This window comes from Neltuma alba, unplaced genomic scaffold, assembly GCF_004799145.2.
Source record: "Neltuma alba isolate B1F8T4 unplaced genomic scaffold, ASM479914v2 tig00010126_pilon, whole genome shotgun sequence".
NCBI lineage: Eukaryota > Viridiplantae > Streptophyta > Magnoliopsida > Fabales > Fabaceae > Neltuma > Neltuma alba.
Window position 1 is genome coordinate 99,719 of NW_021635077.1, and position 72,089 is coordinate 171,807.

Here is a 72,089-nt window from a genome sequence, read left to right on the forward strand (position 1 = left end):
CAAAAATTAGTTTCACAGTTTAATTTACTAATATATACGACCTCTAATCTTTAACTTTTAATTTAGTCCTAAAGACTATCTCACATCTTAATTATAAAAGCTAGTTGACTAATTTAAAGAGATTAAAGAAAAAAGTTAAGTTAGTTATTTGTAATAAATAAATATTGTCTTTCCTAAAATATCCTTACTAATCAAGTATATTGGCTAGAACTATTATTGTTAGAAGGACTACATTAGGAAAAATGTATAAATATGAGAGAATCAAAGTCTTATATTAAGGACCAGAGGTAGTATAAAACGTTAAAACCCCTATCTATTTTGTTTTTCATATTTATTCATTTTTTTCTAAAGTAATCATTTTCATCATATGTTTTTTTTTGGCAAAAGATTTCATCATATGTTAAAGCTAACAGACACACTCGATCAGCAAGAAAAATTTTAAAAGAAAATAATACATATTTATTACAAATAACTAACTTAATAAACTTCTTTAATCTACCTAAATTAGTAATTGGCTCTTATACTAAGGATTTGTTTGGTTTGAGGGGAGGGGAGGGGAGGGGAGGGGAGGGGAGGGGAGCCTCTCCCCTCATTTGGTTAAAAATTTTGGAGGGGAGGGGAGCTAAACCTCCCCTATTTTGGCTCCCCTCCAAATTGGGGGTTTTTGGAGGGAAACTAAATTTTTGGATCATTATGCCTTTATAGTTTTTTTAATATTCCACTTCTACTCATAAAATATATTATTATAATATTTATTTCAAATAAAAAATATATTATCCTAAGTAAAAAAATATATATACACATTATTATAATTAAAAATATATTATAAAATATTATTTAAAAATAAAATATTATAATATTATAAAATTAATTGTTTTTTATAAATATATTATTTATTAAATATATTTTAAACTGGAAAAAAAGATAGCCTAAAGAGAATAAAATTTCATTTTTCTTAGAGCATATAAAATTTGTTAATTTGATTATTTTAAATATATTATTATATTAATTAGAATAAAAAATTACTGTACCAATTTTTTAATACACATATTAACTTGATAAGACTGAATTTTTATTAAATTATATGATTTAAAATAAGATGTAAATTAATTTATATAATATATCAATAAAAAACATAAACTAATATGAAAGGGTAAAATAGTAAATTGATTATTACTATCCCTCTCCTCCCCTCCTCTCTTTGAACCAACCAAGGGATCATTAAATATCCTCATCTCCCCTCCTTTTTAATCAAACCAAACAAGGTGAGGATGAAACCTCCCCTCCCTTCCCCTACCCTCCCCTCCCCTCAAACCAAACAGGCCCTAAGGGTCAGAGGTAATATTATTTAAATCAAGAATATTGGTTTGCTTATGTTTATCAATAATAAAGCTTGATAACTGGGAAACTAATTAGATAATTTTAGCAAATTAAAAAAAAATTGTATAATTTTTCCCTCTTATAATTTATAGGCATATATTTATTTTTGAGCTGACTGTGATATAACTGAATGCTGATATCTTATTTTATTAAATTTTTAAGTGAAACAAAATAAAAAAAATATAATTGAGTTGAATGTTAGTGCTTGCTTTCGCTGCAATTAGTTATGTTGCTGAATATTTGTTAAATTTATAATATTTGACTAGTTAAATAATAAATGTGATATTTGATTTGATGGCAACTGTTAGCACAATGCCTTGCTCGCAAAAAATAAAAAAAAGAAAAGAAAAAACTCAAAAGACTGATAAATTGTTAATTATAAATGTGGATACTAGTTCTTTATCAATGTTTAGGAAATATTTTTTGTTGATGTTATCAGTCTGTGCCTTAATTTTTATCATATTTTATTTTCAAATTAAGAACTTCAAAAAAGACAAAAAAAATAATGAAAAATGATTAAATGGGTCAAAAAGTCCACAAGACCAACCCCAAGCCCACGTGACCCGTGACCGAACCCGTGAGAAACCCACCCATTTTTTCAGCACTGCCTCTAAGTCTCTAAAACAAACACCCATTATATTTTTCCGTGGAAAGTATATAATTTCTATTACAAGTAAAATCGCCCCTAAGCATAAGGTGTGTATTCTAATTACAATTACATTTGAAGGACCCATTACATTTAACATAATGTCTTATGAAAATTGGAAATGATCATTTCCTTGACTTTGAATTTAAAAATTCATTTACAAAACATGAAGAATATTTACAGGGTCCAAGTTACAATTAGTTCTTCTTAAGATGATATTAAAACCTAATCTGAGCAGGTCACCTAAACTATTAATTCAGTAAACCAATCCTTTCATGTATCTAGTAAAAAATCTTGCATAGATCACACTCTAGTATTTTTCTTTCCTTCTTAAACTTGAAACATCATTCAAAGATATAAAAAAACAAAAAGCAACCAATCATTTTTTTTTTCTCTAATAACTCTATCGTGTTAATTCTGTTTATATATGAATATTTTATATGAAAATTTTTGTATAATTTAAATAAATTATAGTTAAAGTTAATCACAGTTCAACTATTATTGGATTAGTAACCCTTAGATCCCGTTTGATATGAAGCATTAAAAATAAGAGATAAAAATTACTATTAGAATTGAGAAAATTTATTAAAATAGAGTTTATCATGAGATATTGCTTGATAGATAGGATTAGACAAACCCACGTATGTGGAATTAGAAAATACTATAAAAAGAAGCGGTATTTTCCAATCTCACCTTCATAGGTTTGCCTAATCTCATGTAACAAACAATTATTTATGCTAAATATTTTTTAGTAATGTCTCCTCAATTACAATCACAGTTCCTATCTCTCATTTTCATTGCTTCATAGCAAATAGGACTCGAAATAACCACTGTCTTCACCGTTCAACGACAAGCATGGTTTTCAGTAGCTTGCTTCTAGGAGGGTTAGCTTACTTTTTTTTGTTGTGGTTTTTTTTTTTGGGGGTTTTTTTTGGGGGTGGGGGGGGGGGGAGATCACGCACTGGACGAAATAAAAAAGGTAAGCTTAATCCTGACTTACTGAGGACATTCTGTGATCCTGAGAAAATTCAGTTACTAAGAAAGCCAGAAGAATATACACATTATAGGAGGCAGAGGATGATTCCCAAGAACTATCCTCCCTGATGCTTGAATCAATCTTAAGCTTTACTGAGATTGTCGACGATAATAGTATCTGTCAGGAAAATGCATGAAACTCATCATATGAAAGCCAATGTGCACAATATGTGTGTGTGTGTGTGGAGAGAAAGAGAAGGAGTGAGAGCAGTACACATATATACTGATGCCATAAATGGAAGCATATTTTCGCAGAAGACGCTCGATGGTGTACCACTCAGAACGATCTGATCCACCTTGATAACCTATCCGGGGCATGTGTATTGATGCTGTGAAGGGAAACAAACTAATATGTTAGCTCCATTCGTTACATTGACAGAATTTTCTTGACTGATTTAGCTTTGAAGAACGTATAAACAAACTTTCAACAAGCAAAGACAGGTCAGGGACGGGTGATTAGGTTTATATGGTCCATCCTAAGATGTCCAAGCCCCAAACAATCTCTAAACCAATATACTTGAGCACTGCCTGTATCATAATATGATGGGGTGATTTCAATTGATTCTATATGAGCTTTTCAAGAAGATACTTCCTGGTAGTTTCTTTTGCCATCACTTCCTAGTAGTTTCACATCATTGCTTTGCACTCACAATTAAAAATAGGAAGATGTTCAAAAATTGATTATTAAGATAGGAGAACCAATATACTTGAGCACTGCCTGTATCAGCAAGATCATTTTTGTGGGGAAAAATTGCATCTTACAAGGTAGAAGAACCGAAATTGCATCTTACAAAGTCATTTTTGAAAAAACAAAAATGTATTAATTACTCTTAAAAGTTGGCAAAAATACTCATTTGGGAATAAAGACTGCTTCCAAATATGACTTATAAAATGGAGGAAGTACCAAGTGATGAGTAGCTTAGAGGGCAAAAGCTAGTTAAGTAGTTAGTAACGAAGGTGGACCAATCCACTTAAGTACCTAATAGTTACTGATCAATGTGAGATCAGGCATCCCATGCTACCATGATCCCCTTACCCTGTCACTTTTCAGATGTCACACCTCAAAAAAACACATCTTCGGCTTCTATAAGTTCGAATACGGATTGACAAATGGAACTATCACAAGACTTCTTGTAACAAAGTATCGCTCATAAGTACTTGTTAATAATGAAAATATAAAACATTTGAACATTTCCTATAAATAAACCATATGGCAGATATAGACTAATACGAGGTAATGCACGAGGAATCAGTATTGCAGTGGGAAAAAACAATGCCTAAAACTGCATCACAAACAATGAGGAGCAAGAATTATGTAAGAACAACAAATTCAACGCCAGATATTATGAACTAGGAAGAATGTTACCAGAATTTTGCTTGGCTGAAAATGCTGCTTTTGATAAGCAAATTTCCAAGTGGGGAAGTGAGATCGCACTCCGAGGAACTTTACGCCTCCGATTATAGGACTGAACCACAGCTAAAGCAACCCAAATGGGAGTTCTTCTGCCCATATTTTGTTCATCACAGTCATCTATACAGTAACGTGATGTGCACAGTCAGTTGAGTTATAGCATGTTGGACAAGATCTGGAACCCATGTACATCTATTCACGTCAAAAAGATTAATGACAGCTAAAATTTAAAACATATTTGATTGTTTTTTCAACATACAAAGAGTCTGAATCCAGAAACCGACCCTGAAGAATGTGTTTGCATTGAGTATATAGTATGCTGTAAAATGATTAGGGCACATATAAGAAACAAAAGTGTGTCCTTTTCTTCATAGTCACTATAATAAATCAAAAACATGCCGCACACCTAAGATTAAACATGTCGTGGTACAATTTCTGATCCTAGTTCAACAGTCAATATCAATCATTTCAAAGGTGACTTAATTTTACCAACTCACCAGATCAACTGCTCAACAAAACTATCAAAAGTATAATGACACAGTAAATGGGACAACGAAATTGAAAATTCAGTTAAAACGTCCCCATGTTCTAAAAACAAGCAGTGGTAATAAGATCCCAGGTAAGAGATATCTGCCAATGACAATTATATATTAACAAGTGGGACGATTTCTGCTTGTTAAAGTAGATGGAGCAAGGACTGCCTGATAATGGCTCTATATTTAACCAACATGAAGCACCTTAGAGGCTTGCAATTCATTGTCACCTTGCAATTCTATCTTACAAATTACATGGTGTACGTTCTGACCTTCAAGCTTTAGAAGATGCAGATCCCCAAGATGCAAGTCCCCATGTGCAGAAGCCCGTTCATAGGCATCACCAATGCTCAAAGACAGCTTGTTCAGTGCATTAAACATTCCTCCACGACCCCAGTTTCCAGAGGTATCAACACAGCTGTAAAATCCTCAATTAAGCCAGCAAAAAAGCCCAAAAATGATGACACTCTGGGCAAAATACTCGGACCATGAACAATTGATCCTAATTTCAGTGCTAAGAAGTTAATAAACTTAGAAGGTAGAGAAAGTACAGTAAGCTGAAAGTTGCAAGTGAGTGAAAAAACAAAGGGAAACTCAAATGCCTTGTGTTCTCTTAAATTCTTGGACTCATACATTTTGACCTTACTCTTCAATGCTAAGACATAAACTAAACGAAACACTACGATTGTATAAAAGAAACAATTAAAACATCAAGTGAGACACACGCAACAACATCCTGCATGTGATATTTCAGAAAGCCTTAATGGAACAGTAGAACAGACCAAAAGCTAAGCCATAGCCAATTACCATCAGATAATTAAAAATATCATGCAACTAAGAACATTATTAATATAATATTATTTTTAAAAAAAAGATTAATTACTAAAAATCATTATAGTAATTAACAGCCTGTTAAAACAGAATATAATCTGCAGGGTAGCAATTATAAAAGAAAGTAGACCTGAATATTATGGCAGGTTCAGATGGACAAACGTTCAATGGATCTGTACAATCTCCATACACAAAATGAACAGATCCAGCATCCGATAGATTACCACCATCCGGAGGGATGACAGGGTCATTCACATTCAATGAATGGTATCCAAGAGCTTCCCACTTAGCCAGCTTCTTTTCTTCCGCTTTCTTCTTTGCAGCCTCAAGTTTTAGATGCTTTTCCTCATCTGAGATTCCTCTATTCCTCATCTCCATGATTGAGTCAGTGCTTGGTTTTGACAGTTCCTCAAATTTTTTAACCCAGGAAAGATAAGAAGCCTCATCAAGACTAGGATCAGAGTTAAAAGAAGTAGAAGCTCCTTCCTTAGAATCATATGATTCTATAAGATTTCTAGGGTTGATCTCAAATTTTCTGTCATCCTTGTCAGATATATGTACATCACGCATTGCAATCACCTTGTCAGTCATAGCATTAATTTCTGACAAATTCATGTCCCTAAGCTCTCCATCATTATTTTCATTAGGATCAAACATGTGGAGGCCAAATATGATGGACTTTAAATCCCCAGTCCCAACTCCAGATTTTTGTTCATCTTCATGTTCCTGCATACTATCACCTATAACATTGAGGCTAAGCTGCAATTTCTTCTCTGCCCTCCGCATAATTACCTACATGAAAAAAAATTCAATTTCTAAAACATAGGAAATTCACCTCTGTTGTCAAGAGGTTAAGAAAATATAATGAAAAATAGAAAGACACCTCCTCCGCTGTTCTTTCTGTAACAAGGTTTATGCACAACACATGGTTCATCTGGCCAATCCGATGGGCTCGCTGCAATGCCTGCTTGTCTACTTGAGGATTCCAATCTTGCTCATAGAATACGACCTGCAAAATGCAAGTACAGTAAATTCTCAATATATCTCTAGTATTCAAAATACTTCAGTCAATCTGTTAAAAACATGGGATCCCATGGACTGATATCATTTAGCAATATTCCACGGATCAACTGGAACACTTCCATTTTCCAGAAAATAGTGAATTGTATTTAAAGCCTTCTATGACAACAGCTGCTGTACCACATAAGGCAGTTAACAGAAGCAGTAGTTTGCATACCATCTCAAACAGCAAAGTCAACAAAATAGAAGGAGTATTTTAACAGCTCAACTAACTCAACACCCAAAACTTAAGACTCCCCCGGTCATTTTTTACAAGATCCAAATAACCAAATTGCATGGTTTAAGAAATCTATTAACATTAATTAAAAGTAATAAATAAGAAATGTACTTCCTTTCCCAAATATGCCCTTATTTATAAGAGAGTAAGTGAGAGAGAGAAATAGTGAGAAAAAAGATGAAAGAGAATGTTGGGAAAAAGATACTGCAATTAATTAGGGTAAAATTGGTACAAATGCATTTGATGTTCAGATAAGCCCAAACTATATCTCATAAAAAGGACTGGAGGCAGTATCACGTAAAATATTGACATCAAATCAAGTGCACATAAGAGAACTATCATTAATTACAAAGCTTGCAATGATCTCAGAACTAACAGAATTTGAATGAAAGTTTTTAAATAAAAAAGACTAATAGATCTAATGCTATATTATTTTTGGGTCGAGAGGTAGTTAGTAGTTATAATTAAATAATGATAATAAATGTATAGCAGATATTAGATATATCAATCTCCGTGCAAAGAAAAAGGTATCTCTTTCCTTTGCACCAACCAAATTGAGAGTTAGTTCGCATAAGAAAATACATACACTCACATGCATGCGTACATGTGCACATATACTCACACAAGAACCCATGCAACCATGCATGTGTCTGTGCACAGACGCACAAAAACCTATGCACACAAGAGCATGTGCAAATGTGCTCATGCACACACATACACACTTTCTACCCTGATACAAAGAATTATGTAAGAGGAGGCATTTGAAGAAAGATTTCATATTTGGAAAAGGGGGGAAAAAGAGGGGGGGGGGGGAGCTTAAAGCTCATAAGACTTAACCGTATCAGCAGCCACTAGATTCAAGCCAACCCCCCCAGCTCTTGTAGTGATCAGGAAGACAAAGGCTCCACTTTGGTCTGCTTCAGAATTCAAAACTGAATTAGCTGATGGGCCACTGAAACTTCTTATTGCAGCAAAGCGCTCCTCAGCCCTAACTGACCCATCAAGACGCACATAGGAATATTTTCGTAACTCCAGATAGTCCTACAAGAATCAACGAGCATGAATAAAAAAGTTTAACCAGATAGAGGTAAAGGAATTTTATGCATTTGGTAGGGATCTGACCTGCAAAATATCAAGTGTTTGGGTCATTTGAGCAAAAAGAAGGACACGGTGTCCAGAATAATGTAACTTCTGAAGAAGCTGATCCAGGATCAACAATTTACCACTGGCCTGGACAAGCAAAAATTTATAACATTGTGGCAAGCAAGAAATATTTTAAGAGATCTAATTTCTTATGTGAACAAGCAGAATCGAATGAAGAATAGATACAAGCAAAATCTTACTTTTAGAAACCATTATCTGGCAACGAAAGCTATCTAAGGCTCCACATAGAGCTAATTAGAGATCAGAAGTATAAAAGTCCTGGAAAATAGAAAATCCTCTTGGGTTCCTTTTCACTTGACTAATTTCAGATTTTGTGACCAACTTTCCAAAATCATAACTAAATCTTAAAAACTCAGACTAAGTTTGTTCCTGCCTGATTATAAAGTTCTATGTCTATCATATTTTAATTTGTCAGGTTATGATAAATGTGCTTGACAGGTTATGTATTATATTATATGGGTCATTATATTTAAATTTGTCATTCTATCTGACAGACATCTACATACCTCAGCAACATATCAGACTTTTCATGCACTTTGTAACAAGGACCCACATTATGCAGAAGTGAACTTAAGAATAAACGATTTTTGGTCAGAAATGCCTGACAAAGATTATTAATAATTCATAACCATATATAAACTTCCCATGGATTCACCCGATATAGTGTCACTACAGGGGAAAAATTACCTCTTTTTTCTTTATTTTTGGTCAATTTCTATTATGTCCTTATCTTTCTATTAGCAAATGGGAAATGCAATGCAAACAGAAAGTTTAGCATGGTGGTCAAAGAGAAATCAACCAATTGGTCAAAGAGTGAAAACCAGAATAAGTTGGGAAAATACTGATAATCCCCTCTTTATCATGTAATAAGATTGAAATTACCAGTTACCTGAACCAGATGTTCACCCTCTTCATAAGGCTCAGGCTCAATACCTGGGAATAAATAAGGATGGCTACATGCTTTCCTTAGCTGTATCACCTGCAAAAGTAAATTATATTTTCTTTCCCTTGTCAATAATCAGTAAAAATTAAATGTAAAAGCCAAAATAAGGCATTGCCATAAAGCAAAATAAAGAGAAAAATAACAATTCCACCTCAGGCCATGTGTAATACATAAACAGAATAATGACGTCAAGAAACCAACTCTCCCTTAAAGTGAGAATGGTTCATTACACCTTATCATCCTCCTCATGAGAAAATCCCTTCTGGCTTGAACAATAAAGAAGCCCCCTCAAGTCTTGTGATGAAGTTAATCATAAGAATTGAAAAGGACAAAACTCCTCACTCATCCAAGAATTGGAGTTTCCGAGAGAGTTTTGTCCAGGACGAATGAAAGAGCTTGAAAGAATTAGAGAAGTTCACCACCATGCACCCATCAAATTCAAATGAATGCACCTTATACATATATGGAAATTCAATAATAATATCAAAGAATAATTTTAAGAATCCAGTAATTCCAGTATAAAAAGGACCTAGAACTATCTAACAAAAATACATGCAGACCTCGTATCATAACCACAATATTGAACATTGTGGAAGTATAAGGCCCACCCTGCTCTGAGGCCTGTTCACAGTACATTCTGAATTCTAACTTGACTTAATGTCCAACAACCATACAATCTTTGGATTTAATTTAGTATCCACATTTAATAGGAGAATCCCAAGATAGTGATAGAAGAATATAAATGTGTTAAATACAAAGAATTAGTGATGATAACAGAAATCTGAACCACCTTTTCATATGTTCCACTTCCGAACTAAATTGGAAATACAAGACACTTCACTCACTATCAAAATAAAACATATCTCACTTGAGGCGATTATTTTTGAGGCCACAATGAAACCAATCTGGGTGCCTCCAATCTTTAACTGAATAAATTATGACAAGTTCAATATTAACAGGTGTATTATAAGCCCTACTAGGTTCATAGCATTAACCCAGGCATAAAATGATAATTTAATCAAATAAATATTATCTGCACGCCCTATATAAAAATCAAGTCCTAAAGGCAATGCAAAAAATCAAGGACTCTTATTTTAAAATTCAGGCAAAAATACATAAATGCCCCTTTTTTTTTCAAAAAAATAAAAAGTTCCTAACAACAGTGGCCAATCGCTGGCACCACAGCCTCCTGCCGACACCATTTTTAGGATGCAATGGTTGGGGATCAAATCCTATATTCACCACTAATCCAACATATTTCTCCAGTCAATAGCCAGCTCGCCAATGGTCAGCATTGAAGCTCGCGCACCAGCAACCAGTGCTTCAGTATTGGTGATTGGCCACCAGTTGTCGGAAGGGAACCTTTAAATTATGAAATTAAGATATTGTAATATGATTATTCTTTTCAGAAAACAAAAGAAAATCAAATTCGATAATAATATACCAATCAACTTATTATTAGCTTTTTTCTTCTCTCTTCCTCTAAACCAGACAACATGTAAGTAAAATCTTTTTTTTTTTTTTTGGGTACTCTTGCAAAAAAAAAAATTGACATTTTTAAATTAAGAAATTGAGAGTTTGTAATATGATTATTCTTTCCAGAAAACAAAAGGAAATCAATCTCTAAAGCAAATAAATGCGACTACTTTTAACCAATCTCTAAAGCAGGAAAACAAGGCTGTAAAAAATTTACTGCTTACAATTCTGTTAAGCTAAACAATTACAACATCTAAACTCAATTTGGCATCTGCTCGGATAACAAATGGAACAACAGAAATGGCTCTAACCCTGCAGAAAACAGAGCAAAAGAAGAGCTTGAATGCTTGGCTTACAATATTCTGCAGAGACTGATGATTTGAAGTTCCAGAAGACAGGGCAAGTAACTTAGGAAGCTCCTTCCTCAAAATTGACATGTAGACCTTTTTTTGCAGGCCAACTAGGGGTGCCATACTGTCAAACATTTCAGTATTCGAAAGTGACAGCTTGGAAATTCTAGTAATCACTTGTTGAAAAATAAAGCACGACTAGCCATATAATTCAAAATTTAACATACACAGTTATCTCAGTGAGAGATGGTAGCACGAGAGTTCCACTCTCTATAAGCTTTGACTTGGTCCGTCGAAGCATAAAAGCTCCTAATATACTTTTCAGTATTTTAAGTTGCTCCTTTACCTGCACTGCATTTTGAACTGTTTAGAAACAACAACTGCAATAGTCAGAACAAGACCATCATGACATGTCAATCTTGTTTCGTGCTAGTTAAGCTACTTTTACACCATCAATTGGATGAAAAGTCTTCCAACTGATGATAAGGATCTCCTAATATTTTTTTTCCTAATAAATGCAAAATTCGGAGCATATTTAACACTAAAATATTATAATTATAATTCCCTTAAAATCTACAGACCATCGATTTTAGAAGAAGAGACATATCAAGGTCAATATCCAATAAAGCATTCATATCGCAGATAGCTACTAGAAGTATGCAGCACTTTTCTGCAATACTGAAAAATCTTTGGAACTCAATGATACAAGGTCAAAATACACACAATAACAACCTGATGTAGGATCGCTGATGTCCTTGAATGTGGAAAGGAACTGGTCTAGTGTACCGAAGACAGAAGGCATACAAAAATACATCAACGCCCACAGTTCAGAAAGGTTGTTCTGAATAGGAGTACCAGTCATCAACAACCGTCTTGGCATGACATAGTGGTCTTTGAGAACATTATATAAAACCTGTTAAAAAGCCAGCACTTCAGAAGCAAGCACCAACGATCTTAGCAAGGGATCATTAAATGTTGCTTTCAAGTCTTCAGGATGACATTGTCTAATTTTTATCAACCAGCCAATAGGTACTATATAAACAACTAGTGGGCCAAAAAAGGTTGATCAAGTGAGATATGTAACATCTAAAGTACATCTTAGATATATCATATCAACGCTTATTACCAACTACCATGGAATGGTTTATCTCTTCTCTAAAGTTTGCAGTTTTTTCAATTTAATTACAAACTCAACATTTCAAGAATAAAAAATTTTAAAGGAAAACTATTCAACATACAGGTAAGTTTGCTTAGCCATAACCAGTAAGGGTGATGCTAAATACTTATTGGAAAAAAGACAACGATTACTGCATCAAAAAACTGACTTATAATTAAACAAGTTCAACAAACAGAAGAATGAATTTAACAAAATACTACACATATAATGTCTTCAACTTACACTTGAAGGGTTTTTAAGTCTTTGAGCTTCATCAATAATTGCATACTGCCATGGTATTTGAGAAAGAAAATCCTGATCGATCAGTGCTATATCATAAGTTGTTAATAGGACGTCGAAAGGTAACAAGACCTGGCAATGAATTCAGTTGAAAAAAATAACCAATAGGCATAAACAAAATACAATGAGAATTCTACACCTTTGCCCCAAAAAACATTAAAAAAACTTCAGTAAACATACAAATGAACGAGTTTCTGCCCTTACATTGACTGTTGTCAACTGTCCCTTTACATATTCATGAATATTCCTGCGTAGGCTGCACCTATATTCTTTCCCTCCAACATATTTAATTACTTTTAGTTTGGGTGAAAATTTAACTATCTCCGAAACCCAACCATCTGTTACACTTAGAGGACATAAAACCACTGCAAAAGGTAAATGAAGATAAGAAAAAGCAAAAGTACATTGCAGAAGAATTTAAGCTTTTCAAACCAAATAAAGGTTTCTTCACTCACAAAATGGTCCAACGGACAACTGGTACTCTTTTAAATAGCTCAGTAAGGAGATAGCTTGCAATGTCTTGCCCAGTCCCATCTGCCAGTGAGTAACATGCAGTCACAGAAATATATATATATATAAATTATTTAAAAAATGTGGTTTTCATGCATCTGCTCCACCCCGAAAGGTCAGGAAAAATACAAAAATCAAGCATGTCACCAACTGAATGTTTAAGAATCAATGTAACCGAGCTCAGCAAATGTGACAAATGCGATAAAATAAAACAGCAATAGAACCCAAAAAAAAAAAAAAAAGCCATATGAATTTTCAAAATGAAAAGTTTGCATTCCTCTACCAATTTGGACTATAAGATATAGGATGAAATAAAAAAAAAGTAATATTTTAATTATTAATTTAAACTCACACTTTGGCAATTAGGCTTAATGATTCTGAAGGATACAGAGGTGTAGTCCGCCTCTATACTGCTGTGTACATTAGGTATTAATATAGGATAAATAAAAACCCTAAACCTAGGATCCTATATATCATATCCTTCTAATTAGGACAACCTATACCCAACTCATGATCACTTTCATTCAAGCAACAGGAAGAGAAAAAAGAAATAATTCTTTAGAATCATCCAATAAATTTCTTCCAAAACAAGTTAAAAACCTTATTTTCTATGCCAATATATAAGAACTAGATTGTTTATCCATCATATCTCATTTGGAAATGGCATGCCATTCATATCTCTCTAAGTAGTAAAGTACCATTGCAATGAGCATAGTGTTATATTGCAATGAGCATAGTGTTATATTGTGTATAGATTCATTGTACTTGTTTTGGTACTCTCTTGTACCACCGTTGTACTTATATATTCTTTTTTTTCTTTCACTTATAAATAAGATATATGTGTATAGGCACATAATCCAACACATTCTCCCATCCTCTTTACCTCTGAGTTTCACAATATCAGATAATGTTAAGGCATATGCAAGAAAATAACAGAGTAAGGAACACAGGAGTACAAAAATAACTTGTGTATATTATAAGAGGAAAAGAATAAGATATTACAGGGAAACATAGCAACAGCCCAGTTTCTGGAATTGTCTTTAGAAAGATAGATAACAGGAAAGAAACTAAACAGAAAGGAATAAAAAACAAAAACGAATATTGAGCACCAAAAAAGAAATAATGGAAAAGAAAGAGAACCAATGGAGCCAAAATATGGGAGGAGCCGTTGGTTTCTGCTCATCCTTAAATCGTAACGATAAACATGATTTCAAGGATGCTCAGCAAAATTGCACCCACCAACAGTATAAGTAATACTAAACAGTATTATTTGAGCCATCTAGCATATAAGCATTTTTGCTACCATTAGTTGCATTAACTCATAAATTATAATGTACCAGGTGGTATAACATAATTATGAGTTTCTCTATGAGTCTTATAAGGTTGGATAAAATTAAAATTCGTATATTCAGATAAAGAAACCTGTGGAAATCCCGATAATCATGGGGTTCAAATAAAAAGATTTTATTTGATGTTGTTTTATTATCTATTGTTCGATTCTTCCTGTTGTGATATAGTCAGGTAGGTTCTTTATTATTTTCTATTACCCATTGATTCGTTTCCTAGGACAGATACAATACAAACCCTATAAATCCATATACATGTTTGACTTGCTGTGATACAAGAGAATATACAATTTTTACTCATATGGTATCAGAACATTGAGTACCTCTCGGATAATTACTGTGCAACCTCATGTCACTTTCTCCTAACAAGACAAAGTCGACCAAGTCAACTATGGAGCCAAAGAGCTCCGCGCTTTCACGCCATCCACCAGGTCTTGGTGGAAATACCATCCTCATTGTTCTGAAGAAGTTGACTGGTGACAATTACCATGAGTGGGCTCAGTCCGTGAGGCTCACTGTTGAAGGTCAAGGCAAGCTAGGCTACCTCACTAGCGAAACTACCAATCCGTCATCCACCAACTCTCAAGCTATGCGACTCTAGAAAACTAAAAATTCGATGGTCTCCTCTTGGCTCATTAACGCAATGATGCTAGCCATTAAATTGAGCTTCATGTTCCTTCCCACTGAATGCGAGATATGAAACATTATGAGAAAGGCATATTCTGATGGAGAAAATGTCTCCCAGGTCTTCGAAATTAGAACCAAATTGTGGCAAACAAAGCAAGGTACACAAACCTTAAATGATTAGTATTTAACCATGTCAACTCTGTGATCTCCATAATGAAGGTACATGGAAATGCTCTGAAGATGCCGCACTGTACAAGAAGAAAGTAGAAAAGAACACCTCTTTGAATTTCTTGCAAGTGTTAATCTAGAGCTTGATGCCTTTAAAGGATGCCTCTTGAGTCGTGTTCCTTTGCCTACTGTCCAGGAGGCATTTGCAGAAGTAAGGAGGGACGATTCATGCTGTAGAGTCATGATACCAACCCCTATTGCGGCAAGCAACAATCATGAATCCTCTGCTCTAATTTCTCGCAACAGTGCAAACAATAAAGGTCCCAGAACCAAACCCATCTATGAGCATTGCAAGAAGAGTAGCCATACAAAGGAGACATGTTGGGATATACATGACAAAACCTGCAAATTGGAAACCAAAAGGAGGCAAAGGACGTGGCTACATGGTTGGAACAGAACGGAATGAAGAAAAACCTACCACATCCTCTGCTGCATCCAATGACCAGCTCTCTAAGCTAATGGAGATGCTTAGCAACCTGTAATCTTCTAGTTAGCCATCACGCACTCAACCTACTGTCACACTGGTACAAAAAGGTAATTTTTTGCATGCTTTGAATGCAATTCAAAGCCTATGTACAAGCAGGTCTTGGATAACAGATTTTGGTGCATCTAACCAAATGACTGATAATAGTGGTTTGTTTATATCCTAGACCCCGTGCGATGGCACTCTTAAAGGTAAAATTACTGATGCATCATTATCAACTGTAACTGGTATGGGGGATATCCGAATATTGAAGCATATAATTCTTCAAGTTGTCTTTCATGTCCCTAGATTAAAGTGCAACTTAATATCTGTGCACAAAATTACCAAATCTGAAAAATGTCATGCTAATTTTTATGATACTCATTGCTTAATCCAGGACCTGTCAATAGGGAAGATGATTGGAAGTGCTAAAGAATTTGATGGCCTATATTACTTTGATGAAGCCTCCATTTCAAACACCACCAGTGTTTGCAATAAAGTTTCTCTCCTGGGGAATAGTAACATTTTCTTTTGGCATAAATGCCTGAGCCATCCTAGTATTCAACTCAAATGTTTCCTTCTAGTTTTCCGAATAAAAATGTTTCTGAACTTTCTTGTGAAGTACTCCCTCCGTCCCTTATTATGAGATCCAATTTTTTGAATGAGTTTGTCCCTTTTTATAAGACCCTCTTTGAGTTTGTCTGAGCATTTAAAGCAGCATTACCTAATTTACCCCTAATTTAATGTGTTTAATACATTCTTTTTCTTCATTTATCTCACTATTACTCTCTCGCATTTATCCATTTATATATAGGAGTATATTTGGAAGAAAAAAAACTGTATTTGCTACATATTAATTGCTTTTAACTAATTTTAACTGTTTTCTTAAACTGTATAATTTAGTTAAAAGGATCTTATAATAAGGGATGGAGTAGTTTGTGAATTTGCCAAGCATCACCGCACTGTTTTCCTTCGAAATATTCATTAACCCTCTTCTCCTTTTACTACTATCCATAGTGATTTATGGAGAGGCCTAGTTAAATTGCTAACTGTACCTTTCACAAATGGTTTATTACTTTTATTGATGATCATACTCGAGTTTGGTAGACTTATTTACTTAAAGAAAAACCTGAATTTTATTCTACTTTTGTAACCTTCTATCGAATGATAAAAAATTAGTTTAATACTTCCATAAAAAAATTTTCATACTGGCAACAAGTATATTAATAACAATTTTACTACTTTTTTCCAAGAAAATGGTATTATTCATAAAAGTTCTTGTCCTCATAGCCCCCAACAAAATGGGATTAAAGAACGAAAAAATTAACACATTTCATAAGTTACCCATGCCCTTCTTCTCACTCATAATGTCCCAAAGTATTAATGGAGAGATGCCATTCTCGTTGCAACTTTTCTTATCAATAGAATGCCAAGTAGAATTCTCTCCTTTAAAAACCCTCTTGAGGTCCTTCACAAGACTCACTATGTTTCTTATCCTCATAATAATCTTCCTCTAAAAGTTTTTGAGTGTTCTGTCTTTGTTCACCTTTATATCCAAGGGAAACTTGAGCCTCGCGCTAATAGATGCATTTTCTAGGCTATTCTGCTTCTCACAAAGGGTACAAATGTTATAACCCTCTTACAAAACGCCTCAATGTAAGTTGATGTCACTTTTCACAGGTTTGAACCATTTTACTCCCACCCTTCAATTCAGGGGGAGAGTTGGGATGAATTAAAGCCTTCGGAAAATGCTTTAGCCTCTAGAGGACATGATCGAACCCCATTACTTTGTGGAGTATGAACCTCCTATTACTCTTGAAATTGAGCAAAATCCTAACGAAGAGGAGAAACAAACCAAAAAAGACACTAAGAGGGTGTGCACTGTGCACAAGGAGGCAAAAAAGTAAAGACAAGCCACCAACTCCTGAGGCACACCATGAATCAGAATAGATGACAGTTCCTATAACTGAAGAATTTTATACTGTTAGTGTCGATGATCAAACAGGTAATGTAGATCCTACATGTAAAACAGTATCTGACTTGGATCTTCCTCTAGCACAAAGAAAAAAACCTCAAAGCTGCGCACAACACCCAATGGGGAAACACATCTCCTTCAAAGCTCTTTCTCCTCGATATCCAGATTCACCAACAATCTAAACAACATAAAGACTCCAACTAGTGTTAAGGAAGCTCTCAAGTCTCCAAGCTAGAAAAAGGCTATTATAGAGGAAATAGATGCACTCAAAAGAAATGGCACTTAGGAAGAAGTAGCTCTACCACAAGGAAAGAAAGTCGTGGGGCGCAAATGGGTGTTCATGGTAAAATACAAAGCTGATGGAACAGTAGATGAATACAAGGCAAGACCTGTGTCGAAAGGATTCTCTCAGATATGTGGCATAGATTATACAAAAACCTTTGCCCTAATAGCCAAGTTCAACACTATGAGAATCTTGATGTCCTTGGTGGCAAATCTAGTTGCCATATCTACTAAGATGTAGAGAATGCGTAAACAGTGACCTAAAAGAAGTATATATGATACCACCTCCTAGGTTCCCAACCAAAAAACCAAACTTGGTGTGTAAACTAAAGAAATCACTTTATGGCCTAAAACAATCACCACAATTCACACAGGTTCTTAAAGTTGAAGGCTATAACCAGGGGCAAAGTGACCACACACTATTCTTCAAACATCGAGGAGCTAAAAAAACCATCTTAAGTGTCTATGTAGATAATATAGTTCTCAGGAGATAACTATGAAGAAATGGAGAGAATAAAAGCTACAATGGCAAAAGAATTCCAAGTAAAAAACCTAGGAGAGATGAAGTACTTCCTAGGAATGGAGGTGGCCCAGTCCAAAAAAGGGATCTAGATCTCTTAGAGAAAATATGTGCTTGATCTTCTAAGGGAAACAGGGATGTTGGGCTGTAAGCCTAGCTCCACACCAATTAAAGTTTCAACAAAACGTAAGAAGAAGAAGAAAAAGAATGAAAGAAAAAGCAAAGATGAAGAAGAAAGTGAAGAAGAAGAAGAAGAGGAGGATGAAGAGAAGAGTGAAGGCAACGATGTTGACAAAGACAGATATCAAAGACTTGTTAGGAAACTCATCTATCTTTCTCATACTAAACTTGACATCGCATTTGTAGTATGTGTGGCCGCTCAACACTCTCAAGCTCCCGGAAAAAAACACCTCAAGGCAGTATATAAAATCCTAAAATATCTAAAGGGCACTCCAAGCAAAGGCATCTTGTATCAGAAAAGGCAAACATAGAAATCTCTACTGATGTAGACTATGCTGGTGCTTATGAAGACAGAAGATCCACATCTAGTTACTGCACATACATATTGGGAAGCCTAGTAACATGAAGAAGCAAGAAACAGAATGTGGTATCAAGAAGCAGTGCAAAATCAGATTATAGAGCAGTTGTTCACGGTATATGCGAACTACTTTCAGTAAAGAGAGTCTTCGAGGAATTAAAAATTGAAATAAAACTACCAATAAAGCTATACACAGACAGCATGGCAGCCATCAATCTCTCCCACAACCATGTTCAACATGACAGAACTAAGCATATTGAAGTTGACAAACACTTCATTAGGGAAAAGATTGATGGAGAACTAGTCAAGCTTACACATATGCCAGCTTGGAGCCAAAATGCAGACATCTTTACAAAGGGCCTACATAAAGAAGTTTTTTAAAGAATTCGTTCGCAAGTTGGACATGATTGACATCTATAATCCAACTTGAGGGGGAGTATGGAAATCCTGATAATCATCGGATTCAAATAAAAAGATTTTATTCGATATTGTTTTATTATTTATTGTTTGATTCTTCCAATTGTAACATAGTCAGCTAGGTTCTTTATTATTTTTTATTACCTATAAATCCCTGCATATGTTCAGCTTGCTGTGATATAAGAGAATATACAGTTTTTACTCACAAAACCATTATGCAGAAAAGTGATATTATCCTACTAATTAAAAATGGTGGTTATAGAAACAGCATTAAGTGGCAGTGGTGCAAATGCTGATGATAGTGGTAACAATTCTAGAAGTGATTATGGTGCCAATGACAGTTGCTACTCTTGGTAGAGTCTACTCATGCCACAACTAAGGCACCTTAGATAGATAAATAAACCAGAGGAAGAATTTTTTTTTTCTTTTTTCCTCTTTAGCTTTTATAAAATTCCTTGTACAAAATTCTTAACTAGGGCCAATCTTACTCCTCTTTTATACATACCATAATACGATAACAATCATATAAAAATACCTCACAATAAACTTATACAACCAGTCCCGCAAACGGAACATGATATACAAGCTAGGTGGTTCGAGTGGAAAAATGCTACTAGAGTTATTTCTAATAAGAAGGTACTTGATAAGCTTAAAGGAAAATTGATTGAACTGCTAAAAGAACAGCTATGTTATATGGTAGTGAATGTTGGGCTCTAAAAAGAAAACAAGAACATAAAGTTGGGGTAACAGATATGAGAATGTTGAGATGAATATGTTGTCATACACAAAAAGATCCAAAATGATAACATCAAAGGAAAAGTAAACATGGCGCCTATCGAAGAGAAAATGGTTTAACATCGTTTTAGGTAATATAGGCATCTGTCAGTGAGAAGGGTAAATCAGACAGTTTGAAGTCCTTTCAAAAGGGACAAAGGAAACCTGAGGAGAATGCTCAATGAAGTGATTAAACGATATCTTGTGGTTAACAATCTATCGAAAGATTTGGTTGTTGATAGAACATAATAGCACCGTGCGATCTATGTAGCCAACAGTGCCTAGTGGGATAAGGCTTCTCATTATTATTGTTGTTTTTGTTGTGTTAGTTTATACATGGCCACACCAACACAGACACAATAAGACCAAAGAAAAAGTATCCACAGTAATTTAAATTGTCAAAGTGTCATATCTTGTCTAATACAACAGTCCCACATGTGTTGGACACAGACACAACTCCTTCCCCAAACCAATGATAATGCAAGGTAGCGCAGAATCATTGAGCAAAAGATTGTTACTTTTATTATTTTGTGATTAAGATTTTGGTTTCCAGTTAGGAATTAGGGTTAATTTATTGTTTAGAATCATTCATTTATTTAGAGTTCCAATGAGCACTTGAGTTACACTAGATTCTTTCTAATTAGAATTGCTATAAACAGACCTACAGTCATTCATAGAAAATTATCTGCAATATTATTATATAAGAAAATAGAATTACCAAGTTTCATTTATTGTTGATCTTTATATTCTACATCACAAGGTCTCCTCACGGCAACTATAGGCAGTTTTCTTGACACGCCCAAAAATTATATAGCAATAAAGTAAAACAATCCAATAAAAATAGTGATGAAGAATATGTAATCCTCTTCTTGAAGATTCGATCTGCTTAACAGCTTCAGTGTTTTCTTGAGTTGAATATCAAGGTTAATTTTCAACATCATAGTACCACTTTCCCCTTATCTTTGATTGTTTCTTCATGGAATTTCTACGTTACCATCTAAAGCAGAAAAACTGATTTATAGCTTTCGCTGCCTTTAACAAGGCAGTGCAAAACCTTTCCATGATTCAGCTAGAAGAGTAAAATCCGTATTGAGTTCTCTGAACGCCCTCCAATAATTCACTCAATGAAATGGAGAGTTTTTATGGTTTCCCACCAGCAGGTTTTAGTAGCGTTTAAAGAATTTCATGAAGCATTAAGTTTCTCCTCTATTGGGTATCTGTTGATTTTACAGGATAACAACAGCAAAGACTGAACAGCCAGAAAATTCACCTTGAACAGGGTGAATTTCTGGTAATTGTTAGACCAATCAGATACCAGATATTTTCCCTTTCCAATAACTGATTATTCTCAGACATTATATTGAAGGAAGAATACCTCATCCCCTGCAAATAAAGTTGGCATTTTGGTCACTAACATGATTAATTTATTTCCTTAATGGGGAAAAGTATCTACTGCATCTAAAATTAAATTAGCCAATTGATATAGTCAATGCTTCAAAGGCCAGCGTAATAAGTCAACAGACTGGTCCACCAAATAGTTTCTTTTCCTCATTTACAAGAAATGGAAATAAAATAATAGACAAAACTAAGCAACAATTTTGAACAGAGTTTTACTAATCGATATTTATCACCGGAAAAGTACACACACTAATGTATAACTATCCAAATGTTTGCTCTTTTTTTTTTTTTCCGGCCGTGAATAGTACAGATGTACATTAAAGAATAAGTATTCATATATTCATATTGACTTCCCCAAAAAAAATAGTGCATACTTACCACCACACTGCGAAGCATACTTCTTGGAAAATTAATTGGAAGAAAAGAATACAACATTAAAACCATATCTTTCATTCGCTCTTGAATAATACAACATTTCAAAAGAGAAACTCCTCAAACCAAAACATCCCAATTCCTAGTCTAAAGACCTTCAGAGAATCCCCAACACAAAAATAGAGAATAGAGATGAAATCTCACCGAGGAGAACGTTGACGCCAAGTTTATATCTTCTTATGAGCCACGAAACTCCCTCCGCCTGGTGGGGTTTAAGGGTCGCCTTGATCCCAAGCTCTTCGACGTTAAGCGGCGTGTCGGCGTCGCGTGCGTCATGTTCAAGTATGATTTTCGCCGCAACTTGGAGTCTCTGTTGATAGTTCATACTCAAGTACTTGAAGAACCAGTGAGTAGCAAAATCTCAAACTCGGTGCGGTGAGTGCGGGAGTGAGTTGATGTTCCAGAGAGGAGCGAAGTTTGAAAGAATGTAAGAAACAACTTTGCGAGGGAATGGCTTAACGTACCGAGCGAAATAGCATCCCGTGCGAATGTTGTCCCGACAATGTCCACGTGTCCTGTTTTGTCACAAAGGGAAGAGAATTTTGCTTTATGGATTTTGTTTTCATAAAAAAGTTTTAAGCTATACTATGTTTTTTGGCCAGTGAAACTATACTATTTAGATAATCATTAAAATTATAAAATAATTAATAATCATGAAAAAAAAATTAATGTGCATTGAACACCTTAATGGATGTTTAGTATAATTTTTTACTTAATTTAGAGTGCACCAAAAAAAATAGTAGTAGTTTAGAATTTTAAACCCACCTAAAAAAAATTTCAAAATGCTAGATGCATTAAAATATAATTTAGTATATTAAACGTGTAGAAAATAATTTACTGAATATATTACAAAATATTTTTAAACAATAAATGTATCTGAAAAATATTTAAGAATGTGAATACAACTTAACTCATTGATTAATAAATTTGCAGGGGAGATGAAGGAAGAGAAAAGGAGTATTTAATTAAAATATTTTTAAAAAATTAAATAATTTTGAAAATATCACCTTTTTTTTTGCCAAAAATAAGTCCATTTTATTAATCACAAAAAAAATTAGTTACAAACACCAATAGCTGAAGCCAAAGAAAACCACTCAAAAAAATATCAACTAATTTTAAATACTCTATTTTTTGGTATTTTGGAAATAATTTCAACTAATTTCTCAGTTTTTTTTTTATCAGAACTAATTTCTCATTGAACCCAAGCAAAACGGAGTATAAAAAAGAGCAAAACAACACAAAAAGAGCGCATGTGTTTTCTTCAACTGAAAGCAATTGACAATAACTGTATGAAACATTCCCGCAGAAAGGAGTGGAAAAGCGAGAGACAGAATCAATCAATTCGTGATCAGAGATGTAACATTACGTTCTCTCTGAAACCAACGGATCCAGATTTCGATTACGACTTTGTTTTCCTTTCAGGTTTGCCCAATGTCACCAACATTTTGTCGCTCCACGTTTTTTCCCCTCCCTGCTTCCTTCGTTTTCCCTCTGATTCGCTTTCCCTCTTCACTCATTCTCATAAATTCGGTTTTTTCCTTGCAGTGGCCGTAGAAGATGGCAGAGGGACAATCGAGGTACGTTAAGTTGACGAAGGATCGAGGGCAATTGCAGGATATCACTCCCGGCGAGCTTAATCAAGCCGTTGAGGTTCCATCGGTTAGTTATCCTTTCTCTGTTTCCTGCTCATGACATATCAGTTGTTGTTAAGTCGTGATCTCAATGCGAATCCGATTTGGGTATTGACATTTGAATGTGGGTTTCCTCTCCGTCCTTCATTTGTTTGTTTCACTTCTCTGGGAGATCAAGAATTTCCATATTGTTGGGTCTTTGGTTTACAGTTTTTTACCGTTTCACATGCATTACTTCAAATTCAACATATGATAGTACTCTAATGGTTAAATGTAGTTTCATATAGATTTTATTGTCTTTTGGGGGGGGGGGGGGGGACAAAGAAAGAAAGTGAAGGTTGTGCAATAAAATGAGGCTCCTGTTTCTCTATTAGATTTCTAAGAGAAGTACGTGCCGCTTAAGTTCTGGCCTTCCATACAAGAGATAAAGACTCTCTCTCTCTCTCTCTCTCTCTCCCCCCCCCCCCCACGCCCCCACACACACCCCATACTTACATACACAGATACACACACAGAGAGAGTCATACATATGTGTTGCATGAATAGATACATATCTTCTTCTTTGTTGTATCGTTGGGTCTTTGGTTTACATTTTTATCATTTCTATACCTAATTTTGCCATTGGTTTATTATGAAATAATAAATACCTATATGTTTAACATGCATCACATAAAATTTGAGAAATGAGTCACAGAATTTTGTGGCTTATAATATGATTAGTGCAACTTCTTATTGATTTAAATATCTTTATATTCATGCAATGTACTTTCCATGATAAAGCAGAGACCCTGGTTTTTCAAGGCATTTTTCAAGAGCACATTGTTGCTTACAGTCTTAGCAAGCCATACATGGAATAAAGATTTCGAGCATGCACATATATGATTTTTAGGAGCTTGTAAAAGAAAATACATGAAAAAAGCAAGCAGCAAACTGAAAAGCCAGCAGAGAATCAATTTTCTATCACAGGATTTATTGGAACTTTTTTTGCTTCTGATGTTTGAAGAAACCAAAGCATGTTTGACAATTTATGAATGATGCATATATCAAAGCACTGAATTCAGTATATTGGGATTTGAAGAAATTTAGTTTAAGGTATTTTGAGGGAGACAATGAGCACCAGATTTTTTACATTATTCAATTTATCAAAAAGGTCTACAAATGAATAATCCTAGGGCTATTTATAGAACCCTGGTCTTAGTTGATCAAAACTTTTGTGATTCTAGAAGATAAAATGAACCATATTCAAATTTAAAATATTCTAAATACTAGATAAGATAGGATATTAGGATAAATCCAAACAAGTTCATTCAAAAGACAATCTAAATATCCTAATTTAAATAAAACTAACCTAGTTCAGATAAAACTAAAGGATTCTGACAAGATAAAAACATCTATTTACCTTCTCCATCAGTGGTGAAGGTAGTGATCTAAAATACTCAAGTTTTGAATTATAGTGACTATTCAATTCCTTAATTTGTTTGTTAAGCAAGCAGTAAAAATGAGACAACACCAGGTTCAAACTATGTCATGAATTGAGAAAGGACATTAATAGAAGTAAATAGTGAGAGTAGGGTAACTCTTTTCCATGGGATTGAAAGCATATGTTGCTTATTTAATGTGGACCAAAAGTGGATCAATTTGTGAGAAGGCTATTAGCTAAGAACTTTGCCAGTTTACTTTGTTGTATTATTATTGTTATTATTATATTTTCTTTGCTGATGAAGATTATTTTCAACAGTTAAACGTTCATAGGTGCCAAGAATGTGGACAAGTCCTTCCTGAAAGTTATGAACCCCCAGCAGATGAAGATTGGACAACTGGAATCTGTGGTTGTGTAGAAGATGCTGAAAGTTGTAAGATTCCATATGCTTTTTTATAAAAAAGTTGTCTCGTATATATAGATGTTACATTCTTCTCTTGGGATTTATTTTCTTTCCATGTAACTTGTAAACTAGATAAGCAGTGCAAATTCTGAAGAAAGGTTTTGAAAAGCACTGGCAAGCTAAAGAAGTGTAAAATGCTCCAATTTGCTAAGAGCAAGAATTTATGTGATATGCACACGAAGATGGTACTATATGCAACAGGACAAAATACTTGACAGTAGGACTGTAATAGGAAAAGAAGAAAAATGCTTAGGTTTCCAGTCTTAGCATATTACGCTCAATCATCATGCAACTATCACCTTCTGCGTTATAAACATGTTTTGCTTTTTCTGTTGTTTTTGGTTTTTTGGGTTGGTGGTGGTGCTGCTGCTGGAGATAACATCTCAGCATTATATGTAGAAATATAAGGGTTACGAGTGAGATTTGCGTAGAAAAGTGTACATTGCTTGTGATAGCCTAAGATTTGTTTGCTCTCTAGAAAATATCTTTTTATATGGAATGAAGAAAGGAAAATGACCAAAATTTTCTATGTTAATATGTTGAAACTCCAGTAGCTGTTTAAGGTTTTTTTCACAGGATTGATGTCTTCCCTCGTGTATGACTGTAAACTTCAGTGTACTAGATCTGGAGAGCTGCAAGAATTTAACTGTCTATATATTGTCTCCTTGTCCTGGAGAGTTTTTCCAGAATGATGCATCATCTCCTGTACAATAATGATGCTTGCCTTGCAGGCTGGACTGGATTATTCTGCCCATGTGTTCTATTTGGGCGTAATGTTGAAGCAATGAGAGATGACATTCCTTGGACGAATGCTTGTGTTTGCCACGCTATGTGTGTAGAAGGAGGAATGGCAGTTGCAGCTGCAACAGCATTTATCAATGGTATTGATCCTGACACATCATTTCTCATTGTTGAAAGCCTGCTTTTCATGTGGTGGATGTGTGGCATTTATACTGGTCTATTTCGGCAATCTTTACAGAAGAAATATCATCTCAAGGTGATTTTATTCTCTTCTATTGGTACTTTGGTTATGTCTTCCTGAACAATACAAGTTTCCAGGAATCTGTTTAAGTGGTGCAACTAGTATAAAAATGTGTATTGATTTTGAAATGGTTTGCATCTTTGTTACTTTTACCATTTATTTATAGTTTGAATCCTTTTACACTTCTGAAATTGTAGAAGCCTTATGCATTATTAACTTATAAATCTTCTATTAACGTCATGCTTAGATATTTGCAGTGTTCGTTCTTAGGGTTCCTTTGTTGTCCCAATTTTAGAGTGTATAAATGAAATTGATGTCAGTAATCATTTTCAATGTTACTTACGTAGAAATGCTTGTACAGTGTTAAAATATTTCTAGTTTAAGAAATGTGTGTGGAAATAACAAATATTGTAGAGTCAGATCTGTTTCCTCATGATATTTGCAGATGGGGGGCCTAATATAACAACTCTGTTCGGGGTCTCCATATCAACAGTGGGGAGTTCAGTATGAGGATAAAAGAATGTAATTAATTCCCAATGCTACAACACATCTATTTAACTATCAGATTAAAATTACAGACCAAATAATATATATATATATATATATTGACCTGTGGAATAGATCACTTCAGTTATCAATGGTTAATTTATCATAGGGACCACTACGAGCTTGAATTATTATATATAATTTATTCAATTTCAATTTTTTTTTCAAAAAAGATCCTCTCCAATTTGCTTATAGGGCAGTCTTTTTAAACTTACTAGTTGAAAATTATTAACCAAATCTAAAGATTCATCATAAGTATTCGCCTTAATGATCCATTCTGTTGTTTTCAGAATTCACCTTGTGATCCCTGCCTGGTGCATTGCTGCCTGCATTGGTGTGCCATATGTCAGGAACATCGGGAGATGAGGAGCCATCTATCACACGATTCTTCTGAAACCGTTACTAATCCGCCACCAGTTCAACAGATGAATTCTGGTGAGAACAAGGAGTCTGCAACATCTGTACCATCTGCTGCAAATACTGGGCACAGCAACTTGGAATTGCAGCCTATATAGGAATTTGCCATTTACTGAGGTCAAACAATATTCATCCTTCTCTCTGCTCCATTGTTTGAAATTTAATTAATTCTTTCATTATTTATCAATGCAATCAAATAGTGTCATAATGCATATCAGTGCTTACATTTTTTGGAAAGTGAAAGGAAAAGGTATTATTTTGCTACAGGTCTTGTTCTTAGTAGCAATAAAGTGCAAATTGGCTTGGGCACCAGTTAGCAAGTAACAATTTTATGATAGGGTCATGATATGTACAATACAACTTAGCATGAAATTTTATTTCCTGCAAATGATGTTCCATCTCATTTGCACTCTATCCAATTAAATGAGTCATATCTGGCTTTTAAAATAAAATGGGCAATGGATGACATTGAATATAATACGCCGGTAATAAGCTCCAAAGACTAAAGGGAATGTTTGGTTTACCAGAATCTTGATTTTCGTTCTCTTTTCTATTTTACTATCAAAGTTGGTTTTCATGATCATCTATTGACAATGAAACTTCAAATGCTTGTGCTGAGAGGAGTATCTTGAATTATCAAGCATCACGTTATGACTTATACATGATAGATATAAAGTGACGTATGGTATTTAATTATCTTGGGCTTAGTATGGTATTCGGAAATTATCAAAGGTGGTTACAGTGGTACTTTTGTTAACTTTTTTAATATTTAGGACTAAATCATACTACCTCCGGTTTTTAATATAAAAGTTTGTTTGACTTAGTTTGGTCTTAAATATAAAACTTACTTTATTTTTATATTTATTTATTTTTTTAAAAGATAGTTCTTATAATAATGTTAGTTCTAACTAATAAACTTGATTAGCAAAGATACTTTAAGAAAAATAATACTTATTTATTGCAAATAATTAACTTAACTAATTTTCTTAATCACTCAAATTAGTTAACTAGCTCTATAGGAGATAGTATTAAGTAAAAATGTTGCTTTTTTTTTTGGGGCCGAAAAACGTTACTAGATCATATCAAGTAAAAAAACGTTTTGTTAAAGGTGGCACTTTTGTGACAAAAGGGATTGAAATCTTCAGCAAATTTTTTACGAAAAAAGGACCTTGAGAGTCCAATCTCCTTATGCCATATGTATGCGGGCTCGATGGACAAGTTTTGACCTTTTTCTGTTCTAACCAGCAGGTAGGTTTTGACCCTAACTCATCCGATCCATTATTGTCGCATCACCGATCGTTACATATATGAAGTGTGTATCGTGAACTTGGAGTGAGACAGACAAGAAAGATCCAATGAACAAAACATTAGAATATAGGCCTCATACAAAGGTATTTTTTCCCCCCAAACATCACTCTGTTTATTAATAATTTGGTCTCCAATTACCAAAAGAGGAGCTATAGAGTTAGAAAATTGTAAATATAAAAAATGTTATTTTCAAATCAAAAATTTAATGCTAATATGTTACTTTCAGTGATTTGCAACTGAGATTTTCATATTTAGAATTATTTACTTAAACATTTGCAAGTCAGCACAATTTTTAAAACTTCAATCATTTGTGATATAAGTATCATTCCCCGTTTCCATCCTGGCATCGTTGCACTTGCAATAACAAGTCTGTCTTAATATCAGAAATAATTGCACTTGCTGGACAAAGATTTAAGTCGTAACTTTTGAGCTGCAAACCTTTCACTGCAATCACCTGAGCAAGAAAATGTAATTTTGTAACATAAAACACACTTCTTTTATTAAATGTACCATTGAGAATTTTTTTGTCTACAAGCTAGCCTTGACAATTGTGCATAAATTCAACTTTGGCTCCAACTCAATATCAAAGTCAAGTTTCATATTTTTCAGACATAATTCGAATAATCTAGTTCTCTTGAAGTCTTAATATTTAAATTTATAATTCATAATAGTATCATACAAAAGAAAATACCCCATCCTTCCCCTAGCAATAATTATATTTATCATTAAATACTGCAGGGAAGGTACTAAAGTAATACTAAAGCATCAAGCAAAATAACATCAACAATGAAGGCCCTCTAATTCTTTTTAATTTCTCTTTGAAACAGATGAACAATGTAGTTTCATTGAATTCCTTTTATTACTTCCATCGCCATTAGTTTCCCCCATAAAGCATCACCTTTCAACTTCCCAGAAATTATATAACTTCCCAGAAAATGAAAAATGCAAGGCTTCATGATAGATCCTTACAGTCATCGTAACACCAAGATAAAGAAGTGTCTTGAAGCCAGTCGTGAAATCTGCGTGATCTTGAACAGCAGCAATCACATCCAAGGGAAATGTACACAATATTTCTCCTTGCAAACCTGTCACAATATGCTAATGCTGGATCCTTATTTATCTCATCAGGCAATCATAGAGCAACAAATATCCTATACAAGTGGCAGACTAGCAACCAAATAGTAGAGATTCAAAAGAAACCAACTGAACATTAATTTTCAAATCAGGATTTACCGGGTACCAATATTAAGGATTGGTGGCTACGAAAATCATTTTACTATCAATTATTTCTCCAAAATTACTTTTTTTAAAATCAAAATGAATAAATTAGAAGGTAAAAATATAATATTCAGGAGTTACCCTCATCACAAAAGATGACAGGTTATTCACAGATGTTGAAGATGTATTCATATATAGAATGAGATGAAAAATCAACTAAAAACTCGATACAAACTAATGGATGAAGAATGATTGACTAACTTGACTGCAAATATGTTTCATTGCCTATTCCAAAACATAGACCAAGATAACTGTTTTCCACTCTACAGCCAAATGATAGAGGAAAAATAACAAGACAGGGACAGACTGTATCCCTCCCAGCTCTACAACCCATAAAATATCAGAGGGTACACCACCGGCCCAATATGAAGAAATATAATCAAGCTGAGCCAATAGAGACAGCATTGGCATATACATATATGATGGGAAATCACCATTTTGGTCCATCCTCACTGTTAGCCCTGTTTCTCTTCCTGTATGAAAAACTCCATATTTTCTGCGAAGTTAGAAGAAAATAAAATCATCACCCACCATTGTGTAGAGAAATGCAAAACAAAATGAAAACGAAATGGAAATGCAGACTCCATGTCACTGAAAAGAAACTGAGACAGCTAAAGTACCCAAGAAATTAAGCCCAAAAGTGGTGATGACCTGACTCATGACATGCAATTGTGACTCACCCATGCGCACAAATTTATGCAAGGATGGTTACCTCAAAATGATATGGATCGACTGATAGCCAACTTGGCCCATTCGGCTGATTCCTTAATCAAATGATCATCCGATGACAAGCACTCTTTGAGGAAATCTTTGCTGGACACAGATTGCTGAATCAAGGGGCCAGCACTACTGCCCAACGTATCAGCTAAATCTCCAAGCACCCCAATAGCTGTCTTTGTAACAACATCATCCCTAGACAAACAAAAAGGAAACATTAAAATGCAGGAATTTAACTGACAAAATATCAAGTACAAAAGTTTACTTACATGTCCTTTGCCATGTACAAACTATCCAAAAACTGTAGTATATAAGGAGCATAGGGCATCAAGAGTTGAGTCTTCGGGGAGCCCTTAAACCCTTGGAAGATCCCAGAGTATGCCTCCAAGATTCCATTTCTCAAAGAATTTGTGTACTCTATCATATCATCATCAGCACCCGATGTGTGAGCAGATAGCTCAGCAGCACTCTGAAGCATAGGCATAGCATATAACAAGTATTTCTCAAAGTTTTCACCAATTGCCAAAGCAATATCCCCAAAACATGAAAATATAGGAGGCTTTACAGATCGATGCAACTGGTTACTTGACAAATCCTTCAGAAGTTGGGTCATTATCCCATCACAATAAGGCAAAATCTTTTCCTCCAAGGCCCTGCATACATCACCAACCACGCCCACTGTGATAGCACAAACCTGGTAGTCCTCAAAATTTTGGAGTCCCATCTCCAGATACTTGTAAAATTCAGGCATGTATTTAGCAAAATCTGGGCCCGAAGCATAAGCCAGAGCTCCAATTGCAAGCATAGCTTCCTCAAGTGCTGTGGCACTTCGAGAAGCAAACACTCTTAGGAACAAGGCCATCATTTGGTCAGCATACTGCATGAAGTGAAATTTTGTTGGCTCATATGAACCTAACTTTTGTATGAGGACCTGCAAGCAACCACAAAGAAGGCCTGGTAGCTCATTTTGCCTCTCATCAGTGGAAAGGTTTTGTTTCTCAAGATACTGGTGGAGCTCCATCACGATGAGGGGAACTAATTGTACCACTGTCGGAGCTGATTCATCAGCAGTAGACCTCACAACTTCATTTAAGGCTTCATAGGCCGCCGTTCGAAGGCGTGATTCTCCAGCATCCTCTCTATGAGTGACAGTAAGAAGGGCTTGGACAATATCTTGAAAATAGGGTGTCAATGGAGAGGAAGAAGATCCAGCATCCTCATAACCTTGGGCAAGAAAATAAAGAGCTCCACATGCCTTCTCAGCAACATTCGGAACATCTTTCATGCTTTGAAGCAAGACTGTAATAATCTGTTGGCAATTAGCTTGGGTGATAATTGGTGTTTCGAGAGCTGAGCCATGCAAAAATTCAAACATTCGTCCAAGAGTCCAGGCAGTAGTATCTTTTACATGATTATTTGGATCTTTCATTAATGCAGTGAGCATAAAGTTCAAAGCAACATTTACAAGTGGCACAAGTTTATCAGGTGATGGACCCTCAAGAATAGAGCCAAAGGCATATGTGGCAGCCTCCCTTTGCCTCCAATCTGGTTTTGTTATATTCTCTTCAATGAATGGCATAATTAAGGGCACAATATCATCACCAACTGTCCGAGCAACCAAGCCCAGACATGTGCCTCCAGCCATAGCTATGTTCCATGCCCCTTCATCCTGATCTTGGTCCTCTTCTTGCTTTAATAGTGTCTCCAATAACATGGGAACAAGAGCTGGAAGTGCCTGCTTAATAAAATAAAAGCAAGAAATATCAGAATCGCCACTAAAATCTCCTCCATATTCTTCTAATATATCTATTTCTTCATCGCATATTGAACTCCAAAACTCAACAGCCTGAAGTGCAACTGGCTCCTCATCTTCTTTCACAGCCTTGGCAGTAATATTGAATATGTCCTGCATATAAGGAGCCAACTTTTCATAGTAGGTTGATGCAATGGCAACCAAACACTCAAAAGCTGCACGTCGAATCCTCAATTCAGGGGAAAGGGTAGCCTCACAGACAACTCTCATGATGTAGTCACGCTCCATATCATTTGAAAAATTTGCTTGAGCAAAGCCCAAGGCATTGTATAGGGCTTGAATTGCAGCAAGTCTGACATCATTGTTAGTCTCAGAAGAATTCATGCCCTGAACAACAGCCGTGAGTATCTTGTTTACATGGTCCTGATCCACCACATCTGGGGAAACTTCTTCACAGACGTACCCAAGAGTCTCCAGCGTTGCCTGCCTTGTAGGAGCAGGATGTTGAGGAATATTAGACAAGAGAGATTCTATCAACTCAGGCCATTGCTTGTGTGGCAACTCAATACCAGCAACCTTTGCAACAACTTGTGCAGCAGTTGATCGAGCATCCAGAGAAGGGGAGGAAAGGGTCCTCAACAAGAATCCTTTAATCTGTGCTTTTACTGTTGAGTCCAATGATAACCATCTCTGGACAAGCTCTATCTTTCTATGCTGTTCTTTTGCATCCAGGGCATTCTTAAGAACTAAACCTGCAAGCTTCCGACTCTCTGCAGGTTTCTCATCATTTGCCAGTTCCCCGGCAAGAGAAAACAAAAAACTTGGAAGATTCTGTTCTTGAAACTGTTTTAAATTTTCTTCAGCTTGTTTCCGTACACTGCCATCCACTGCTTGCGCATTTAGAAGAATTTGAGTAACCTCCATGGCCATCTGAACCTGGGGCACACAAATCTAATCAAGTAATTAAACAGATACGGAAGTCCTTAAAGGTAATAGCAACAAAAAATTGACCTGAAAAACAAACAGAAAAAGGATAATAATATATGCCCTTAAATATTTCCGTATTACGCTCCAAAAGTGAGAATAACTGGCTACGGTAAAAGAGATTTTTTGAAATAACAATACAAGATACTGATACAGCCGTTCCGAAGACAACATTATCAATCTTTAAACGATTAACAATGTCCTAGTGATCAAAGAGTAAGATTATTTCAAGAGAAGTCAAGCCAAAATAATTTAGAGTACGGGAAGTGAAAAATAAACTCAACAAACCACAGCCGGAACCTGCATATGCGCTACAGTTATTGAGATAAAAACAAAAAGTTTAGCACTGTTAGACTACTTAAGCAAGTCCCAACAGATGGAAAATGCAAGGAGTCAAGTTCGCTTCCGTTTTCTACCTCTTCCCAGCAAACATACATGACATCACTTCACTTTTCTAAATATCATTTAAGAGAGAGAATTTATTTTGAAGAAAGAATCAGATGACGATCACAAACATCCAAGTAAGTCGGCAAGGAAATGAAAACAAAACAGCAACCCTAAATCACTGTACTGAATATTACAGGGAGCGAATCAATTACAGAGAACTTACGGCAAAATAATGAATGAAGCTGGGTATACAGAGAAGAGTGATGAAGCGGGTGAAGAAAAATTCAATACTATGGGAAGCGCGGCGATTCTCAAACCCTAGAAGGGAGTTGCAGTGGCCCTAGCAGGGACGCCTATGCTAAGAATATTGTCGTCTTCTTTTTTTTTTTTTTTTGGTCCCAGGAGATTTAAAAAAAAAATATACTCGTATTCTGTTGTAGAAAGCAATCTGGTCCGTCGATTCAAATGCAGTAATCTGTGGTCTAGTTTGAAATTCATTTCTTCTTCCTTTCCGTTTTGAACCGCGTTGTCTTTGTCTCACACGCGATATCTCATGTTCGTGAGAACAGTACAGGAGAAGGGCAGGCTTTTTATTGGTTTGCAGTGCACGCGCTATGGTGGCAGTGTGGTATTTGAGGAGAGAATTGCAAGAGCGGAAACAAACGCAACTGGAACCTCTTTGTATTTTTAAATAAAATGCCAACATAAACCATGAAAAATGTACAAGTGTTTATTGGAATTGAGGGGAAGAGAAATGGCGGCAAAAAAAAAAATGTCAGAATCAACATTTGTTCCAAAAAATTTTATTTAAAAGCAATGTTGTCCGAAGGTTTTTCGGATTTAAGATTGCCTCAAAAGTGCTAAAATGAAGCATATTACCCTTGTTGTTAAAAATATTAACAGTCAGCATCAATTTTTTACTGCTCAACGTTAGGTTTTTTTATGGAAATACTCATCCAGTTCTTAATATAAGACTCATTTAACTAATTTGATTAGATTAAGGAAGTTAGGTAAGTTAGTTAATTATAAGAAAAGTGACATATTTTTCCTAAAACACCATAATCATCTTTCTTAATACTCCATCTTCCTCTTTTACTTGATTATGGTTGAGGGAGTATTCATAGGGGTAATTTAGAGAAAATTGATAAATATGAGAAAGGGCTCTTATATTTAGAACCAAAACCAACTCAAAAATTGGGTCCTATATTAAGGACCGGAGGAGTAGATAATATTGTTACATTTTGAAATTTCTACAACCACATTGAACCCCAAAAAAACTTTCAAAACAATATTGCTCCTGAGCAAAAAAATTTAAATCAATTTTGCATCTTAACTTAAAAAGAAAATTGGATATGATTTTATATTATATAAAGGAAATATATAAAAAAAAATTATCTAGTAAAGTGCAAAAAGCACAAATGCTCCCAGAATGCTTCTAAATCATGTTTGCTCTCAGAAAATTCATACATATTTGGAAGCAGATCATGAAACATTGTAATGTTTGCAATATGTTGTAAGGCCTATTGCGAGCTTGTCAGCACAACTTTTAGCACTCCAAAGCATCACTTTTACGTTTTACACTAATCTTCTCACATGTGTATATCACTGAGCTCCTTGATGGTGGCATGCCAATCTTTAAAATATATCTTCCCATCAATCTGACCTCATCCCATACTAGTGCAATAGTAACCGTGATAATCATCAATGCAATAATACAGTTCAAAGTTCAAAATCAAGCTTTCAAACAACTAAATTATACTTTGATTATCCAAACCCTGAAAACATCCATTTCATATTCAACTTGAGTCCCACAAGAATAAAGCATTTTATAAAACAACTACATCATAGCTTTTTAGAATTCATATAACAAAATAGCTCACAACACGCAATACAAACATGCAGAGTGAATCAAACGTGGTTGACTCTCACCTTAGCTTACTCAAGTAGTGGCTACCTGTGAAATCCGAATGTTCAAGACTTCAAGCTAATATCAAAATTAATCTAAGGAACCAATTTCAATATTTGTCGGAGTATCATAATTCTCATCGAATCCCAACCATTCAAATATAATATGAATTATTGATATTTAATATTTGAGATTTTATTTTTTTAAAAATGCTTTCCTTTAATAGGTATGTGATCCAAAATGAATATAATATCTTAACTGTAGGTTTTTTTAAAAAAATAATTTTTTATTTAAAATCACTAGTTGAAAATTTTAATCTAGCATTTTATATTTATAGTTTAGATTTCATCATAGCATCGTGATGCTCATCATCACGATGAGTATTGAAACTAGTTCTGTTAATTTGCATGGTATGTACAGAAGCTTATTATCAACATAATACTAAAACAAGTTAACTACACTACACTATCCCATAAATTTAGGAATCCCACATACTACTTCTAGGGCTTATTCCTCATTCCTAGATCCAATTTCAATTATTACTTAGCTCTTTCAATCCATTTGAATCTCCCAGTTAACAATCAAGACCTCTAATTAATTAAAATCCCCATTCGCTTAGCTTAGGGTTCAACTTCAACATATCCCATGTATGAAATTCAATATTATTCAACAAACTAAACTCATTAATCATCAATTTCACTTCAACTAAACATAACCCAACCATTAGACTCAAATTTAATTGGATAAATTATCATATTCAACCATGACCCTCATCTGACTTTCAAACCCTAACTCTAAATCCTTAAAATCATGCAATAGAGTAACTCTAAACTGATTAAATAATTGATATAGTCCATTTAACTCATTTAAACCTGAAACAAATGGTAAAACAAAAATATCTAATCATGCTTTATCAAATTTTCAGATACCAAGTGCTGCTACGCAAATATTTTTTTGCCCAAAATTGCCCTTTAATCCTTTATTTTACATCTACTAAGCTTTATCATTTGTTACAAAATCAACTCAATAGTTATTAAATTTTTAACTTTTTATTAATTTTTATCCCATGCTTGGCGGGAAGGAAATGGAGGGGAGGGAACAAAAAATTTTTTATCCCCGTGTGGGGTGTAAAATCTATTTTTTTTAAATAATTCAAACGCTATTTCCTGGTGTTACGCTTGAAATTTATACTTTGATTTTTTTATTAATGAATTATGCTTTTTTATAAACAATTTTTAATAAAATTATTATTTTTTACGCAATAAAAATATTACTAATCTCATTAACATGCTAGGATCAGACCCATCTCTGCGCATTGTTTTCCGAATGCCAATGGATGGGCTAAGCCCAACCTGTTAACCTTGGGCCTTCCATATACCAAGCCAGTGAACCCGTGGAGCAACAATAAATCCAACAAGCAAACAAATTTCATTTGTATTACTTGTATTAAAATAATGGACAATACTTCTCACTAAAAGTGGTACCCATATTTAATACCCGATAATATCTCAAATAGAATTGTCTCCAATAAGAAGGGTAAATATGTTTATGAAAAATAATAAATAATACTTACGTCAAGTTTCTTACATCTATTATGTCAAGTTCTGCAATTACACATTATTATGTGTCTTATTTTTGAAATATTAGCATTTAATTATAAATTCACATGAAATTAAAAAAAAGGATAGAGAGAAATTGTTTTATATAAATGTATAATTTTACCTTTTATTTATTATTGTGTTAGCTTTGTTTTTATGGGGTATAATATATATTAAATAGGGATAAAATTGAAAAGTTATTGAATTTTAAAGAATAGTTAAGAAAGTTTAAGATTGTTCTTAATATATGTGAAACATGTTAGAAGTAACTTATAAATGAAACCAAATGAGTATATCATATGTACATAACACGAAAACTTTAAGAGAAATATTAAAAAAATAATAAAAAAATGAAGAGTTATAAATTTACATAATATAAGTTTGAATAAAAATTAGTATAATATGATTTATGTTTGGATTAACTTTTATAATACTGATTAAAATAAAAAAGTGGAACCTAGTCTCTTTTCTTCATGTAGCATTTAACTTCTTTCCTCTTTGTGGTTTAACTTCTTCCCTCTTACTGATCAATCTTTTAAGGTATTGTTTGATATAAGGAAAATAAAGGAGAGGGCAGGAAAAAAAAATTTTTAATGAGCTTTATTTAAAAAATTGGAGAAGTGGAGTTTTGAAATTTTAATAAAAAGAAGAAGTAATATAAAAAAGTATTAAAAATTAATTAAAAATTTTTAACCCCGTTTTTTTAACCTTTTAAATTGACTTTTTTAAAATTTTCTCTTCCTTTTCCTCTCCTCTTTTCATTTAACCCCTCTGTTTTTTTTACTTATCCTCTCACCACATTTCAAAAGCCACACGTATTAAATTTCGGGATAATTAATCCACAGCTCCTTATAGTTTCAACTAATTTTGAATCAGGTCCTTAGTTTTTTTCTTTTTATCAAGTCCTTATACTTTCACATGTTTTTAATTAGGTCCTTGTATTATTTTTCTTTTTATCAAGTCCTTATAAGTTCACCTTATTTTTAATTAAGTCCCTAAATTTTTTATTCTTGATTTTATAAATTCTAATAGTACTATTATATAAACTTAAAATAGTATATATTATTTAATATTAGTTTATAAACAGTAATATTCTAAAGATATTGAATTATTATAATGATTTGAATTTTTTTAGCAAAAAAATTAATTGTTCTAAAAAATTTTCCTGAATTAATTAATTCTATTACTTTTTTATTACATAATTATTAATTTAATTTAATTATGAATATTTTATATTTCAGTATTAATCTATTTAATTAAGCTTATATTTAATTAATAAATTAAAATTAAAATTACATGGACCTAATTAAAAATTTAGTGAAATTATAAGGACTTAATTAAAAGAAAAATAAATACAAGGACCTAATTAAAAAAAAATAAAAGTATAAGGACCTGATAAAAAAAAAACTATAGGAACCTGATTCAAAATTCGTTGAAACTATAAGGATTTGTGGATTAATTAACCCTTAAATTTCTGCCCCTAGCTTGCGGCTTTGTGCGCAAAAGTTTCCACGGCCAATACAAACACCACAATTTTACCAATGGCACGTTTTCTCATTCAATGCCTAAACGCTGTCTGACAGAGCCAAATTATTAAATTTGATTTGTAAACAAGTCAATTCAATTTATAAATATGAAAGATTTTTAAATATTAAATTTTTTGGTGCCTATTGGCATTTAATAAAATTCTTGTAACTTATTTATAATTAATTTTTTATTTGAAACTTATTGGTAATTTTCTCAAAACTAATTCATGTTGCGTCGAAGTAATATATAGACGAGTAATTTTAACTTTCATTTCTTTCTATTCTAAAGATAAGAGTTAATTAACTAATTTACTAAAATTTAAAAAAATTGTTAAAATAATTATTTGTAAAAAAATGTATGTTAGTTTTTTTAAAATATCCCTTTAATTATTTGCATTAAAACCATGATCTGGATGATGGAAGGCTACTTTTAATATTGATAGTTTGAAAGAGAGAGAGAAAAGGAGTCTAGGATGTTACATTTAAAATTATATAAAAAAAAAAAACCTCTTCAACTAGTTCTTGCACAAAGCATAATTTTAATTTTCAAGACATTTCATCCAAAGTTTTGCAAACTTTTGGGCATTGAATATATTTTCACAGTTATATATACGTTCAAATTTTTAATAAAAACACATAATATGGTGAGGGTGGGGATACCTTATTAGTTCTTTGCTGGAAAGAAAGGAATAATATGAGGAATTCAAATAGAGATTGTTGGATATTTAGGAAGCACGGAACCTTGAAGTTGAAAGCTTGACGGTGACATATATGTGTGTAGCTCCTTCACAAGACTGGATACCTTTCACATGGCACAAGAGGCAAGATTACTAACACACACACACACACACACACACACACACACACACACACACACACACACACACACACACACACACACACACACACACATATACTACTCCGGTCGTAATTATAAGAGCTAGTTGACTAATTTAAGGAGATTAAGAAAATAAGTTGAGTTAGTTATTTGTCCTAATAAGTGTTGTCTTTCCTGAAATATCCTTGCTAGTCAAGTATATTGACTTGAACTATCATTGTTAGAAGGGTTACTTTGGGAAAAAATACTCCTCCGGTCCTTAATATAAGACCCATTTAACTAATTTGATTAGATTAAGAAAGTTAGATAAGTTAGTTAATTATAAGAAAGTGACATATTTTTCCTAAACACACCATAATCATCTTTCTTAATACCTCCTCTCCCTCTTCTACTTGATTATGGTTGAGGGAGTATCCATAGGGGTAATTTAGAGAAAATTGATAAATATGAGAAATATGTCTTACATTTAGGACCAAAACTAACTCAAGAATTGGGTCCTATATTAAGGACAGGAGGAGTATATAAATATGAGAGACAGAGTGGATGGGGGTCTTATATTTAGAACCAAAATAAAAGTCAAACAGGGTCTTATATTAAAGACCGGAGGTAGTATATAGGACTGAAATGATAAGATCATCACTATACCACCTTAAAAGGCAACAAAATATAGATTTTTTAGCTATTCATGCTTAACATTGGCCCTTGCGCTCAACTATTCTGCGCACACAACAGAATTATATGTTATTTTAAATCTGCAACACTATACTATAAAAGATTTTGACTACTTAAACTTAAGAGTTTAAGTTTAATAGGTGTAATACAAAAAACGCTTTTAAGAAAGCTATTTTTAATTGAGTTTGATTATGCTTAATTTAACTCAATCAGATTCTCATAAAAAAAAAAAAAAGGGAAGAGAAAGTTGAATACATTAGTGACATAAGTCTCATTTCTAACTCATTTGTCTCTATGTTTCCTTGCAACATGGTGTAGGAAGGTCCACATCCCACGCAAGCATGCTACATGTAGAGAGATTAACACTTGACTAAAATAGATCCCAAATCACTCATGTAACTCTCTTTTTCTTGTGGTACAGTGTTGTTAATACCTCTGGTCCTTGTAAAAACTGATAACTAATTTAAAAATATTTAAAACTTAATTAAATTGGTTAATTATACCATATGTGTGGTGATTTTTCTAAATTATCTTTTTTTAGTCTTTAATCATGTGTATTAGAATTATTTTTTAATAAAAATCTTTTACAATTTATAAGAATATTTTAGATCAAAACATTATAGATTCGGAAGAACAAAATGAATTGGGGATCATATTTAGAATCAAATCTAATCTCTAAATTAATTTTTATATTAATTATATGAAGGGGTATGCATGATGGTGATTGGAGTCTCCGTGCAGGATACTATTAGATGTTATTGGATTAGCATGACGAAGGCCATCATCATATCACATTCATCCTTGAAGTTGATAGCTCATTTTGGAATTAGCGTATTTACCCGTTGAACAAGTAGTAAAAAAAAAAATCAATTCCCAGTTTCCATGTATGAAACAATTTGGTCAGGAGAGTTTTACCATTCTCCCTGATTAATAAGGTTCTTAATCTATTATTGTTTTTTTTTTTATTTTTATTTAAAATAGTTGTCATAAATTTTACATTAAGTTTCTTTCATCCATTAAGTTACCTTGTCCAATCACATATAGTTATATGTTCTATGTTTGAAATAATACTACCTCCGGTCCTAATTATAAGAGCTAGTTGACTAATTTGAAGAGATTAAGGAAATATTTAAATTAGTTATTTCGAATAATATGTGTTGTTTTTTCTAAAATATCCTTATTAATCAAGTGTATTAGTTAGAGTTATTTTATTAAAAGGACTACCTTGAAAAAAATGCATAAATATGATAGACAAAATAAATTAGGGTCTTATATTTAGAATCAAAATAAAATCAAATGAGGTCTTATATTAAAAACCGAAGATATTATTATTTAATTATAAACTCCCATTTTGGTTTTAAAAAAATTATAGACTCACCTAAACACAAATTAATGGGTAATTGAAAAATAACATACCGAATAAAAAACTCAACATAAGCATTTTCTATTTTAAAATATACTACTATAATTAGAATTGGCTCCACCGTCAAATAATTGAACCTTAACTTACCCACTGTCTTGATTGGTTGAATTGTGCCTATTTTATAATATATTAATAACTCTATTGTATTTTAAAGAGTTAATATAATATTTAGTGTATGAACTTTTTCCTCATTTTCATATAGTTTCCCAAAATTTAAATTATAAGTTTTTTTTTTTAAATTTCTTTCTATTTAAAACACACCTTATTATTTAATAAAAATATAGATTATTTGTTTCTAGAAAAACCAAAACTTATTATTTAAAATTTTAGGAATCAAAAGTTAAATGAGAACAAATTTAAATAAGGAAAAATTATGTCACCCATTTTGAAAAAGTACATATTAATTGTAAAAAAAATTAGTTCAAGAAAAGGAATGAATCAATCAATCATAATCATCAATTATTATAAATAAAAAATAAGATGTTAGGTATCGATGGAATTGAAGACTAACCCACAAGTAAGTGGGGCCCTTGAATGGATGTGCCAGTGTTCCCCCCCCATTGGGCAAACGCAATTATGGACCTTAGAAGTGACGTTTACCTGGAAGGACATTGCATCTGAATTCTGAAATATATGAGCCTAAGCCTAAGTGTGTAACTAAATCAAGTTTCTCTCTCCCTTTCAATGCCATTTGCTTGCCTACTTTTACATATCTTGGATGAAATTTTTTTTTTTAAAAAAAGGTTAGTTAATCTAGCTCATCACAAATCAACCTGATGAATAAAAAAAAAATATTTATGAAATACTTATAATTAATTATTAATAAGATTCTCACATTATTATTGGATTTGAATTTGTCTTTATGGAATATTTTTTAATCCTTACAAACGGATCCTCATTCTATATATAAACAAGAAGTTGTTTTTAGGATTTAAATTTCGTGACCTTCAAAGATCACATTGCAGCAGCCTTATCGTTGATCCGAGACCCACTGTCTTGTCTGCATCAAATATGAATCGTTCAGATTAGATGTATATTTTCTTTGTATCCTAACAGATATACAAGAAATTGAGAGTTGAATTCATACACATGGTTCTCCATGCCTTCAATTTCTTTGTGGTCCCTCATGGTGGAAGCTTTTTTCACCTTGTCTCTTCCCATTCCTGTTGCTTGTATATACCAGAAATATTTGATCACAGCCTTTGATTTTTTTTCTTCTCTCAAGTGCATAATTTTCTTTCGTAAGTGGTGGGTCAGTAAAGTAAAATATGCCATGAAAATTACAGAGACCACGGGTGAAATCTCAAATGGTAGGGTCCTCACAAATTTCTCCAAGATTTCAATATCACCTTTTTAAGCGTACACACTATGATAATGATCAAATGCTTTAATATATATCTTGATGATGCACTGAAAAGTGTTATTGAGTGAAATAATGGTTCATCCATCTCAAGTAGTTCTTTCTAACAAGATCCTGCAGGAGATTGAAATTCATCATTGAGAGGAATTGTCATGAGGTCAAGGTTCCAAAAAAAAATTAATTCATAAATAATAAATGAAATATTCATATATCACCTATGTGTAATCAAACAAAGCAGAGTTATCGAAGTATATACGATGAACTGCTATTTTTTTTTTAGTTTAAAACAATATCAGTTCATAGTTAACAATGAAAAAAAAAATATAAAAGTTTAACTTGATGGATTCATCCAAAACTTCTAATCATGCAAATTATCAGAGAACTAGTTCACCGATCCAATCAGTGTTTTTTGAGCAAAAATTGAGGGGGGAAAAAAAGAAAAGGGGGGAAATGGTGAGGAAAGATGATAATTAAAGGGAATTTGTTGGGGAGCCTGAAAAGACAAAGCAAGAGTAAATGAGGTGTTGGTGATGTCAGAAAGGTGTTTGGGGGAAAAAGAGAAAAAAGATAGGGAAAGACAAAGTGGTGGCCATACACAAAGACACCCTTTTTCTTTGATGGAATAATTCCAACAATCTCACCCTATGGCCACCATTACACACAGCGACCTCATCATCACCACCATCAATTATTCTAACCCCTTTTATTTTATTTTTTTATTTTCCTATACATGCCTGTGGGGGTCCATTTCCTATGAGATCTTCTGTCATAAGATTTGCATATTTAACTCTTCTGTTCCTTTTTGCATGTCCCGTTACTTTCATTTTCCTCACTTCCTCACTTCCAAACAATGGCCTGCCCTAATAATGCATCATGCTTAGTTGCTACTTTCCAGATCCCGAATTAAGAGCTAGTACTATTTATTTAATTTAAATAAATTAAAAAAATTATTAATTATAACATTTATGACTTAGCTAAACTCCCTAAAATAATTATATGTAACATTAAATTTTATATTATCTCTGGCCCTTAATATAAAAGTTAATTGAATAATTTAAGTAGATTAAAAAAGTTTGTTAAATTAGTTATTTGTAATAAATATAAATTGTTTTCTTGAAAATACCTTTACTAATAATGTGTATTAGTTAGAATTACTATTTAATGAAACTCTTATCATATGCAACTATTATAAAGACTATCTTAAAAAAATGAATAAACATGAGAGATAAAGTGGATTGGGACCTTATATTTAGAACAAAATTGAATATCAAACTAGTTCTTATATTAAAGATAGATAGAAGTAGTATATCAATTTAAAAACTAGGTAAATTAGTTCCAATTGACTGCAGTGATTGCAAAAGATAACAATATCAACATACGATGATCGATGCTCCATATGTTCTTAAATATAGTAAGCAATCTTTTTGCCTTCAAAATAAGAACTACTTGAAAAATAGGATTTGATCTTAAATATAAGGTTTCAATCCAATTTGTTTCACATTTTCTCTAAAATATCTGTGTTGATTATAAAATATTTTACCAAGGTGTGGTCTCATCATACATAATTAAATATAGTAATTTTTTTTATACATTTATCACAAATAACTAAGTTAACTAATTTTTTTAAGATTTTCAAATTAGGTATTTATCTCTTATATTAAGAACCAAACATTCAACATTCTTGAAATTTTAGAATATTTAATAAAATATATTCACATGTATCCCTGTTTAATAATTTTTTCTCAACCTGCAATAAATGATTTTATAAGCATAAAACGTTTGATTAGGGGGTATATTTTTGAAAGAAGAAAATAACATTGAGATACAACTAACTTTTTCTTCGTAATTTTGGCAATTAATTGAATATTATATTTGAGGGCACGGGGAGAGAAAAATTTAAAAGGAAATTATAGTATTTATTAATCACAAATAATTTAGACGTAGCATAACAAAATACTCCTCCAGTTGTTAATGTATGATTTAATTAATGCATTAATATTAGTCTTATAAGATTAATATTTATTTAGACTTTTTTAACATGTTTATCAAGTTTTTTTTTTCAAATTAACCTTATTGATATTTCTCCAATACTAATCAAATAGGAGATAGAGAGGGGGAATTAAAGAAGATGGTAAGAATGTTTTAGAACAAATATATCATATTAACTAATTTAACTAATATTCTTAATCAATTCAAATTAGTTAATTAGTTCATACATTAAGAATTGGACAAGGATAATCAATTGCTCAAATGTGTCATTGTAACCGACTGATATTTAAAAGTAATTTTACTGTATGTAACGAAGTAAATATGTAGAAGAGTTTGTTTCGATTTGTAAAAAAAAAAAAAAAATTTTAGAAAAGCACTTTTAATGATATCCAAACACTTTCTAAAAAACTTTTTTTAACCAAAAAAAAAAAAGAAAAAGAAAGTCTTTTTAGGCAGGCACTTACAAGAAGCCATAATGAATAGAATGAGCAAATGTTAATATCCAACTTTTGTTGATTTGTCTTGGCGACAAAATCCTACATTCCTATTTGTCCAATATATATACTACCTACTATATATTTTAACATTCTTTACGTAAGTAAGAAGTAGTTTAACTTTCAATTTAATCATAAATATAAAATCTTATTCCACTTTTTCTCTCATATTTATCTATATTTTCCAATGTATGTACTCTTTGTAGTGTATTGTAATATTTAAATATTTCACTAATTCAACTTAGTTCTTAGCTAGATACACTTGCTTAGCATTTTTGGGGAAAGACAACAAATATTTATTATAAACAACTAACTTAACTAATTTTTTTAATCCACTTAAATTAGTCAATCACTTTTTATATTAGGACTGGGATAGCGTAAATCATAATGCTCATAATTTATAATGGTATGAGTTGTTATAGATTTTACCTCTTCTTCTGATCTTAATATATAAATCATATAAGTAATTTACATAAGGATTGCGAGTTAATTACTACTTGTATATGTGCATTGATTTTCTTAAAATGTTACTATACCTTTCGATCATTTGAGTTAAATTGCCTTAAGAAAAGACAACATATTTATTATAAACAACTAACTTAACTAATTTTTTTAATCCACTTAAATTAGTCAATCACTTTTTATATTAAGGACTGGGATAGCGTAAATCATAATGCTCATAATTTATAATGGTATGAGTTGTTATAGATTTTACCTCTTCTTCTGATCTTAAATATAAAAATCATATAAGTAATTTACATAAGGATTGCGAGTTAATTACTACTTGTATATGTGCATTGATTTTCTTAAAATGTTACTATACCTTTCGATCATTTGAGTTAAATTGCCTTAAGACCTTCTGTAGAAATACTTCTTTTAATATGTTCAATTAATAGTAATAATCTAAAAATTTTGAGAGATAAAAATATATAAAGATCATACCTTTAGAGGCCAATTAATAGTTAGCTCGATCCTACATACATTAAGATAAGAGGAAATATATTTTATACTTAATAAAATGAACAATGTCTTTAAAACAAGCGGGAAAAAACTGTGTTCCATCAACTGTATTTCATTTGGAATTATGACCTACTTTTCTTTTTTAGGGCTTGATTGAATAGTCAACATTGTCATTATAATAAGCCACTAAAAATTTAATTAGCTGCAACAACTCTGGTTTTTTCCCCCACTAATGGGGGAAAAGTATTCACAAATGTCTCTCGATTGAATTATGGATATAGTTTTTTACATTGCGCAAATCTAAACTTGGTCTAAACTGGATTTCTCCCATTTTCTGATCGTATGATTCATTTAACCCCGTTAGAAATTGGAGCAATTTCTCTTGTTGAACCACTTCATATTATCGACATTTCGTAGGCACGTGACAGAATTGTGACAAGTGCCGATTGCTCTTCCTAGAGCTCCTTCAATTTTGAGAAATACTTCTCTGGTCTTATTTATAAATCACTTTTAACATATTTCACATAGATTAAAAAAATCTTAAACTTCATTAACTCTAATTTAAAATTCAAAAACTTTTTAATTTTATTCCTATTTAATATACATTACACCTCATCTAAATAAAGTTAACGCAATAATAAACGAAAAGTAAAATTATATATCTATGTAAAAAAATTTCTCAATGCCCTATAAATAGAATCAAAAAATATGTTTTCTTTCTACCTTATAAATAAATCAGAGGAGTATGTTGCCCTGCCTAAGAGACATGGTTTAATGACGCAAGGCGAATATCCTTGAGCCCGTTCTTTTATTGAACATCTCTTGCTGATCAATCCACACATGATGTGCATTGTGGAAATATATGATGTTTAATCTGAATTTGATTTCACTACTAGAAAAGCATTCTTTTACACCGTCTAATCTACTTCAATTATTGTGCCAATGATGTAATAAATGAGGTAGTGGCATCATTGTAAATAACGATACAATATTTAAACCAATTATAATAACGTCTGGTGTCATTATTACTTTTTACGTTGAACGGTAACCCAACCAGTGTAATATTAATTAAACGAGATTGGTAATTGTAGACAATTGGTGTTTTTAATTTTTACATCGGCCTATCTCTTGTCTTTTTGTTTCCTCGAAGTAATCTCAACTTGAATGGTCACCAACCATGTCCTTTCACAGTCTATTTAAGCTCAAAAACCAATTGTCCTTCTTGTTCTCCATCTTCTTTGTCTACTACCTCTGGCATCCTTACAATGCCGAAATGGCAGAAAATAGTTCCAACCCCTCCTCCATCTTTCCCCTGGCTCCTTCCTCCCCCTCCCTCACCTGCCCCGCCATCCTCTCCTCCTCCCCTACCTCCCCATCCTTCGCCTCCTTGTCAACGATTAATGGCGGGCTTCATTGCGTAGTGGCTCATTTCGATGCTCTCAACAATAAGGTTAACCTCATACTCGATGACAGGCACATTGAGTACGATGACATGAACGATCCCTCTACTGTCTCCTCCTCGTCATTCGATGAAAAAAACCTCCTGCTCCTCCTCTTTCAACTATTAGTTTTTTTTTATCATTATAAAAATGTAATCTTTGTTCAAATAAATATTTTGTAAAAGCAGCCTTCGCGGCCCCACCAAATATAAATATACAATGATATTATGTTTCTTTCTTTTAATGCATTTTTATATTCTCCAATCATTAATAACAGACCTCAAAACTGAAAAAAAAATGTCTTTGTTTTTTGGCTGGCTGGTTTAAAGAAAGAGAAGAATTGGTAACAATTGATATTTAAAATTTAAACTAGTTACTCATGTTCGATATCAAATGAGTTTTCAACACTAGTTTCTATATCAACCGGTATTAAAATTTTGTCCTAACTATAAATCTAGCCCTTTCGCCCTCGGTTTTGCGATCTTAGCATATAGAGAGGCGTCCTCTCACCTTTGGAGCTATGTGGAGATGACTTGGAGTGCTCAAGTCATTTTATGTCGCTCGCCACTATCATCGCCATCTGTTGCCTCTGCCGTTCTAGTATCACTATAGGTATAATCATCGTCGTTTTTATTTCTCCACTGAGCAATTTGCTTAAACCCTAATACAAGTTTCTTTCTATTCGAATCAACTTTGAATCTATCCATTAAAGATTGCAATAAGCTGTCTGAGGCTTAAGGCATCATGGTTGTGTTGTCCATTAAAGAGGATAAGGAACTCTGCTGAGCATTTGTCATTCAAGTATGATTAGCTCCGAGTTATAATACCTTGAATGACCAAATACTTGTCAGAGATCTAGTTCACCTTGCAAAAAGGACTGGTCTTCCTTTTGTTTCTCCTTGTAAATCATTGGTAACTCATCTTCCTTCATTTTCTTTCTCGTTAGTGAGCTTTTTTCCAAAACCCTAATACTAGTTATTTTTTAACCATTAGATTATTTTGTGTTTTCACAATTTCTTTTGTTTGTGGCAAAACAAATTCAGTCATAAGAAGATTTAGCTGGTACAAGAAAATCTTAAAAAAATGGTCCATTTCTTAGACCACCCAATCTAAGAAGTAGACCTTTTTTTTATTTAAATTTTCAATGTTACACCAGTTAGTACAATAACCGCTATTGACATTATAGCTTTCTATGGCAGTTAGGAAACATGTGTTAAAAGTGCGGACTTTTAATACTGTCTATTTCTATGGTGGTCATATTTTTGATATCAAATGCATATTCTAATTGGTGCAAAAGACTTTTTTTTCTCTTAATGTTCTACCTATGCATGGCTAATTTTCTCTTCGACTTGGAGTCTATGAACTAACTTGTTTATTAAAACTTTTTTTTACTAAATTAATTATGTTAAATGTTAATTTTGGTTGCTTACTCTGCTTTGATATGTCTATTTTAACTTATTTATGACTTAGTTTCCATTTTTTTAAAAAAATCTTGGGTATTTAGCTTTATGTAAAATTTATTTAAAAAAATTACACTATTAAATAAATCATGATCAATGTGATTTAACTCAAATTTTGTGAAACACAATGTTGATATTAAGTTCGTATTAACTAGACAACAAAATTACATTTAAAGAGTTTCGAATAATAATAAAAAATTAATAAACACAGAATTTTGCAGAATTAAATATCTTATCTGAGCCAATTAACTCATTTAAACCCGCATTATTCAGTTAAAACATTGCCTACTTCGAAATCCATTACAAACCCCAAGATTCAAAATCCCCAAATCTGAAAATCCAATAAGAAACAAGTAAGAAATGCCCACTCTTGATTTTGGAAGCTCAGGAACACAAGGTCTAAGGAAGCAACCTAGAATGTGTTCTGCAATATTTATAAAATCACGCATTCATCTTGGCAAACAATACATTTTGACATGGCCACCCACTCAGTAAGAGGAGTCGTCTACTATCATGTGATGTTCGTTGTGGCAAACCTGCACTTTCACCGCAACAAATCACATAGAAAGGATTTCTACTGTTGCTAATCTTCGTTACGGTGAACAACACATAGAGGACTCTACTAGTCGCAATGAACGAACTAAGGAGCATTGGCCACTTTTTTGTCATGTGTACCATTATGAATGGCACAAAAATCTCAAAGCTCATAAAAATCTTACTCCATCCCAAACCTTGAAGCCTTAAACACTTGACAATGACCAAAGCCTAATTAATTCCTCTCTTCTTGTTTTTTTTTCCAACTCACAGCCGAAGTATTTAGGATATTACAGGTAACGTGCTAAATTTCAATATTGACAACTATTTTGATTCTAATAATGGAATGGTTGCTATTGCCTTTGTGGTTAGAAATGCAAATGGCTAGCTGCTTAATGGTCAAACTAAATTAATAAAGGGCACCTCTCCTACAATGGCTGAATGTCTTGCTATGTTGGATATTGTATTTTATGCATATGTTAAAGTTAGACCGGATGATATTTGGATAATTGTCTTTTTCTTTATTTTCTTGTTGGACTTGAATGTATTTTATGATTAGTAATGATAGGTTTTATGTTGGGAAAAAAGCTAATCAAATCAACTGCGCATATTAAAAATTATAATAAATACAAATCAATTATGAAAATATAAATTTACAAAATATTTCAGAAAAATATGCTTAAAAACAGAAAATGACACTACTAAAGAAAGGTTCTTTTAAGCAGGTTCAATTGGGCCTTTGACATCAAAGTAACAACCGGTGTAGAAACAGTCAATGTTAAAAGTCCCCCATTTTTTAATCAGTGCTGGAACCCGTGCAGAAAATGTTACTTTTGATACCTGTTGCTGTGCCAACCGGTGTAACTATAAAAAATTAATAAACAATGGTCCACTTCTTAGACCGGCTATATTTGTTATAGCAAGTCTAAGAAGTGGAATTTTTTAATTAATTATTTTTTCTTATACCAGTTGTTCCTATGACATTAGCATATTTCATTGTAACCCCATAACGATCTAAATGCCTAAGATTAGACATTTCAACCTTAGCTATGCTCGTGAAAAGAATTGGATGTTTGTTGCAAGCAGACTTCATACTTAAATTTCAATCCACATTTCCAACACTTATAAAAATCTCCTAAGGTCACTCAAGAAGGGGATAGATCAACCAAACAAAAAAAAACCTTGGAAAAAACAAAATATAATGCAAGTTAACAACTAGCTCGTATTCTAGAATATTTTCAAATCCGTCAATAACAAACAACAATGAACACAAAAAGAAGAGGCGAGCAATAAATAGCAAACCCGGTCAACTTGCAAGCTGTTTTCAATCCATAAAACCATATGCTTATAACTGTTTAAAGTAAGATAACATTGTATTAATCAAAAAATGCTAGTAATAGGTACCCAAACAACAACGTCAGAGCTTAAGGTAAGTTTCAAGAATGAAGGAATAAGTTACTAAAGCCAAGGGAGTGCATCACATTATTAATGGTAAAAACCCCACGACATCGATAGTGAAAACCACATGACATCGACAATGACAATGAAGATCTCACACAGATAGACCATGATTTAGGGCTCAATACAAGTAGCTCAAGGAAGAAATAAATGACAATGATGAACACACCGGTGATGAAAATAGGATGGCAATGACAATCATGGTAGAAGGGGACAGGGTGAGCACTCCACGTCGTCCCAAGACACTAGCTTGAAAAGAGAGAGCACCAAGAGCTTGTTCTATGAGAACATGAAACTGAGCATGTGAGAGCTAATATATACGGAGGATAAACTTTTGACATTGATTAAACCTAAAACCAATATATATATTGCATATTACACTGAAAATCAAACAACCGGTGTAAATGTTGATTAATACATCACAGCTGTCTCTCATCGACGTAAATTTTAAACAAGTGAAATTGAAAAAACCTAGCTCGCATATGATGTTCTTTAAACCAGCCAATATGCATTTCCATTTTTAGGGTTCAATATTATTAGTAGAGGTCATTTAGAAAAAATGCACAAAGATCATCAAAAATACAAAACATTTATTTATCTCTATATTTTTCTAAGAGGGCCTGGAGGTGGTTACAAAATATTTGGAGGGAAAATTACATGTATAAATTAAAAAAATTATTCATGTTTGTTAACTAAAGGAATAGGAGGAGTAAGGGGTTTCTTCTTTTTCAGAGGATGAGGCAGTGGAAGGGTCATCCACTAAATCATACTCAATATCTTGGTCATCGAGTGGGAGATTGGCTTCATTGTGGAGGGTATAGAGGTGGGCGATGATATAGTGGAGACCATGTTCAATAGTAGCTATTCTGATGAGTAGCTGGTTCAACAACAATGAAGGAGGAGGAGGTGGGGACAACGGGGAAGATGGGGGAGGTAGGGTTGGAGTAGGAGGGAAAGAAGGACGCATTAGTAACGTTCTCTTGTGGTTCACTATTGTGGGTGGAGTTGCTAATGATGGACAAAAACGATGATGGAGAAGAATAGTTGCGTTTTGAGCTTAAATAGACAGTAATAGGACTTGTTGACCTTTAAAATTCAAACACATTACTTTAGGATATCAAAAATGAAAGAGATAAGTTTGACTTTTGGTTTCTTGATAATCAGTAACACTTGCATTTTCATAAAAGATGTATATAGGCTGCATTTACATCAATTTCCTAAACATCCATTGCAAATAATAAATATTATATTGATGCATGCATATGTTGTGTAAAAATTATATCATCGTTTACAAAAATGCCATGCTTCATTTGTTAAATGGTTGGCTCAATAACCAGTGTAGATAAAGCGGTATAAAAAAAGGTTTTCCTAGTAATGTGATAGGAATAAAGAGCCAACTACAAATCCTCCATTCAAAGTCCATGATCCTTTGCAAGATATTAGGAGCTAAATAATATGTTCAAGGAGCAAAAATATGAAGGAGGACTTGCAGTCCTTGATAAGAGATGTGTTTGAGGTGGATGCTAAATCCAAAGATGCAAAAACAAGCCCAATAAAACTCTCCATATCAGGAAACCTAGAGGTGCAAAAGCTTCCAAGTGAATAAATGAACTTAAAAATGACCCCAGTTATTGAATCTTTGTTTCAAGAAACAAAAAACTAGACTGAACACTAAACCAATTGAGATAGTGGTTCAAGCGTCAATAGGTCAAATAAGGGTCAATTTGGGGTCAAACCACTCATATTGAAATAATATAATTTAATTAAAAATAACAAAATACAATTATATTAATAATCACTAATAACAAAATACAAGAAAATACAACATTAGTTTGATTGTCATAATAACTAAGTACAACAATATTAAGAATGTTTATCTTTACAATTCCTCAATAACTAAAACTAATGATCATTGATGCCAAATCATTATTAAAATTTATTAAAATCTATAGTGATTGAGATATTATAAGCTAATTAAGCAAAAAATAAAACCAATAGCAATATAATCATCCAAACCAATTGATCATGGGTTTTTATCGGTTCACCCCAATTTGACCGGATTGATGCCGTTTCAAGTTCATGTTGGTTTAGCATTCAAACTAGACCGGACCACTAAGCGGTCCACCATTTTTTGGTTGAACTAGTTGGTTCGGTCCGTTTTTTAGTCCTTGCTTTCATTTGAGTTATTTATTTGATGTATTTCTTTGGATTAGACATTTTAAATAAGCAATTTAGCCCAAGTAGGCGTTTAGGACTTTTTTGGTATTATTTTTAGATTTTATTTGTTTTAACTAGTTATTAGGAATTAGGAATATCCAAGAAGCCCAAAACTATTATTTATCATTTAAACCCCATGTACAATCATATTGTCTTTTGATTCTTAATCCATATGCTCATATAGTCTTTGTGATTTGATTCTAGATCCATATAACCGGATTATCTTCCATGATTTGATTTGACTCACCTATCCTGTTATTCATTCATATTCATTCATAAATTATATTATTTAAAATACTCTTTTCGGTTCTATTTATAAGCTTCAAATTTAAGAAGGGGTGCGATTCATTTTATAAGTGTCAATTTGGGATTGTCTTAATATTTAATGTATTTTTCTAATGTTATCATTTATTATTTCTCTCTTATCACATTTCTCCACAAATTTTCTTTCATCATTTTTTCATTTATTATAAAGGCATATTTAGAAGCAAAAGTTTATTTCTAACATACTTATTTAACTAATTGTTCATCACCCGTGAATTAGTAATTTGAAGCTTATATTATGGATCAGAGCGAGTAATATAATATCCTTCACCATTTATTAAATCCATTCACTAACTGAAACATTCTCCAATATTTCAATTTATCTTAATTTTCCTATTTTTTGGGTTTTTAGGATTAAATTAGTTTTTAGTGTCCTAGTAAATTAAGCGTTCTAATTATAATTAATTAATTGGGTTCTAAATACTTTACTAGGTACGCTATTTGGAAGTCAAGTTGAATAAAGACAACTATTTAGCTTCTTTTTATAAGCTAGCATTGCCTGGTCTTTAGTGTTTTAGATTGAATAGTTTGTGGCTATATAGGTTATATGTGTTCTAAATAGAATACGATATAGCACTTGAGGCATTTTGTTAAATTTCCTGAAATAATCCAAGATTTTCTAGGGATTTTCATTTCAGGAAGGATAATAATTAGGAAGAATGGCAACAAAATACAGCAAAATTCTAAAATTCCAATTAAGGTATTTTCACAAAAATATGTTGTTACTTGTAAATCAATTGTCATCAAAACTCATTAAATTGTTGCGACGAATCATGATTTGGATTTTTACAATTTTTCCGATATTTATTTGACATTTTTTCTGATTATTAAGCTTACGATTTAAGATTGTTTGCATTAGGAATCTAAATCTCGTGTGGCAAATGGGATGCCACATCAATTTTCACGTGAAGATCATGATATCAATGGCTATATTGATCTTTTTGCTTGGGTTATTGGTAGGCTTTGGGCGAAGGAAGAATGCTGCGATGGAAAAAAAAAACAATATTTTAGAATTCAAATAAGTATTTTGGTGAAACAAATTGAAATATATAATTATTTTGTGAAAAATATAATTTTACTTTTTGAACTTTTCTTTAAGTTAATACAATTTTTGGTCCCTTAAGTTTTTCTTCATTTTTGTTTTAGTCATTCCAATTTCAAAACTATAGGTTTTAGTCCCTCAAATTTCTTTTGATCTAAAATATTAGTCCTTATAACTTAATAAAAACATGAACAATATTGCCTCGTGAGGAATTAAAACTTATTGTTTTAAACTTGAAGAACCAAAACCAAAATAAATACAAATTTAAGTAACCAAAGATTGTATTAACCTTTTCTTTAATTATTAATTTAGTTCTTGAATTCTGAGTCATTGGCCAACGCAACTCAACTCTTACAGTTTTTTGTTTTTTTTGGGCTCGAAACAAGTCAAGTATTGTAGTTCTCTAATTTGGCACAATTCAATTCCATAATTCTTTAACTCAATAAACTACAACTGATTTGGTACAATTCAATCATATAATTCTTTTGACTCAATAAACTACAAGAACTAGATTGCATTGAGTCCACATTTAAGGATTCAATCGATAATTGAGAAAAAAATTAGGCTCTAAATTTACATTATCACTTATTTCATCAATTGCAAGAAAATTACTGCCATCGTTTAATATTTCTAACAATATTTATAGAAATTTACAGTAAAGTCTTAAAATATGATAATATTTTAATTCTTTCAAAATGATTATAACAATTATGATATTTAAATTTCAATGGTTAATACCCATTTTAATTTTAGTCTTTCAAATTTAATCTCATCTTGATTTTGGTATCTAAGATTTGAAACTAAGGGCCTATTTGGTTTAAGGGGAGGGTAGGGGAGGGAGGGAGGGAGGGAGGGAGGGAGGGGTAGGGGAGGGAGGGAAGGGAGGTTTTATCCTCACCTTGTTTGGTTTGATTAAAATGGAAGGGGAGAGGATATTTAATGATTCCTTGTTTGGTTTAAGGAGGGGAGGGGAGGGATAATAATAATCAATTTATTATTTTACCCTTACATATTAGTTTATGTTTTTTGTTGATATATTATATAAATTAATTTACATCTTAATTTAAATCATATAATTTAATAAAAATTCAGTCTTATCATGTTAATATATATATTAAAAAATTGGTACAGTAATTTTTATTCTAATTAATATAATAATATATTTAAAATAATTAAATTAATAAATTTTATATGCTCTAAGAAAAATGAAATTTTATTCTCTTTAGGCTATCTTTTTTTCCATGTTTGAAATATATTTAATAAATAATATATTTATAAAAAACAATTAATTTTATAATATTATAATTTTTTATTTAAATAATTTTTTATAATATATTTTTAATTATAATAATATTTTTTTTACTTAGGATAATATATTTTTTATTTGAAATAAATATTATAATAATATATTTTATGGGTAGAAGTGAAATATTAAAAAATCTATAAAGATATAATGGTCCAAAAATTTGGCTCCCCTCCAAAAACCCCCAATTTGGAGGGGAGCTAAAATGGGGGGAGGGGGGAGGGGAGGGGAGGGGACATCCCCTCCCCTCCAAAATTTTTAACCAAATGAGGGGAGGGGCTCATTTTCCCTCCCCTCCCCTCCACTCCAACCAAACAAACCCTAATGGTTTTGGTCATTGAGTTTTGAACTTATTTTAATTTCGGTCCCTGAAATTTAAAATAAGTGGTTTTGGTCACTGAATTTTTACCTCATTTTGGCTTTGGTTTTTATTTTAGGAACCAATTAAAAATCTTTAGGCAGATCAAAATAAAGCCAAACTTCAGAAGCCAAAATCAAAATGATATCAAATTTCAAGGACCAAAATAAAAAAGAAATCAAAATTCAGAAGCTAAAGATAATATTAACCTTAATATTAGATATAAATTTTAAAATATAAGTTTCTATGCACAAGAAACCAGCAATCAACAAATCAAAGCTCAATCAGATACAATAAAAGAGCAACAACTAGTAAGATGATGCCTGACTTAATAATAGATTGCCCTTCATTTAAATTTATTCATTCTTTTGTTAATATTGACTATTTTATTATATAAATTTTCTGAATATTTTTTATGTAGCATATTGATTTTATAATTATAATGGAGACTAGTTATGATTTTAATGTTTAATTTAATTTAAAATTTCATATTAGTTTTGTTAATTTAATGATGTGAAAAATAAATGAATAATTGTTACTTATATATAATTTTAAAATAATTATTTTTTCAATATTATTTTTGGAAGCATATCTCTTAAATAATGGTAATTATATTTTTTTCATGAATATGGACCTTCAGACTCGTTTGTTAAAAAGGAATAAACGAGTATAAAAGTCTATACTCATTTGTTCCTCATAACTTAAAACATACAAAAATGAGTGACAAAAAATGATATAAACACCTTTTTCCTCAACTAAGTTAATTAATTAGGATATTATTTGTTTTAAATGTTTTGATCCTTAAAATTGTGGATTCCATGGATTCTATTTATATGGAAAACATGTAATTTAGTTGTGCTAAATTGCTATTATTATTTACTATAATATGTTTTAGTTTTGTTGTATGTATGCTTTTATAATTACAAGTTGAATAAAAACTGGCAATATGCAAAATTTCACCTTTTTTAAGAATGGGGAGCCCATACTCCAGAAACATGCCTTCTCCTTTCTTCTTCTCTCTTCTTCATGTGTAGCAAGCTCTTTCTCTGTTTTCTTTAGATCTACCTTTCCTTTCCAATGCTGATGCCAGTGACTAAATTTGCCTTCTCCCTCTCTAGCTAGTAGCTCGCTGTCTTCTTCTCTCTCTTCCCCATTCTTCTTCTCCCCCTCTTCCCCATTCTCCATCCATGTCATCCCATGACTAGGAGCAACATTTCCATGGAAGTCGCCATTTGATCTCATTCATCTTAAGCTTGTTCACAAAGCAAGTGGCATGGGTGTGTGTGCCTTTTATATTATGTGGGTTTTTGGATGTTGAAAGGAATTAATGCAATTGTTTGTGGGTATGTATATTTTCTATTTAAATTGATTGTTGGTAAGAATTGCACTTAGAAATTATTCAACATTGATTAGGTTACATTTTGATGATTAAAAATCTTGCTAAACTTTTTTAAACATTAATGCACATACGGTGTTTGTGAAAATGTCTAAGAGGGCAATTTGATTGGAATGTAATAGTTAATTAAGTATTTTGAATGTTTAATCTTTACACTGGATTTTAGAAAGCTCTAGATACTATTTAAACATTTATATATAACTTTATTATCATTACTTTGTAGGTAGATAGTGTTAAGAGAGGTGTGCTTCAAATTATATTGAAAAGCTTGAGTTGAATATTGCAATCATCCTAATTAATATTGCAAGTAAGCTTGAAATTGACTTTTTGTTTGGATGCTTAGTTCTTTTTGCTTAATTAAGTTTGGTTGTCATTAGATTTTTTGGTTTTAAAACGTTCTTTTGTTATATGACTAACTTATGGTGTTTAGTTCTTTTTGCTTAACTAAGTTAATTAATTAGGATGTTATTTGTTTTAAATGTTTTGATCCTTAAAATTGTGGATTGTGTGGATTCTATTTGTATAGAAAGCATATAATTTGGTTGTGCTAAATTGCTATTATTATTTGCTATAATATGTTTTAGTTTTGTTGTAGGTATGTTTTTATAATTGCAAGTTGAATAAAAACTGGCAATATACAAAATTTCACTTTGTTTTTTAAAAAAAATATTCGTCTATTCTGGTCAAAACAGACAAATATGTAGATCACATATATGTCTATTTTGGCTAGAATAGAAGAATATGGGCATGCATGTTTGTCTGTTCCAGCAAGAACAGGCAAATATGCATGCGTATATTCATCTGTTCCATAACAAACAAATATATTGGTGTCAATATTTGTTTGTTTTGAAACAAGTGAATATATAATTACTATCTACATCTTCTCAAAACAAACGAAAAAAGACCTTCAGAATAGAAAAAATAACATATTTTGTAGTAGTGTGAGCAAAAATTTCAATTAGGTTTAAAGTGATGGTAAGCAATTCCAATTCCTATCAAAACTTTATACACTACAGAACCATCATCCAAAGAAGAAAAGGATAATCGAATTTTCAATCAAACAAAATACATATTGCTTTAACAAAAAATAGATAAACAATCGTCTAAAATTCAAAAATCACCAAAACTCCCAATTCAGTGTTGTCCAGGAGGCAATTGAAGACTACCCATAACAATTGTTCCAAGTTCCCAGGCCAAGAATTCACTAACACTTGGAATCCTTTAGCTTAGGGTTTAAGGCAAATTAAAATTGATATGCAAGTAATTCCTGCCATGTAGTCCATTTAAACTTCATAGACTAACTCCATTATATTCGTTAAACATCCTACAAACACCTTTCAACTCAAACAAAATCAATTTTAAAAGTACCCCGAGTTCGAATTACTTAGATACCCAAAACAACGAGAAATCAAATGTGGATGATGTTTGTGATCTTACCTTAACGTTCTAAAGCTTATAAAATTCCCTTGAATTTGACCCCTAAAAACTTCAATCTGTTTCCTCCCAAAGTTTCGAATCCCCTCCAAGAACCTACCTTTCTACATTGACACGTCCCCTTTATCCACTTCTGATTCCCAACTCTTTTTTTTAATAGAAATTGTATATCTATTAATCACAAGTAGAAAAAAGGAGCTTCTTTCGTCAACATCCGCCTCACCTCAAGAAAAATAGAATGTGATCAAAGATGCAATAACTCCCGTCCATCCCTTGTGATCACTTGACAAGGTGATCAATCATAAAATTATTTTCTCTATGAGTGTAGTTAAGCATCACTTGCCAATTCCTACAAAAAGTAATCTACCTTCATCAACATGGTCTTTGAAGGGGTATGTATGATCACAGTCCCTGTGCGAAAAATCAATAGCCTCAATACACTAGAATAGACAAAAACATTTCCTTAGTTTCTACACCACCACAGATTAGGACCATGAATGATTGCTATATAAGTTTAGTTATAGTCAGTGGCATTATGGTAATTTTGCAGTTAAAACCACATATCCACCTATCGTCTTAATCTTTACTCACTCCTCCACATCCACTCTTCCCTCCTTCAATAACAAAACTGTCCACTTTTAGTTGTACTGCATCATTTGGAATGGACACAGTCGATTCTTCATCCATTTTGGTGGCACTATACAAATTACTTCTTCTTAGAAGCTCTTGATCTGCAACTGCTCTGAATAGGCTGTTGTTGACATTTAAATGAGGTAAGCTTGTTTCTTCTCCAAAGAGTTTATGGCATCTAGAGGTGCAAATATCCCAACATATGTATTCAAATAGCATGTCCCCTCCTACTCTCTTGGTGTGTTCTTGTCCTGCTTCAGTTGATAGATTCCAATTAAGCCATACCTCCCTTTGTTGAGAGAAGAAATAGCTCCACAGGTTTGGTGCAATTATCGATATCTAGCGTTCCTTGATGTTCAAACAATCCATTAGTAGATGCATTGAGTCTTCTACTTCATCACACCCTAATGGGCATGATGCATCATAAGTAATGCCCTGTCTAACGCGAAGTTGTGCAATGTGTATTCTATCATGAGCAAACAATCACATGAAGGATTTGACTTTCTCTGCCACTCTCAATTTTCATAGCATCTTCCAAATGTTGTCCTCCTGACTATTTTATAGTTTCTTCAGTCTATTGTAAAAAAATTAGTTAACTTTATTATATAGAAACAATAAAAAAAAATTGTGTCAACTTTTTAAAATATGCCTTTTAATTATTTAGATTGAAAACTATTCTCTCGATATAAAAAAAAATCTCATAATATTTGCAATCAATAAAAAACTATAAATTTTGAAAAACAAAATGAATTGATGTGGTATAATTAGAACAAGAGGAAATCATTTTATTATTAGCTTTTATATTTAGATTGAAAAGAGTATTTTCTTTAATTATTATGACTCGTAAACACTCCATTTTTTCTGTGCCCAATAAATAATAAACAATACATTAAAAATAATAGAAAGGATAATGAAAAAATCCCCCTTAATTCTTTCTAGGAGACCAAGTTTGAAAATCTCTAAAAAAAAAAGCAAGAATATCTTTCTCACCATAATTGATAATAAAAAGAGAGGATGTGTTTAGTTGCTGATTGACTTCTAAATTAGGAAGTATGAGGTGGGCACATTAAAGAGAAAAATTAAAAAAAATCAGAAAATAAAATAAAAATATCTCATTTAAGTTTATTGGTTCCCAAATTGAAATTAAATATTGTTTGGAGCCATAATTGTGAAAAAAATAAAAAATATAAATTAGAATTAAAAAAATCACAAATTAATGATGATTTAGTGTTTAAATAGGAAGTAATATTATGATTCATTATTGAGAAAAACAAACAAACAAAAATTAAAAATAAAATGAGAAATCCTAACTAAAGCCTATAAATAAGAGAATAAAGGTTGAGAGAAGACGAATAAGATTTCTGAGAAAAAAAGAAACATGTGAGAAAGTTTCACTTCAATGGGATCATAATAAGATAGGCAATACAGCGAAAGAGAATGATTTGTTTATGAACTTATCTATAACTTATGACTCACCTTTTTTTAGCAAGGGGTAGTTGGAGCATTAGGTGTGGGTTTCCTTTTCTATTCTACTATGTTTGATGTTATAATTGTATGATGAATTATTTTTGGGTGATCTTTCTTCTTCCTCTCACAAGTGCTTCTTTTTTTTTAGATATGTATCATGTGACGTTTTTAGAACCTCCATAGATATCTAGATTTATTAGCAAACCTTATGAGATTATGGGAGTCTTCGAAGGTATATTGACAGGGTTACACATGGTTTCTTTTAAAATTAACCTCTTAAAATTTTGATGGTAACTCATTTTATTTCCTTTACAGAAAGACCGTAATTCGAGTATGAAATTACCTCAATCTTTTATCCTATTTATATATATGTATAAAAGAAAAAATTAATCTTTTAGTTCCTATATTTTTCACTCATTTGTAGCTCAGTCCTTATACTTTGACTTGGTGCAACTCACTCCTTATAGTTTTGACTCAATTGTAACTTAATATTTGTAAGTTTGCACTCGCTGCAATTCAGTCCCTATATTTTTAACCATTTAATAATTTAGCCAATCTTCAGGGACTAAATTACAACCGAATCAAAACTATAAGGATTGAGTTGTACCTAGTCAAAGTATAAGGACTGAGTTATAAATGAGTGAAAACTATAGGGACTAAAAGATTAATTTTTTCTTAAAAAAATAATAAAGCCTCAATTAATGAATACAAGTACTCCTCTAGTCCTACTTATAAATTATTTTCAACTTCACTCTCATTTAATATATATATTATATCTTAAGAGTAAAATTGTATATTTATATAAAAAAATTTAGTACAAGAGAAATAAATCCTTTACAATACAAATGTTGCGTGGCTAACTCTTGATGTGGATTACAAAAAAATCCTTTAAAAAGAAATGCTTTTAAAAAAAATCACAGTTTCCTACATTTCACGGCAGATAAAAGTAGAAGCTCCTCTCTATGTATAAGCTTTTGAAAGTGCTTCAAATAATTTTCAAACGAACTATTAGTATAGTTACTTCCAATAAAATCAATACAAATTGAATTCAAATTTAAAAACTAGTGAAAAAATATTAGTAACACAAATTAATTTACAAGACCTAACGAAGAAAGAGTTACGAGATAAAGTTATAGATAAAAATATAATTTTTTTATTTTAACAAAAATTAAAATAATTAAATCATGAAAAAATAAAATTATTTTCTATATTTATACCATTATTCCTTTATGATACGGGGAAAAAAACAGTCAACTGTAAGTTGCAAGTGATTCCTCTACCTTCTTTTTTATTATTAAAGAATAAATGCATTAAATAAATAGACCAGGTTGTAGACATTCCGTACAATAAGTCAATGTCTTTGTCAGCCTTTTCTTAACCAAAAGCCACCCAAACACCAGCACATACTCAACTCTTCTCTCTCTTTTATTATATGCATTCTGGACTTGGTCTTCCCCACTCTCAGCTGCATGTAAATAATTCTCACTCGCCGCCAGGGTCTTCACACGTGTCCGTGGGAGCTCACGCGTGCTGCGCTTCTGGAGATCCACGGCAACCCTTGCCAGAAAATTCGTTCGTAGTTACCCTTTAAGATAACTACTTTCTGTCCATTTTATAAAATATAAATAATCGAATTATATAAAGGGAAAATCACAAACAAGGACCATCAAAATTATAAAATTATAAATCATGACTCACTGCAAGACTTGAATAGGTTTCGACCACAATTGAATGACAAATAATTGTAAAGAGAATTAACAAAAATTTTCATGGTCATTTTTTGAGTTTTTCCTTATATAAAAGACAATTATTAAAAATTTTAGAGAGGATTACTCTAAGGTTTCAATAACAAAAAAACAACTTGTAATGATAAGTTTCATAATAGTAAATAGTAAATGACAACTACTGACTTGTTATTAAGACTTACACATAATTATTTTTTTCCCTTAAAACCCATAAGTCTACCAAAATTTGATATAGGCAGTTAATATGTCAGGCCAATAAGAACATGTCATTCGGGGAAAAAAGATTTTGGGAAAGTCCCAAAAAAAATTATCTCTTAAATTTTGAAATATCAAATAAGAAGTTATTAAAAAATATGTTGTCATTTACTTTTTAAGTATAATAAATTATTGTTAAATCCTAATAAATAAGACCGATTTAGAATTTTAAAATTTAAGGAATATTTTTTTGAGAGTTTTTTCTTATAAAAATGTCACTACTCCTATTTCTTTTAACATTCCACAATAAATAATATAAAAAGCTCATGGTAAAAATGGTTTTTTTTTTACCGGTGATATTAATATGCAATAGTATAATTTTTATTAACAAAATCAATTTTTACAACGTAAAAAGAAAAACTCTTCACACAACTAAAATATATATCCTTAATAGAAGATATTATGTTTTTTAATTTTAAAATATCATTAACATATACTTTTTAATTTTGGATAAAAATATTTCCTAGGACACTGATAAAAATATTTACTTTAATTCTTTAAAAAGTGATTTGCCAATATGTTTTCTTTAGGGCGTGTAATAAAGGTGGGTTCAACTTATAATAAAATGGTAGGTAAACGAGACTTTTCAACTCTTACTGCCAATATTATAACCTGGTGCTAGTTAGCTTGTTGACCTGCAGGCTAACTCAAGTTATTTTTTTATTTTTTTAATTATATTAATCATTATAATTATATTACTATATTTTATATTCTATCAAAAAAATTAAAAAAATATTTATATAATTTATTTGGTGTTTGCAATCAATTATTTAACAAAAAAATCCATTTTATTTTGTTTATATTATATTAAAAAAATAAAAAAAGTAGGTTTTTCTTTTTATAAAATAAAATAAAATAAAAGGCAGCATATTAGTGGGTCACCTCGCTAGCCTACCGTGGTAGGCTATAATTGGTTAAAACCTAGCCCATCATAAAATGAGTCTTTTTAACCCGCATTGTTTAATCTTAACCTATCACAAACCTATTCATGGATTGCAAGATGAGCCATATTACCACCCCTGGCTTTCTTGTCATTCTATTGTCACAAGCTTTACAAAATTCTCACGTTAATTCATATATAATGCAAAAATGGTAGAATTATGATGATGTTTTAAAGAGAGGAGACTTCGTTACCAAGATATCATAATAACAAGTGAGTTGCACTTGTCCTTTAGATTCTGTCTCTTGATTGATCCCTCAACTTTTGTGTTTAAACATTATAAATTCACCATTTGCGTTTACTATTTAAACACCAACACTATACTGATGATATATTTAAGATAACTTAATTGCATGTATAAGTAAAAATATGGCACTAGACCACCAGTAATTACTCCTTTCAATCTAAAATAAAAACTAATTACGTAGTGTATTTTGAACGTAAACGTAATATCTCCATGATCAATTTTATCTCCCAAAATTTATAATTTTTTTCTAGACCATTCATATTAATTACACATATTAAAAGTAATTTTTATTAATGCGGATAATTTCAGCGTAAACGATTACATAAGGTATTTTATAAAAATTAATATATATTTTTCATAAATAACTAATTTAGTTAATTTTTATATCTGTAAATTAGTTGTTGAACTCTTAAATTTAGAGTTAGGAAGTAATTTTTATATAGGTTGCAAAAAGTTATCAGTGTAAAAAATAATTTTTATACTGACTAAAAAACACAATGGGTGTACGCGAGTTAAAGAATTTGTATACAAATTCTCCTCCGACCTATATTCCCCCCTATTTTTCATTATTATTGTGTGTCATTTAAAAATTTGGTCCCCCACTATGAAGGTAGGGAAAAACAGGGTTCTTATTGAAGGGAAAAAAATTATACTCCCTACGTTCCTTATTATAAGAGACAAATAACCGAAGTACGTTGATCAAAAAATAGTTAAAATTAGTTAAGAACAATTAATGTGTAAAAAGTATAATTTTTTTTTCAAAATGCCCTCATTAATAAGGAGAGAGAGCATGAGAGAGAACAATTAAATTATTAAAAGAAAGAGAAGTGGGAGGGAGAGAGAGTGTGAGTTGGAGATAATAAATATGGGTAAAATAGTAAATCAACACAAAAAGTAGAGACAACTTGTAAGTGTCTCTTATATATAGGAACATGCTATAAGCATCAATGTCTCTTATAATAAGGAAGGGAGGGAGTAACAAGCAAGCAGGGCCACGATTTTTAGAGTCATTAATTTAAATTGTAATATTTTTTTAAAAAAATGTTTTTTGGCTGTACATGCAATTCAATTATAAGAGAGAATTAAATTCCATGAATAATACAAAATTGCTCTATCCTTCATCATCACATTTGAAACTTTTCTTTACTAAAATTTAACATTGATTTTGATTTTTGAATTCAAGAAAATATTTTTCAAAGAGTTGTTCCCCTTTCTCTACATACACATTTACACGTTAAGGACTCTATTTTGTCAAACAAATATTTTCATTTTTCATGCAGTTTTTATAATGCTCCCCTTGCAAAATCCTGGTTTTTATTTGTTCAAATTTATTATACTACCTCGGGTTCTAATTATAAGACCTCGTTTGTGGTCTACAAATGAGATTTTATAAATAAAACTGGAGGTAGTATTTGTTAATCATATATCAACCTGAGTTGTTATTATTGTCAAATATTTTGCATTAATTATGCCTCTAACTTGTCCTTAATATCCCAATTGTTTAAATTATTTGAATGGACTCACTTAAGTTTGTATATTTTTAATTAGTTAAAGTGGGACTTAAGCATACCTTAAATGTTTCTCCTAATGCTTTAGTTTCTCCTAATACTTTATCCCTCCCTTCTTTTCTTTTCTTTAATTTCTTTACTTTTTTTTCCTTTCTAAATTTATGCTTTTTGCCTTCTCTCATTTGAAACCTTAATCTTTTGCCCGTTTTTTCACAATCATCAATTTTCTTCTCTCTCTCATTCTTATGTCGTTTTTTATTCTATTAATATTTATAATGCTTCGCTCTCTTAATATATTCTTCTCTTAATATTTTCTTCCCCTCTTAAGGATACTTCGGTTAGTGAAGCATACTTCTGCTAGTACTGTCTTTCTTAGCATCGGGAAATGAAGATCAATGCAAATGGGAGTGTGTTTGTGTGTGTATGTCTTGTATAATTGTCCATTATTAAATAAGCATATATAGTATAATTACCTTATATAAATCTCACAAATATTTCATCTTTAATTTTAATTATAAAATGCATATTAAATTTTTAAAAGAAGCAAACTTAAATCCACGTTAGGTCTAATTCTCAATCAAATCTTAACACAGAGACTTTTCTTAAGAGAAAAAATTCACATTGACACAATTTCAAAATCTCATATTTTTATAATATACTACCTCCAATCCTTAATATAAGACCTCGTTTGATTTTATTTTGGTCTTAAATATAAGATTCAAATCCATTTTATCTCTCGTATTGATCTTTTTTTTTTCAAAGTAGTCTTTATAATAATGATAGTGCGAACCAATATACTTTATTAGCAATGATATTTTAAAAAAGACAACACATATTTATTACAAATAACTAACTTAACTAATTTTATCAGTCTACTCAAATTAGACAACTAGCTTTTATATTAAAGACTGAAAATAGTACTTTTGTTTTTCTTAATATTTGTATGTAATTTAAATTATATTAAAATTAGTCCCATCACAAAAGGTTTAACAGTTAACTACAATAACCATTGAATGTTGTGAACAAATATCTCAATCGGAATATTCATAGTTGGGCCGATTTTCAATAGTTTGAAATAAGGGAAAATGACAATAAAATACCACTTGAATTTCAAAAAGACAAATAAGGCACCTGAATAAGCAAAATGACAAATAGGGCACTGGGTACCAATCTGGAATTCATATTTTCGGCCAAAAGACCAAAATGCCCTGATGAAATGTGGGAAGACAGACGCTGAAAGTGAGAGAAAGGAGAAAGGAAGACCGACGCAGTGAGAGAAAGGAGAGAGGAAAACCGACGCTGATGAAATGCGGGAAGAAGGAAAGAAGAATGTTGGAAATGCTATTATCTTACTCCTTCGCATCACCATTCTGTAGAGATTGTTGATTTTGGTTGTAGGAAAGAGGATTTGTAGTGAGAGAGGGAGTGAACCGAAGCGAAAATCAGAAAACAATGGCAAGCAATTACGTAACATAACTGCTGTCATATGCCTGCTGGTTTTTGGTAAATCCCACTACGTGAATGGTAAATTTCACTATACATGTAGTTAATTATGAAAGTTAATAGTTCAATGTTTATTGTGACGTACTTCAAATCCACGTTCACTGAATGATTTATTTATGCTTATAAGTTGCCTTTCCGGTGAAAACAGGTTTACAAAACCCATTGAAGAAGTAGTCACTTTCACTATAAAAGTTGTAAATCCCAGTATATGTTTTGTAAAATTCAACGTGAAATTTTATTGGTTTTACAAACAAGTTGCCCATTCCTTGAAAACTGGTTGCAAAAGCCATTTAAGAAGTGGTCATTTTCACTATAAAAGTTGTAAATATCACTGTGTGTTTTGTAAAATTCAGCGTGAAATTTTATTGATTTTTAGAAACAAGTTGCTCATCCCCTGAAAAGAGGTTGCAAAACTCATTTAAGAAGTGGTAATTTTCACTACAAAAGTTGTAAATATCACTCTATGTTTTGTAAAATTCAGTATGAAATTTTATTGGTTTTTAGAAACAAGTTACCCATCCCCTGAAAACTAGTTGCAAAAGCCATTTAAGAAGTGGTCATTTTCACTATAAAAGTTGTAAATATCATTGTGTGTTTTGTAAAATTCAGTCTGGAATTTTATTGGTTTTTAGAAACAAGTTGCCCATCCCCTGAAAACTGGTTGCAAAAGCCATTTAAGAAGTGGTCATTTTCACTATAGTGGTTGTAAATTTCACTATACATGTAGTTAATTATGAATTTTACAAAATACATATTGTGATTTACAACTTTTGTAGTGAAAGTGACTACTTTGTTAATGGGTTTTGCAACATGTTTTCAGGAGATAAACAACTTGTTTGTAAAAACCAATAAAATTTCACGTTGAATTTTACAAAACATATACTGGGATTTACAACTTTTATAGTGAAAGTGACTACTTCTTCAATGGGCTTTGTAAACCTGTTTTCACCGGAAAGGCAACTTATAAGCATAAATAAATCATTCAGTGAACGTGGATTTGAAGTACGTCACAATAAACATTGAACTATTAACTTTCATAATTAACTACATGTATAGTGAAATTTACCATTCACGTAGTGGGATTTACCAAAAACCAGCAGGCATATGACAGCAGTTACGTTACGTAATTGCTTGCCATTGTTTTCTGATTTTCGCTTCATTTTTCCCACAGGTTCATCTTTCCCACAGCTTCACATTCTCTGAAAATGGTTTTATGCGAAGAATAGAGACAGAACCAAAATTTTTTAGAGAAATGCTAGGCAATACCATTTTAAGTTGTGGGAACCCATCGAAAATCAGCGTCTTCCTCTCTCCTTCCTCTCTTCTTCCCGATTTCATCAGCGTCTTCCTCCTCTCTCCTTCCCGTATTTCATCAGTGTCTTCCTCTCTCCTTCCTCTCACTTTCAGACAGGGTATTTTGGTCTTTTGGCCAAAAATCTGAATTCCAGATTGGTACCCAGTCCCCTATATGTCATTTTGCTTATTCAGGTGCCTTATTTATCTTTTTGAAATTCAGATGGTATTTTATTGTCATTTTCCCTTGAAATAAAGGGGCATGGTTAAAAATAGAATGATCGAAAAGTGAAGCATATCGTTGTACCGTAAGCCATTATCACTCATTGGCACAAAAGGTTCTTACAGATAATATCGATCAAATTGTTGAGATAAGAGGCTCACCAAAACAAGGCAAATTTATCCCTTTTATTATTTTATTCGAAAATTCATTTAAAATAAAGACAATTAATATCTCTAAAATGATGAATAATTTAGAAGGGATATGTACTATTTTGGTTTCCATTACAAATCACACCCAATCTTTATCACAATAAAGAGAAGTTAATCCTTAAAAAAAAAAAATAAACGGAGAGAACAAGTCATTGAATTTATTTGAAAATGAAAAGGTTTTATAATTAGTCTTATTTAAAACCACGAATTACATCTGCAGAAGTGAAAAAGCAAAATTGTATCAAACTTTAAATAGAGATGATCGTGAAAAATATGATTTAATATTAAAGTATACATTTGATTTTTTTTAATTTTATGTAGTTTTGTAGTTTTGTCTTTTAACTTTAGAAAGTGTGTTTTTTAATCCTTTAATTTTAAAATTGTTAGTTTCATATGATAATGTTTTTGTAGTAATCATGGCTATTTTGAAAAGTAAACTTAATATGTGAATATTTGATCATGTTTTATTAATATAGAAAGACTTTACCTTATCATTTTGTGTTAATAGTTATTGGATTAAAGGACTAAAAATATATTTTTTAGAGTTAAAGGATTAAATTAAAACCTTGAATTGTATAGAGTTAAATAACTAAATTTATACTTTAGCTTATGATTTAACATACTATCTAGAGACTTTTAGTAAAGAGTAAGGACCACTCATTTCTCAAAAAATATCTTATAATAGGATTTGAGACCTCTAATATGTATAAGAGAGAGGCACATTAGAGACCTCTCAAATTTTTTATAATAAGAACTAGAGGGATATATTGATTCCATAACATAATATTCTCATCCGGTACTTAATATAAATTATAATTAATTAATTTAAGTAGATTTAGGATCTTAATTAAATTAGTTAATGTGATAAGTTTTTTTCCCTCTAAAACATCCTAACTATCTTCTTTAATTTTTTTCCTCTCTCTCTTACTTGATTATTGCTGAGAAAATATTAATAAGATTGATTTAAAAATAAAAAATATGTAAAATAAGTATTATATATAAGACTAATATAAAATTTCAAATTAAATTTTTTTATTAAAAATCAGGGGAGTAATGGAGATATATTTAGTGGGGTTGATCATGGAGTGAGGCCATATTGCGAAGCTGTGAGTTTCTTAATTTGGGGATCCAATATTGAAATGGCAGGAAAGTACTTGCAAGTGAATAAGCATTAAGCATCATTTTCTGAGTTCTCAAAGTGATCAAACATTATTGAAAGATATCGATGTGATTGAGCCCAGGGAAGGTTCCTTGTATAACTGTTTTCTGCAAAAGTAACAGTGAAAATTAATTAACCCATTTTTTTAACTTCCGACCTTTTTCGTGTTAAATAATTAATCTTCATCATCCCCCCTTTGCTCTGCCTAATTGGTAGTACGTTTCATCGATTTCTTCACCATCTTCAGATGAACAAATAGTATCAGTTCATAGTACTGCAACTTTTAACCTTTTACGCAACGTGTTTCTGCCTTGGAGTTAATGTCCTAAAAATTATCATGGTAAATCCCTGCCTTTTCGTCTCACTGGTTCTTTTTCTACTTCTTTTCGTCTTCACGTATTTTTATTATATAAATATTTGATATCCCATATTACGTCATCGATAATATTAGCTGGTAGGAGTGAGCAAAACCGAACCGTAATCAAAAACTGAATCGAACCGAATTTAATTTCGGTTTTCGGTTATTTTGGTTTTCGGTTATATATTCGGTTTTTATTTTTAAAACAATTCGGTTTCGGTGTTCGGTTCAGTTAGTAGAAAAAAATTTCAGTTATAACCAAATAACCAAAATAAATATATTATATATTTATATTTAATAAATATTATTATAATAAATATATATGTGGGTATATGTGAACTTTTTAAATATATTTATATTCAATAAATATGGTTATAATGAATATTATTATAATAAATCACATTGAATGATGAAATATTTATTAATTAATAGTTGTAATTGTGTTTTATTATTATTTTTAATTTAATATCATTTTCTATATTTATATATTTCGGTTAATCGGTTAACCGAACCGAAATTTTTGGTTAATTCGGTTTTAGTTAGTTCGGTTAATCGGTTTCGGTTCGGTGTTTAAAATTTACTCTATTTGGTTATTCGGTTATTATCGATAACCGAACTGAAAAACTGAATATTTACCCCTATTAACTAGTTAGGTTTAATGGTAAAAGCTATTCTAGCTTTTTTATCGATAGGATTTAAATTCTTGACTTAAATGAAACTGGGTTCTTTCTACTTAACTTCGTCCTCCTTTTGTTCAAAGAATCTCAGGGAATGTAATGGGTACGAAACATAATGTAATGAAATGATGATTATAATATTATATAGAGCATTTTTGTTTGATATGCAATCAAGTGATCATAAATTGAAATTTATATTTTATGTAGAAAAAAATAAAATAAATGG

General features: G+C 32.0%; 3 protein-coding genes across 7 annotated transcripts; 1 reads left to right on the forward strand and 2 right to left on the reverse strand.

Moving 5' to 3' along the window:
- Positions 1-2,966: 2,966 nt before the first annotated feature.
- Positions 2,967-22,423, reverse strand: LOC114754270 (probable helicase CHR10). Of its 3 annotated transcripts, none has more exons than XM_028943056.1 (17): positions 22,177-22,423; positions 21,578-21,585; positions 12,978-13,056; positions 12,727-12,887; positions 12,466-12,594; positions 11,799-11,979; positions 11,294-11,429; positions 11,073-11,190; positions 9,187-9,276; positions 8,256-8,363; positions 7,971-8,174; positions 6,720-6,845; positions 5,967-6,628; positions 5,278-5,423; positions 4,428-4,592; positions 3,276-3,390; positions 2,967-3,179 (listed from the first exon to the last, which is right to left on the reverse strand). In XM_028943056.1, exons 1-17 carry the CDS (start codon positions 22,355-22,357, stop codon positions 3,152-3,154), a joined length of 2,637 nt encoding a protein of 878 aa, XP_028798889.1. In that variant the 5' UTR covers positions 22,358-22,423; the 3' UTR covers positions 2,967-3,151. The 3 variants fall into 3 exon arrangements, with proteins under 3 accessions (XP_028798889.1, XP_028798891.1, XP_028798890.1); XM_028943058.1 differs by having other exon boundaries at positions 21,473-21,585; positions 22,177-22,251; XM_028943057.1 differs by lacking the exons at positions 21,578-21,585; positions 22,177-22,423 and adding exons at positions 14,702-15,061; positions 15,174-15,996.
- An 887-nt stretch (positions 22,424-23,310) lies between these two features.
- On the forward strand, positions 23,311-27,918 carry LOC114754272 (cell number regulator 6). 2 transcript variants are annotated; one of them, XM_028943061.1, is made up of 6 exons: positions 23,311-23,454; positions 23,578-23,691; positions 25,402-25,516; positions 26,278-26,543; positions 27,365-27,608; positions 27,759-27,918. In XM_028943061.1, the coding sequence occupies exons 2-5, from the start codon at positions 23,590-23,592 to the stop codon at positions 27,587-27,589; spliced, it is 708 nt and encodes a 235-aa protein (XP_028798894.1). In that variant the 5' UTR covers positions 23,311-23,454; positions 23,578-23,589; the 3' UTR covers positions 27,590-27,608; positions 27,759-27,918. The 2 variants fall into 2 exon arrangements, with proteins under 2 accessions (XP_028798894.1, XP_028798893.1); XM_028943060.1 differs by lacking the exon at positions 27,759-27,918 and having other exon boundaries at positions 27,365-27,750.
- A 1,515-nt stretch (positions 27,919-29,433) lies between these two features.
- Positions 29,434-34,267, reverse strand: LOC114754271 (importin subunit beta-1-like). Of its 2 annotated transcripts, XR_003741143.1 has the most exons (5): positions 34,142-34,267; positions 31,064-33,483; positions 30,790-30,989; positions 30,512-30,573; positions 29,434-29,884 (listed from the first exon to the last, which is right to left on the reverse strand). XR_003741143.1 is itself a non-coding variant. In XM_028943059.1 (4 exons), exons 2-3 carry the CDS (start codon positions 33,475-33,477, stop codon positions 30,791-30,793), a joined length of 2,613 nt encoding a protein of 870 aa, XP_028798892.1. In that variant the 5' UTR covers positions 33,478-33,483; positions 34,142-34,267; the 3' UTR covers positions 30,190-30,573; position 30,790. The 2 variants fall into 2 exon arrangements, 1 of the variants encoding a protein (XP_028798892.1); XM_028943059.1 differs by lacking the exon at positions 29,434-29,884 and having other exon boundaries at positions 30,190-30,573.
- Positions 34,268-72,089: the final 37,822 nt, after the last annotated feature.

Bases quoted from the DNA above. Each gene is read 5' to 3' on its own strand.
- LOC114754271 (XM_028943059.1), bottom strand. From the start codon at position 33,477: ATGGCCATGGAGGTTACTCAAATTCTTCTAAATGCGCAAGCAGTGGAT. The intron at 30,990-31,063 runs GTAAGTAAACTT...TTGTTTGTCTAG, and splicing joins TTGTACATGGCAAAGGACAT to GGATGATGTTGTTACAAAGA.
- LOC114754270 (XM_028943056.1), bottom strand. From the start codon at position 22,357: ATGAACTATCAACAGAGACTCCAAGTTGCGGCGAAAATCATACTTGAA. The intron at 12,888-12,977 runs GTGAGTGAAGAA...TACCTTTTGCAG, and splicing joins GTTGTCCGTTGGACCATTTT to TGGTTTTATGTCCTCTAAGT. The intron at 6,629-6,719 runs GTGTCTTTCTAT...TTTTTCATGTAG, and splicing joins CAGAAAGAACAGCGGAGGAG to GTAATTATGCGGAGGGCAGA.
- LOC114754272 (XM_028943061.1), top strand. From the start codon at position 23,590: ATGGCAGAGGGACAATCGAGGTACGTTAAGTTGACGAAGGATCGAGGG. The intron at 23,692-25,401 runs GTTAGTTATCCT...TATTTTCAACAG, and splicing joins AAGCCGTTGAGGTTCCATCG to TTAAACGTTCATAGGTGCCA. The intron at 26,544-27,364 runs GTGATTTTATTC...TGTTGTTTTCAG, and splicing joins AGAAGAAATATCATCTCAAG to AATTCACCTTGTGATCCCTG.